At 43.2% G+C, this 71,310-nt stretch overlaps 2 protein-coding genes across 3 annotated transcripts in view; both read left to right on the top strand.

Annotated features, from left to right (window-relative positions):
* The window catches only part of PAN2 (poly(A) specific ribonuclease subunit PAN2), a 31,418-nt gene extending 8,040 nt beyond the window's left edge, over positions 1-23,378 (top strand). For both annotated transcript variants that reach the window (XM_020784996.3, XM_020784986.3), the window contains exons 3-26: positions 1-127; positions 2,098-2,218; positions 3,992-4,069; positions 5,443-5,710; positions 5,895-6,237; positions 6,622-6,718; positions 8,726-8,845; positions 10,508-10,627; positions 10,713-10,841; positions 11,814-12,013; positions 12,690-12,832; positions 13,245-13,348; positions 13,807-13,905; positions 14,409-14,485; positions 14,929-15,070; positions 15,812-15,949; positions 16,169-16,228; positions 17,557-17,647; positions 18,389-18,546; positions 18,670-18,813; positions 20,142-20,321; positions 21,601-21,694; positions 21,969-22,166; positions 22,742-23,378. The exon at positions 1-127 is cut by the window's left edge and continues 43 nt beyond it. In XM_020784996.3, the coding sequence (XP_020640655.3) occupies positions 1-127; positions 2,098-2,218; positions 3,992-4,069; positions 5,443-5,710; positions 5,895-6,237; positions 6,622-6,718; positions 8,726-8,845; positions 10,508-10,627; positions 10,713-10,841; positions 11,814-12,013; positions 12,690-12,832; positions 13,245-13,348; positions 13,807-13,905; positions 14,409-14,485; positions 14,929-15,070; positions 15,812-15,949; positions 16,169-16,228; positions 17,557-17,647; positions 18,389-18,546; positions 18,670-18,813; positions 20,142-20,321; positions 21,601-21,694; positions 21,969-22,166; positions 22,742-22,776 (3,266 nt within the window). In that variant the 3' untranslated portion in view covers positions 22,777-23,378. The remainder of the gene's footprint in view (positions 128-2,097; positions 2,219-3,991; positions 4,070-5,442; positions 5,711-5,894; positions 6,238-6,621; positions 6,719-8,725; positions 8,846-10,507; positions 10,628-10,712; positions 10,842-11,813; positions 12,014-12,689; positions 12,833-13,244; positions 13,349-13,806; positions 13,906-14,408; positions 14,486-14,928; positions 15,071-15,811; positions 15,950-16,168; positions 16,229-17,556; positions 17,648-18,388; positions 18,547-18,669; positions 18,814-20,141; positions 20,322-21,600; positions 21,695-21,968; positions 22,167-22,741) is intronic.
* Positions 23,379-32,846: 9,468 nt separating this feature from the next.
* On the top strand, positions 32,847-70,888 carry LOC110074641 (inactive dipeptidyl peptidase 10). Its single transcript, XM_020785020.3, has 25 exons — positions 32,847-33,037; positions 33,442-33,537; positions 34,577-34,671; positions 35,918-35,992; positions 37,454-37,506; positions 42,263-42,344; positions 43,314-43,434; positions 45,384-45,538; positions 46,287-46,387; positions 47,142-47,265; positions 48,223-48,261; positions 50,082-50,189; positions 51,310-51,401; positions 51,515-51,562; positions 52,974-53,092; positions 54,817-54,864; positions 56,640-56,738; positions 57,877-57,943; positions 59,064-59,258; positions 62,381-62,435; positions 64,444-64,543; positions 65,055-65,113; positions 65,839-65,911; positions 67,183-67,256; positions 70,125-70,888. The coding sequence occupies exons 1-25, from the start codon at positions 32,881-32,883 to the stop codon at positions 70,263-70,265; spliced, it is 2,376 nt and encodes a 791-aa protein (XP_020640679.3). The 5' UTR covers positions 32,847-32,880; the 3' UTR covers positions 70,266-70,888.
* Positions 70,889-71,310: the final 422 nt, after the last annotated feature.

The following is a 71,310-nucleotide window of genomic DNA, read 5'->3' as shown; positions in this document are numbered from 1 at the left end:
CCTCCTTTCAGGTGCACAGCAGTGATGACATTCGACAGATCCAGAGCCTGGAAAATGGGGTGCTTTTCCTGACCAAAAACAACCTCAAATACATGTCCAGAGGGGGGCTGATAATCTTTGATTACCTGTAAGTGCTTTCTACTAATTGATACCATGCTGGAGTGGCAGATGTCTTTGGAACTCTTTGGATTTGAACCATTTGGATTTTTAGACTCCACCTCCCAGAATTCTCAGAGAATTCCCCAGGTAGAATTCTGAAAATTCTAGCCAACAGACCCATACATGCATGCACCAACATTTTACTCCCCTGGGCCCAGGGCTTATCTCAGAAGCTGTGTGGCTGTCTTGGACTTACTTTCTGCTGTTAATGGACAGAGAAGGAAGCTGCTGAGGTGCTTCCTGGAGGTTGTATTCTCACCGTTCTTTAGCCTCTATAAAAAGACACCTCCCAAAGAATTATGATGCCCAGGAAACACTGGAGTAGCTTCCTTTTTCTGTTTTGTGTGTTAACAATAAGAAGTCAGTCTGAAATAGCCATGCAGCTTCTGAGATAAGCTCTGGGCCCGGGTGAGTGAAATGTTGGTGTGTGAGTCTGGGGGCTGGAACTCTCAGAATTCTACCTGGGGAATTCTCAGAATTCTGGGCGTTGGAGTCCAAAAATAGCATATTCCTATTAAAAACCACACTCATCCTGGCCTGTTTTTCTGCTAGCTTTATGGCTGTGTCACTGAGCTGGAGAAGAATTGAATCTGGTATAATTCATCCCACTCCTTCTCCACCCAGATTGCTCTGGTGACAGATCTTTGAGGCAGACAAAATAAGATTTTCCAACACATAGCAGCTGGCACGTCTAGGTTAGGATTGCACTGCCTGAAACATAAAGCTTTATATTTGCATTGGGATTCAGCCTGTGCAGAATGGGGTTATGCTCCCTTTGAAAACACAGGTGCCGCATATTGGGGATGCTCCTGGGTCCCTGTTTGAGTTTGAATGCTCAGGTTTTGGTGGTGACTAGGAATGCCTTTACAAGTAATGCACCAGCTGCAGCTATTTCTGGACATGTCTGATCTGTCCACAGTGACACATACCTTACATGTGTCACTGTGGCAGTGTTACATCCTGGCTGTGACACACTTTACTTGGGGCTCCCTTTGGAAAGTGTTTGGAAACTTCAGTGGGTCCAAAACACTGCAGCCAGATTGTGAACTGTAGCTGGTTACAGGAATCATGTAGCTCCCCTGTTACAGCAGTTCCATTGGCTGCTAATCTGTTGGCTTCTGATCTGTTTCCAGGCACAATTTAAAGTGCTGTTTTTAACCCATAAAGCCCTACATGGCTTGGGACCAAGCTATTTCAAAGACCACATCTCCTTTTATCAGCCTGCTTGGGGTTTATGATCATCAGAGGAAACCTTTCTCTCAGTCTCACCACTTTCACAGGTGCATTTGGGAGGGGGGGAGGGCATGGGAGATAGCCTTTTCTATTGCTGCTCCCAGCCTCTGGAACTCCCTCCCACAGCCAACCAGGCTGATCCCATCTTTACTGCCCTTCTGCAAGCAGGTGAAGACCTTCATCTTCAGGCAGGCTTTCCCTTAGTGACTGGCTAGCTAACTGAGGTTTTAAAATTGGAATGATTATTATTTTGTTGTTTTAATAATGCTTTTATTTAACATTTTTAATATCTATATTATTATTTTTTAAAGTTTGGATAAAATGTTTTTATGTTAATGATGTAAGCGGTTTTGGATCCTTTGATGGCAAAAGGCAGGGTAAAAATATTTTAAATAAATAAAATCAATTAATTAATCGTATCTCTGGTGTATTGCAAAACAGTTTTGCAACATGATCTCTGTTTGAAAGATTCTAGTGTAAGCTCAAGAAGCATAATGTAGGATCTTTCATATCCTGTCCTTCCTAAGAAAGCACATGGGCAGATTTCAACATGTAATTCAGGGGGTGTCCCCACAATTTTATGATGTAAGATTCTGACATAACATTTCTACAAAACTGTGCTTACAAAACCAGTTAAGAAAGTCATTGAGTAAGTGGAAAATACTACTTCAGAACTGATACTATGTCGTCTTTTTTTCCCCCCAGCATGGATGAGAGTGAGGACATGCACAGTCTTCTGTTAACTGATCCTAGTACCTTGCTTGTTGGAGGACTGACCAATCATGTGATCGAAATAGACCTCAACACTGTGCAAGAGACCCAGAAGGTATAATGTAATCTATTAGGTATTCAGTCCTTATTTATAGTATTGGTGGTATTTTTGAGTTACCTGGCTTCATACAGAGATGAGTAGGAATATCCAGGGAGTGCATGAATGGTGGTTAATAAAATAACTGATTTGTCTTAATGAAGCAGACTGAGAATCTGGAACAAAAATTGCAAGAAAAGATCTTCTTCTGAATATATACTGAGTTTATCCTAGCAGGAGAAAGTTAATTCAGAATTACTGTTATTGTGTTGATATATTAGGCAGGCTCACTTCCCATTACTGTATAACCAAACCAAAGCAGCAGTATTCTGCCATCCTAGACAAATACCTTGGAAGTGAAAAACAAACACCATTGTCAGGAAAATACAATGTTGGCAACATGAATGTAGAGGCACTGTATTAAAAAAGCGTCCACAAAAGTGGACTACAAACATTAAAGAATGCCACCCCAGAAGGACATCTGGATGTGAAACTCTGAAACTTTTTTCTCACTCATAACTAACATATACCTACAAATCAGTGACACAGCCATGGGCACCAGCATGACCCCCCAATATGCCAGCCTCTTCATGGCAGATATAGAACAGTGCTTTCTCAGCTCTTGTTTCCGGAAGCCTCTCCCCTATTTCAGGTTCATTGATGACATCCTCATTATTTGAACTCATGGTCAAGAGACACTAGTCAGGTTCCATCACGACTTTAGTAACTTCTACCCCAACACAAGTCTCTCAAGAGGGACCACTCTGAGGAACCAGTTAACCTCCCATTTGGCTACATAATTGATAGACGAACACCACTTTATACCAGAACCCCAGAGGCAATTAAATCTATCTGCTTCCAGCTATCACCCTGAACATATTAAAAAGCCCATCATTTACAGTCAAGCACTACAATACCAAAGCATCTGCTCAGAACTGTTTGAAGGAGACTCCCTGCTAGAAGAGCTCAGACTCAAATACCCACCTGATATAGATACACAACAGATCAACACAACCAAATGGATTCACAGAAGGGAGCTTTTCAAAGCAATCTACAGCCAGACTACAATAGGACGCCACTCGTGGTGAAATTCAGTACCCCGATGAATCCACATCCTCCCAGCCCATTTTTGATAGCGACAAGTCTCTGGTGCGCCTAGGCAGGCAATTCATGCTGGCATACACATAGCCAAACTAAATAAAATTGTAGCCAGACTGTCCCCTAGAGGCACTGATATAGGAACCAGACCTTGCAGCAAACCCAGGTGCCAGCTCTGTCCACATATTAACACAGGAAAAGCCTTCGGAGACACAAGCAACATAATGCACAATACCAGGAGTTCGTACACTTGCTTATCCTTTAATGTGATTTATGTCATCTTTTGTCAGCAGTGCCACACTGCATTTTATATTGAACAAACGGACCAAAGTCTATGTAAGAGTAAATAGGCACAAAAAATGCTATCAGGACATCAGGAATAGAAACACTCCAAAATCGCTTCACTCTTCCTGGATGGTCTTTCTCTGATCTCAGAAATGCAGTCCATTTTACCTCTTCTGCCAACAGATCAGCAGTACCGCATCTTTCTAAATCTCACCAGCATAATGATCTGTGGGGTAGAATTGCTGTGAAAATCTCTGAAACACATTACCCTCTCATTTCTTTTAATTCTTCTGGAAAAAATCAAAACATTTATAAAAGTTTCCATGGGGCTGTGCCTTACATGTTATTCAGAAGCATGTACCTTGCCTCTGTCCTGATCTTATTCCAGTTCTTTTATATTTATTTTAGTACACGGTGGAAGTGCCTGGTGTCACTATCATGAGACAATCAAATCGTTTTTTCTTTTGCGGCCACACATCAGGAAAGGTAATGCTTACCTCTTTATTTCAGCCTCTTGATGTTTGAAAACTATAGCACTCCACTGACATCTGTTTCAAAAAAACCAAATTATTGCTATCTAAAGAACAAATCAAGATAAAAATGAATAAGACTTTTGGTAGCTGAAGTACCCCATGATCTCAGAGAATTTTGGATGTGGTGGATTTGTGTGTAGAGTATTAAAACATGCCTTTTTATGGCAGGAAATTAGAGATGGGAATCTGGCTGGAGAAGCCACAGATCAAGATAGAAATGGATAAGACTTTAGATAGCTGAAGTACCTCAAGCTCTCAGATCCCACCCGCCCCCAGCCAGATCCTCCACTCACCAGCCGCCATGCGCTGCTGTTCTCTTCCTCTTCAGGTGCTCAACCAGTCCCAGCAGGAATGTATGCTTCCCTTCTCTGCCTCCTCCGGCAGCTGCCCACACAGATGAGGAGGCACGTGCTCCTGCTGGTTTGTGCCCCTCTCTATAGGAGATCTAAAGATGTTTAAGGCATGTCTATATTCTTGACTATTGTGTGTTTGAGATTCCCTTACTCTTGCTCCAGATGGCGGCTTCTGAAAATAAAGATGTAAATCAAAACCTGATAATACTGGCTAGGTGTCCCGTTCTCACTATAAGTGCTGTGTGACTTAGGTTCTTGTCTTAGCTGCAAGACTGAAGGGCAAGAAGCAGATGTGTTCCAGGTTCCTAGAACTGAAGGGGAGGGAAACGATGCAGCTGAAGATTCAGCTAGAATTAGAAGCAGAATTAGGTCTTGCATCAGCAGCAGGTAGACACCGGCTGCTTCAGTCTGACTTCAAAAGCTGACCATGCTGCCCTGAGTGTGGCCAGCTATAAAAATGGAGCATCTGAATGGGCCTGGAGACCATTCTTGATTTCTCCTCCTACATTGGGAAATAATGTTGACAGAGATGCACTACAGTATGGAGTCTGCTCTTCAGATCAGGTTCACTTTTCCTGGAGTCCCAAGGTGATCATGGAGAATTGGGGCTGGTATGTGATCTGTTGGAATATGCTTCTGTGGTCTTCTATCATGTGTGTCCTCCAAAACAGTGAACATCAGGTGATTATCAGGGTTTATTGCCTCCCTCAGTCCTCTTGTGTCCTGCAGACAGCAGTAGAAGGTAGGGTTCTCTTTTGAGATTACATTTTGTCCTATGTCAAGGAATAGTGGAACATGGTTCTTGGGTAACTTGAAGTGTTCTCATATTCAGATAGATAGAAAGTAGATAAAGGCAGACTTCTTTGTCTTCATATGAGCAGATAAAGAAAGATGCCTCCCTTATCCCTTTGATCCCATTCAGTTTTTCATGTATTTTAGAGCTCTCATGGAATATCTTCTGTTTCTTCATTAGGTGTCCTTGCGTGACCTCCGTACTTTTGCTGTGGAGCATGAATTTGATGCCTACTCAGGTAGCCTATCAGATTTTGATGTCCATGGCAACCTGCTGGTGACCTGTGGCTTCTCCAGCCGGATGAATGGCCTTGCCTGTGATCGCTTCCTCAAAGTATATGACCTGCGCATGTTGCGAGCCATCACGCCTCTGCAGGTCCACATTGACCCTCTGTTTTTGAAATTTATTCCTACCTACACATCTCGTCTAGCCATCATCTCCCAGACAGGTAAGCAGCTGTTTTTTTTTTTCTGGCCTCCAATTCTTTTGCTGAACTTGTTAGAACCTCAAAATGGTGAAATGCTCAAAATCTAACCACCTTCAATAATAAAGACACATCAAGTAGTGGGTTATATTAAAGACCTGAAGAGAAATCATGTTCTGGTTGTATTGTCATCTTTTGTCATCCCTAGGTCAGTGTCAGTTCTGTGAACCCACTGGATTGGCCAATCCTGCAGACATCTTCCATGTGAATACAGTGGGCCAGCTGATCATGAGCTTTGATGTGTCCTCCAGCAAGCAAGCCATGGTATTTGGAGACTCGGAGGGCTGCGTCCACCTGTGGGCCGATTCACCTGAGATCACCTTTAACGCCTATTCCCGGGAGACTGATTTTGCCTTGCCCTGCATTGTGGATTCCTTGCCCCACCTCGACTGGAATCAGGATCTCATGCCATTATCTCTTATACCTGTGCCATTGACCACTGACTCATTGTTGTCAGACTGGCCAGCTGCCAACTCTGCCCCTGCACCCAGGTAGTTCTTTCGGGTAGGGGAGCTTGAGAAATAATAGCCCTTTTTAGGAGGGACAAAGTGGTGAAAAGGAATCTAATTTTTTAAAATGTTTTCTCTCCTTTATTCATCCCCACCTTTTTACCATTTTTACCATTTTAAGAGTTTGATAGTGTCAATATTCAGAAATCAAAGCAGAGGATACTTAATGGTTATAGTATCTGGCATTATGTGCTACTGGAATCAGGCAGTATTGTCTCTGGAGAGATTAGAGCTGACTGTAGTGTTTTTCTAACAAATGCCCGTATCTCTCTAGCAGGCTTTGCATCTTGCTTGAGAAGCACAGTGTTGAAGAATATTGTCAGAGAAGACTTAAAAGCTGTGCCTGAATTACAGTTTGTTTTATAGGCGAGCCCCGCCTGTCGACCCGGAGATCCTCCGTGCCATGAAAAAAGTCGGCTTCATTGGATACGCTCCGAATCCTAGGACCAAACTCCGGAATCAGGTAGCTATCATGAAATATTGTGAAGCTATTGTGCTTGCTGAAGCTTTTAGAGCAGTGGTTCTTGGATGGTGGCCATGTGTATTGTTGTTTTACTTTACTGCCAAACATGGGAAATGTGGACAGGCGGGGCTTTGTTGCAGCGAGACCAGTCGGGTTTCAGGAGGGTTCCTGAAACTGACTGAGACCACTTGGTTTTGACTCCCCTAAACTTGGGCGGGGGGGGGGGAAAGGACCTTTACTAGAAGTGAACTTTTGAAGTAACAGAATCTGACTGACAAGGGAGGAGTGCCAGGGGATGCCTGGATCTTCTCTTTGAAGTCGCATCTGAATACAACAATCGAGTGGGAGCCATTGTGGCACAAAGCTGTCAATGCCCCTGGCAGAGAGTGGAAAAGTACAGAAGGATTTTGGAAAATAATCTTGACTAGAACTTGAAGTAAGTGGCTTGTTTTACATATGGAACTCTTAAGGACTTAAACAATGAAGACACTGGGTGCAATCTGTTAGAGAAAGTGACTAGATCTATATCTGGCCAGACCAACGAGCACTCCCCCCCCTCTTCATTTTGAGGCTTGACTCGGAGAAAGAGAAAGAGGGAGAGAAAATTACTTTGCTTGTGTTGTTGTAATAAGACTCGCTTTCGCAGGACAATGCAACCATAAACTACTGATGGATTTAAATCTGTGTGGCAGCCAGAAAGAATCTTGGGAAAATATTTGAAAAGGAAGAAAAGCCCTTTCCCCTGCCAACCCTTGCTAACTAGGAAGACTGGAGAGAGAGAATGAATTGTAAATGTTTTCTGCCCCAAGACACAAGCTACCATTGTGAGCATCTACTGTGTTTACCACCTGCTGGAAAGAAATCCAGATAATACTTGCAAATAGATAGTAACTGCTTGAATCGTGGAACAAGACATTCTCAAGAATATTCAAAACATATTTAATGGATTACACCAAATAAAAGGAGAGATGGATCAGCTATTTGAACAAATTAGATGTAGGGAGACAAATGGAATCTACAGTGAAGACAGAGAAAAAAACAGAACTGCAACAGGAAATCATCTTATTAAAAACACAAACAGAGGGAGACAATTTTATTCTTAGATTTCAGTGTCTTCAGAAGAAAAACGAGCAGGGGAGAGCTAATTTGTTAACCCCTCTTATGGAGATGTCAGCAGTAGAAATGCAGCAAATGGTGAACTTTACTATGGAAGGAAGGGGGAGGGGGATGATGGGACATATGCTGTGGCAGATGGGACAAAGAAGGAGAAAGTACATGTAATTGATGAAGCTCTTGGGAGTGGATTTAAGTAAATATAAATGGTCGATAAGATGGAAGATGAAGGATTGGTTAGAATATTGATGTAGAGCAGTGGATATAAATCTGGCAGAATAAGATAGATAAGGTGTTCTGTAGATGATCAAAAGATGGAAATGTTAAATTTAAGAGGGTATTTTGTGGTGAAAGAATATATGATAAAATGAACACAAACTAATGGTCATAACATTGATTTAAAGTAGTAGATATAAACTTTGCAGAATAATATAAAACCTAAACAATTAGTAAGTTTAAAGAGAAAGAGAAGGTCAAAGAAAATGGAAGATTATTAACTATAGATACCTTGGAAAATTGCCATATTGTTTTTTCTTCTTTGTCTCTTTTTAATATAATTGTATAGCTGGATGTAAGAATACTTTTCACTCTCTGGAATTTTACCCTTCCACCCCTCTTTCTACCTGGTCCTCCTAGTTGTACTTTAACCCCTATCTAACTAATAAATAATAATAATAATAAAAAGGAAATGTGGACCTCCAGATGTTGTTGGCTGTGCAGGGTATTGCTGTTGGCAGTTGCAGCTAAGCAGCATCCAGAAGGAGAGCCTTTCCCCACTGTTCATGTAGAACATGACAAGAACCAGTTTTACCCTGGCCTTGGGAAATCATAAAATAAACAAGGGTATGATATCCAGATTCTTCATGGAGATTAGCATGCTCTTGCCTTTTTCAGATTCCGTATCGCCTGAAGGAGCTCGACAGTGAGTTTGACAATTTCAGCCAGGTTCCTGAATCACCCATTGGACGAGAGGAGGAGCCACATATCTACATGGTGCCAAAGAAGTACAGGAAGGTCTGTTTTTAAGCTCTTTTTTAAGAGTGTGAAAAATATTACTGAACAGAGAAAAATAAAAATATGGTATCTGAGGGGAAGATGGCACAGGTGTGTTTTGGAAAGCAGACACAGGGCACAAAAGCATGTTTCATGGAAGGCTGTGTTATTCGCACATGCACACGCAACTTTACAGATTTCGCACCTCATCTGCACACAAACCTGATCTGTGTTCTTGGATTTGATTGAATACTCTTCTCTTTGCTGTAACAAAGCTTGTTAGACCAGCTGGCTAGAAAATATGATGCGGGGAGTCTGCCACAAAGTACAGTCCAAGCAGGAAATATTACTTTTTTGCAAGCAGTGGAGAAATATAAGTGATTTGAATTAATAAATAAATAAAAATTCAAATGAGATTTCAAAAAATGTCAATAGGCTTTTTCATTTTTATTAAAGGCTTTCTGTGTGAAAAGAGCCCTGTTTGATGATAGTTGTAATGCAAAATGTTATATAGCTCAGAGTTTACATGATAAAATTTCAGATCTATATTATGAAATTCTGGTAAGTGAAGAAATCTCCATGGCCATTATCTGTTGCACACCAAGTCACATGACTCTGGAAGCAATAGGTAATGCCTGTGGGGGATTTCTTCACTTGCAATAATTTGCCACAGAACATTAAGCCTTTTGCACAACTGCCTGAAAGAATTCCAGCCAACATGTTCATGTAATCTTTTTAACAACTTATGTGAGACTGGGGCCTTCGGTTTATGGGGTTCCTTAGACTTCTATTTATACCATTCAGGCTAATATTTTTTGAACCCCTCATACTCAGCCTGATCAGTAACCATAAGAAAAATTTGCAGTTCTCAAACTGGATTTGTGTCTCTGAAGATATATACTAGTTAATAGCAATATATGGAGATGTTAAATAGCACACCTGATCAGTTCTGTTTTCTAATTCTGACTGAAGGTATTTTCTTTTGTCAGCCTGATGGAATGTTGGAAATTCCTGAAAGATCTATTAAAATCTCCAGGATTGCTTCCAGTAGTTTCACTGAGTAATGCTCATTTCTTTAGAGTGGCAAACCTAGCTATTGTCCCTCTGCAACTCTGCGTAGACAAAGTTAAGCCCTTACCCTTCTCTATCTCTCTGTTTCTCTGAAAGTGCACCCTTCCAGACACTAGAAACCTCAATAGAGGATTACTGGAGATGCAGTTGAGATGGTCAAGGAGATCATGAAAAATATGTACCATGAACAACATGAGTTAACATTATAAAAAGCAAGAGTCTGCTTTTGGGGTGGGGTGGGGAATCACATGGCTAAATTGATTATTTCTGAATAGCCATTCAAATAATAATTTAAATAAAGAGTTAAAATAATAATACAGTGGAGCAAAGGAAGCCAATACATTTGGCATTTCTTACACTGGTTCAGGGCGAAGGGTCAGAAGAACATTACTGAAATATGGATTGTGGCCTTAGAATTTTTTCAGATCAGAATCTGAATCAAGTGTATTGAGGAATTCCTTCTGTGGAAGAGCAAAGCACCTTTGAATTGCTTCACTGCCACTGCCACTCACTTAATTCATGCTGATTTGCTAAAGGAAGACATATCCAAGTGTGTTTATTGCAGATATAGCATTGCCACTCACTTAACATTTTCTGGCTTGACTCACTTAGGTCACCATTAAATATTCCAAGCTGGGTCTGGAAGACTTTGACTTCAAACATTACAACAAGACTCTTTTTGCTGGCCTAGAGCCCCATATTCCAAATGCGTACTGCAACTGCATGATCCAGGTAAGCACTGTGTTGCTTTCTCTTTCTGATGCGTTTTAAGGTCTCCTTGTTCTTCTGCTAACCTTTGTGTTGTCTCCTTTTTCAGGTCCTTTACTTCTTAGAGCCAGTGCGCTGTTTGGTCCAGAACCATTTGTGCCAGAAGGAGTTCTGCCTGAGCTGCGAGCTGGGCTTCTTGTTCCATATGCTGGACTTGTCCAGAGGGGACCCTTGTCAGGTGAAGAGGAGCAGATGGGGTGTACTGTACAGAAGTTCCTATATCTCTGATAGGAAATTGCTTAGTGCAGAAAGGAGAACATAGGAAAAGCCTGTTGGGTTGAAACAGACCTCTCGAATTGCAAAAATCGTTCTTGCCAGTGATGTGGTGACAAGAGGGCAGCAGGCTAGGCCATTGACTAGTCAGGTCTGTACATAGGCATAAATCAGTCTTGAGGGAGAGTTATGGGAAAGTGAAATATGCCTGTTCATCATACACTTCCGTACTCTCCTATGGTATAGCACAATTATATGTGATAAAAGGACAGTGTAGTATAATCAAAGATGGAATTTCCTGTCTAGTAGGCAATTTCTTATTGTGCTTCTGACAGGCATCAGAATCATAGGGCAGAACCTGTGATCGCCGCAATAAAAAGGGTGCTAACGTGGTCCTCTCCCATCCCAATTCAACTGTCTATCAACATAGCATCTTATAAAGAGGGATGAGTGGCAATGGTACAGTATGTAGGCTGGGCTGAGGTGGTTTTCTGCTTGGCTACTTCAGCTGGTTGCCCCAGACTTTAGAACAGGGTGCAATCTGTGGTCCCCAAGAGGCCACCCCCCAGTAAAACTTCCCAATTTTTAAATCCAGAACCAGTGATTTTTCTGCTGCCAGAGCACATATTTTGGGCCATTGAACCTTATGGTCTCATGTTGCTTTCCAGTCCACTGTCAGAAGTACATGGCTGGCTGCCATTCCCATAGGCACCATGTTATTCTTGCTGCAGTTTATCTGAATCAGTCCCTGCCTTCTTTGTGGGCCTCATTTCTATATTCATGACAGTGCTACTTGGGGGAAGGAGCTGCTACAGTCTTATATGTAAGAGGCCCACAGAGCAGCCTTGATTTCAGTATATCATGGTCTGGGTTGAGTTTGAGCCTCACTAGTATTTTTAACATGGCGCAATTGTGTATTCATTTTTTCCTATCTTAGGGCAGTAACTTCCTGCGTGCCTTCCGCACCATTCCAGAGGCAGCTGCCTTGGGGCTGATTTTGGCCGATTCAGATGAAGCTACAGGGAAGGTGAATTTAGGCCGGTTGATTCAGAGCTGGAACCGGTTCATTTTGACCCAGCTTCATCAGGAAACTCAAGAACAGGAAGGCCCTCAGGCTTACCGGGGCATTGGCATCAGGTATCATTAAGACACCTCCATCCTTTCCTCCCTCTTCCAGATTGAGATTGGGATGGTACACCCCAGGAGGATGAGACTGCAGAGTTAATGGTGGCTGCTGCCTCCTGGAACTTTGAGGAATCTGCCTGCCTGTTCTGCTGGTTGCCTTTGGTCTAAATTACCATTAAAGTTTAGGTTCCAGAACACTAATTCCTGAACTGTACCAGTTTGTTCTGGTTTGATCTCAGCAACAAACCTCTTTTTCCCCCCTGATGTCACCATTGTACTGTTTCCCACTTGAGAATAGAAGTAGTTGTTCTCCTTTTTTCCTCACTTTTTCCTCCCAGATCAGCATCCTTCTGAGCTATGGTAGAGCATGCTGTGACCACCAATTGCAGAAAGAGGACACTCTGTCCCCATGCAGAGAACATATCTGCTGAATATTCAGAAAAAAATGAGTAGTGTCAGCTTGCTGAAATTCTGAATTTGAACTACAGGCAGACAGGAAACTTGAATCAGACAGGTCCTACAAAGAAGCACAGTCATCTTCCCTTTTAAACTGTGTTTTCTGCTTGAAAAACAACTTCAGGCTGATTACATTTAATAGCTGTTTTCTGTAGCGCAAGGGCACTTCAGCGTTGTCTTCCTGAATGTCAGATCAGTGACTCTGCTGATCTAGTTCTTCTTTTCTTTCTAGTAACTTTGGCTCTTCTGGGGACTCGGTCATCGGGCAGCTTTTCAGCTGCGAAGTGGAAAACTGCAGCATGTGTCGCTGTGGCAAAGAGACTGTCCGAGTGTCTTCTACACTTCTCTTTACTCTCTCCTACCCGGAGAGTAATGGTATGAAGTTCAGCTATCAAAATCAGGATCAAAGGAAATGTAGAGAAAAGTTTGCCTTAGTGGAACTAATAAGATCACTCCTTGAATACCTTGCGTACCTCGGAAACCCTACTAGGGTTTACAATCAATCAGAATCAACTTGCCAGGGCATCGTGCAGCACGCAGAATTCAAAAACTAACTATAGGATGACTGAAGAAATCTTGGGCCTTCAGCCTGGTGCCTTCTCTTGGGGATCTTAAAGCCTTCCTGGCTCTTGCTGGAGATTAGGGCAAGTTCTCTGCTGAATGGCGTGTTTTGCCACAGCAAATTATCTCTAATTACTGAGAAATTTCTTCCCTCTCCTCTGGTTGATTAGGTTTGACTATCTGGTTTGATCTTCAGAGCTGCTCAGGGTTTCTTCCCTTTTTCTAGATAAAATCAAGGACTATGAATTTGCTCAGATCTTAAAAAGAAGCATCTGTCTGGAACAGAACACCCAGGCCTGGTGTGAGAACTGTGAGAAATACCAGCCCACGGTAAGCAGGAAGTACCTCAGGCTGTGTTGTGGATAGAGAGGAAATCCCTGTGCATGGCTCAAAGATTTAAAAAATAGTCAGGACTGGCCTGAGAAAGCCAGGTAGCCAGCCCGAGATCTGGCACCAACACCTAGCTTTTCTGCTGGTGAAGTTTGTAAGGAGTTAATCTCATCCTTAGAAGGCTTCTTTCCTTTTAATGTTATGGATGGGACCAGGCAATGTAAGTATGAAATGCTCATCTTTTTTCCCCACTCATTCTAGCCTCTGGTATCAATTTCTCTGAAACATTTGGTGCTGATACCTGCCAGAAAAAAAAAGAGATGAGTAGAATGGCCACTTATCTGACTGGCCAGTATAAATTTCTAGGGGACAGCCAATCAGGGGCTAGAGTAGTATCCATTATACTATCTTTGCCCCTTGGCCCTCTGTCACATATTTTTCTCTTTTTGCGGTTTAAGGTCCAGACTCGCAATATCCGCTGCCTGCCTGATGTTTTGGTCATTAACTGTGAAGTGAACAGCTGTAAGGAGGCAGAATTCTGGAAGATGCAAGCAGAGGTATTGGAGAATATACCTTTCCCCGCTCAGTTTGCAGTTTAGATCTTTCGAGGCACCCTTGGGCTGGGTCATAAAGTGCTTCTCCTGAATAGTCACCTGTGCCCTCTGTGCGTGCTTGCCCACTCAGGATGCCTGTTTCATCTCTGATGGCATTGGCCCTGGTTGTGACCTACATGCAGACTACCCAACAAATGTTAGCTAGTTTCTAGGATAAAACATGGAGCACTGACTATATCAGCTCAGCCTGTGTGTCTTTCTGTATTATCTTCGTAAGCCCCATTCAGTATATCTGCGTAGATCAAAGGATGGGTGGATGTGGAAGGTGGAGGGAGAGAGAAAGTGCGCTCCTACGGAGCGTTATGCAGGCAATTGGAAAAAAAGTAACATCCTGCCTGCCCCCTTTTTGATGAGCAAGAGGAAACAATCAGGATTTGGTGCTAAATGAAGTCACTAAATATGTAAATATTTAGAGCTTTTATTTTTGGCTTATCCTTTATTAACAGTATGCCTTTAAGAAGCTGATGATGAAGAAAGGATGTCTGGAACTGCCTAAGAGTAGAGAAATATCTCTTGGGGAATGGTAAGCATATACACCCAGGAGTGGTTTCTATAGCTGCCTAACGGTTTGTTCTTCTAAGCCAGGGGAGGCTCTGTGATTTACAGGCAGCATCCTGGGACATTTTTTTGCTGTCCCCAAAGCCACCCTAAAACTTTGCATGAAAAAAGAAACAAAGTGATTAAAAAAAATCCCTGTGTCTGCTCCTGGATGTGGTTTTTTTCATAGGGACTGAAGAAGAGGAGCCCCCCTCTCTTAAAAAAAAAAAAAACAACAATCTGGAAAAGTACTACTTTTGTACATTTTTAAAAAATGGTCCAACTTGGCCATTTCCGGGCTCAGGTTGGAAACTAGGAAGTTGCTGAAAAGATTTGAACTGCTTTGTGGCTGGGAATTTTTGGAGCTATGGTTAAAAAAAATCAACTCTTCACTTGCAGTGCAATTGATTGTTTTCACTTTGCTTTCAGGAATGAATTAGGAGTGGCAGAGGGGGGACACAATTATACCTCAATTGAAGAACTGAAGAACGTCTGGATTCCTTATTCCATCAAGATGAAGCTCTCCAAAAACAAATTGCTGGAGGTTTACAACTGGGATGAAAATGCTGAAGTAAAGCATCCTTTGGTCACAATAAACTGAAGTCAGAGTGCTTCACTTGAAAATACTTTTGTATTATTGTAGACTGGGGGCATTTAACCCAGTTCTACTCACTTTCAGGAACCAATCAGCTATGACTGAATAATTTCTGAAATAAGTTCAGTATCCGAACAACTGATATATTTTCAGTGGCCATGACAGCGATAATAAATTATTATATGAAATAAATGCATGTCTAGGAATCACAGTTGGGCTGAAACTCTTATGGGGGCATATTTAGACTGTGTTCTTGTAACACAAGAGTAGCTTTTGCAGTGCAGAGGTTATGTTTCACCTGATTTTAAATAAAAGGATAAATCTATTGGATGATCTGGGCTTGGTAACAGCAGACAAATAGGTTGTGGCCTTTCCTGATGTTGAGAGTTCTGTTGCAAAGGGATTGGAATTATTGTTGTGGATATGATAAGAGGAAAGGGGGGCCAACTTGTGGTAGCAAAATGGAACAGTGACACATACAGTATCCATAGAGTCATAAAGAGCTAAAACATTTTTCCTTTGTCTCACCTGGATGACAACTAGCAGACTAGAAGCAGACTCAGCCAGGCTGGTCTATATTCCAGGAATTCTCAGAATAATAGCCAACAATATTTAACTGCCCTGCCTTTCTGTCTGTGCCTTGCATATACATTTGCACAGTGCTAGAGCTGCTCAGAAACTGAGCCCCTTGATAGAATTGATCTTCTTTGTTTGCAGCTGAGTGTGTTGGATGATCAGGAGTCAACATATGTTTATGACCTCATGGCAACTGTTGTGCACATTTTGGACTCTCGGACTGGGGGCAGCCTTGTGGGGCACATCAAAGTAGGGGAGACCTACCACCAAAGGAAAGAGGTGAGCCTTTTGAAAGAGAATACATCTTTACAAACTTTTCATCTGTTGGCCTGTGGTGTATAAGCCTTAGGCGAATGCTGTTCTGCCAAGGTGTTCTGTTGCCATTTGCACTGGGACTGTTGTGGCTGGAAATAATCTTAACTGTCTGACTTATTGTCTATAAGTAAAAACTGACTCTGTTAACACACACACACATCTCTTTTTGTTCCATTTATCCAGGGTGTCACGCACCAGCAGTGGTACCTTTTCAATGACTTTCTCATTGAGCCTGTGGATAAGGTAAGGAGACCTGAGTAATTCATATTCTACATTCTTGACCTTCTATATATAAGAAGTATCTATCAGAGATCAAGTCCTGTACTAGATTGCACATTAGAAAAAAACATTGATACAGTAGGACCCCCATACCTGCAGGATCAGTATCCACTGTTTCACTTATCAGTTGCATGAAATTATTAAATAAAAAATCCCAGGAATACATATTTTCAAGTTGTATTACAAGAACTGCCCACTATAGGGAACCAGAGACTATGTGATACATACAGTGCTGCCTTGCTTAACAACGATAATCCGTTCCAGGAAAATCGCCGTTAAGTGAAAACATCGTAAAGCGAAAATAAAAACCCCATTGAAACGCATTGAAACCCATTCAGTGCATTCCAATGGGGTAAAAACTCACAGTCCAGCAAAGATCTTCCATACGGCGGCCACTTTCACTGCCTGTATAGCGAGGAATCTGTCCCTAAACACAACGGGGAGCCATTTTAATCACCTGGTGGCCATTTTGAAACCGCCAATCAGCTCTTCACAAAACGTTGTTTTGCGAAGAATCGGTTCCCGAAGCAGGGAACCGATCATTGCAAAGTGAAATTCCCCCATTCAGACCATCATTTTTGCGATCACAATTGCGATCGCAAAAAGATCGTCGTTAAGTGGATTCGTCGTAATGCGGGGCAATCAAGCGAGGCACCACTGTATAAGGTTTCCAGCATCTGTGGTAGGTCTTGGAATATATCCACTGTGGATATGGTGGCCCTCCTATGTATAGTAGGGTAACATCAGCAAATTAAGCATTTCTTTTTCATCCTGTGTAGGGGAATAAAAACTGCATGCCCTTGGAATCAGCGTTCAATCAGAAAGGGGAAGAAGCAGGTATCGATATCAGTCTTGTTAGAGAGACATGTAAAACAAAAGTGAGACAAGGAAACTAGATGTCAAGAAGTGTCATCAGGCTGGCAAGGGCTGAGTGCCAAGCTGTTACTCAGGCCCTGATTTACTAGCCATGAGGCTCTTGCACAGGAGTATTTGGGAATCAGTAGTCTGGCCTAGTTAGTGGCTCCCCTTCTAGCTAACCTAAGCACTATCTCTTAAGTACCGGTTGGCTGCCATCTGCACTAAGACAGCATTGCCCAGACTCTAATAGAACTCCATGCTTTACCATCCTGGTTGCCTGCACTCATGTTGAGGAACATCTGGGGGAACAGAGAATGGCACCATTATGGTTCTGGCTTCTCTGCTTCTGCTGAGGAAAGATCCCTGCAGAAGCACGCACAGCTGAAATACTTGTTGCGCTCCCATTTTCACGTTTCTTCCTTCTGGATCTACAGTGTGAGGCTGTCCAATTTGACATGAGCTGGAAGGTGCCTGCGATCCTTTATTATGTGCGAAGGAACCTCCATTCTAAATACAATTTAACCAGTGAGTAATACATGTGTGCATTTGATTATCTGGATGGGGCTCAAGCAGTTATTTGGCTCTCAAGGATCAGTTTCAGCCATGCTGTGCCATGGGTTTAGCCTTCTGTCCTTAAAGCTAAGGAATCCATCGATGATAGGTTTAGAAATCATCGGGTAGAATTGCTTAGTTTTCTCATGCATATTCTTTGTGTGCTGCTTTGCTCCTGCTACTTGGCTTTTTCCATTGTTTCTGATCTGAAACCTCCTTTATTTGCCAAGTCTTGATAGCTGACAAGTGATAGCCAGTAAAGAAATTACAGTAAGGCATCCCTCAGAAGAGTGTATCCTTACCAGGAGTTGCCCCACCCTACTTCACAAAAGAGGTGTGAGGATAAACAGTTGTTGGGCAGTGGTTATATGCTACAAAAACTAAAAGGACAAAATGAGTGAGTGCATTTTGTGAAGAGGTATGCTACAGTCAAGGGGAAGTGAAACATCATTGTGGTACAAGGAGAAGGACCTATAGGGCAGCATTGATGCAGGGGGAGGGGGGTGGCAGAAACCGTGGCTTTCAGGTGAAACTCTTTGCCAGTACCAGGCAAGATGAGTTTGCACTTTGGAGCTGGAAATCTTTCCTCTGAGGTCTTCTCCTTGAGGAGTATTCCCAGTCAATGTTGGGTCTGCCTGTTTTCTTTAGACTATCAAATTAAAGGTGTCTTTGAACTAAGAGAATCTGCTGATCAAAACCTTGTTCTCCCTTAAGTCAAGAACCCGATTGAAGCCAGCGTGCTGCTTGCAGAGGCCTCCTTGGCCCGGAAACAACGCAAATGTCATGCCACTTTCATCCCGCTCATGCTGAATGAGATGCCACAGGCCGGAGACCTGGTGGGACTGGATGCTGAGTTTGTCACTCTCAATGAGGTGGGCGTTGTGCTGAATGAGAGGACAGAAGGGAGGGTGGGAAGGCTTCTAACCTGGACTGTCTTGCATAAGGCCTGTGTGATCATAGAAAACATCTCTTCCCCCTTTAAAAACCTGCAACAGGAGGAGGCTGAGCTTCGCAGTGATGGGACCAAGTCTACCATCAAGCCCAGCCAGATGTCAGTGGCCAGGATCACATGTGTAAGAGGGCAAGGTCCGAACGAGGGTGTTCCTTTCATCGATGATTACATTTCTACACAAGAACAGGTATGCAGCTATTTCAGGAGATATGTGTTGGAAGTTATGTTGCACCCCCACCCCGAAAGCTTTATACAGTTGGTCTGCAGTTGTTTGCATGAACTGTTTGGAAGTGTTTTTCCTTTCACCTGAAGGCAGCTTTGCTGTGAAATCCTTTGTCCCTTTCAAGAGTGAGGAACCTGTGGCACGTTGGATATTGTAAAACCCCAGCCCTTGTCAACCCCTGCTGGCATGACTAGTAGTCAGAGATGATGGCAGCTGTAGTCCAAGAACCCCTGAAGAGCCACAGGTTCCCTACCTCCCCCCCCGCCTTGGCTGGCTAAGGATGGCTAACAGAAGGACCCATTCTCTTCATTCTGTCGACCTCTCATTGACTGGAAATAGTGGAGTGTGGGGGATGCTCGCTGGAGAGCAAAAAGATTCAAGAAGGAAGTACAATTCAGAGAACCAGTAGTAACTGGTAGCTCATGTAAATGTCTTCTTCCAGTTCCAAAAGGCTCAGAATGACTTGCCATATATGCTTGCTCCATAAAAATCATTGTCAAGGAGTGTTAAGTTAGTTATTTATATATAAGGCATGTTTAGCCTTGAGAAAAGAAGATTGAGGGGTGATATGATAGCACTTTTCAAATATTTGAAAGGCTGTTGTACAGAGGAGGGGCAAGATCTGCTCTCGATCATCCCAGAGTGCAAGACATGCAACAATGAGCTCAAGTTAAAGGAAGCCAGATTTCGGTTGAATATCAGAAAAAACTTCCCAACTGTTAGAGCAGTACGACAGTGGAACCAGTTACCTTGGGAGTTGGTGCGTGCTCCAACACTGGTGGCATTCAAGAAAAACTTAGATAATCACCTGGAAGATATGCTTTGATTGCATTCCTGCATTGAGCAAGGGATTGGACATGATGGCTTTGTAGGCCCCTTCCAGCTTCACACTTCTATGATTCTATGATTTAAGGTGACAAAGTGATCTCTTTGGTTGAGCAAGAACCTAAATCTGCAGGAACTCTGTTTAGTGAAAAGGGGCTATCCCAAGACAAATCCCTCCTTCTACACTCTTGTGCAAGCAGGACATCCAGAGGCATTCTCCTCCCTCCGTCCTTCCCTGGGAGGCCTCCCCTTCAGTTTATGGCCTTCTTCCACTGACTGAGCAGGCTGCCTCATGCCCACCCACCTTCACAAAATTCTCCCCATCTTCCCGGGTTGTCCTCATTGCTTTTCCCCCACCTTTCCTTTCAAGGGTGCCTTCCTTACTGTGAGAAGAAAGAACCTTCACCTAAAATTTGGTGTTGTTTTCCTCCACTGTTCAGTGACCCTAACTTTCCTTGCTCCTGTAGGTGGTGGATTATCTCACACAGTACTCAGGAATAAAGCCAGGGGATCTTGATGCCAAAATTTCTTCCAAACACCTCACCACTCTCAAATCCACCTACCTGAAGCTACGTTTCCTCATCGATGTCGGGGTCAGGTTTGTGGGCCATGGACTGCAAAAAGACTTCCGGGTCATCAATATCATGGTGACTGCCACTTTTTTAAAAGTTCTGATGTGGATCTTTCCCACAGGTGGCTTGTTTGTGTGGAAGGTAGAAATGAGCCTGCGCACATGTGCTCTTCTTCCTGCCAGTGCAGAACTTGGGAAAATAATGATGGGGGCTGTGAATGAGAATTCAGTACACATGGGAAGCAAAAGACTCTTAAGACAGGACAGCTTATCATCCTCTGGATAATGTTAAACTTCAGTCTTCATTATCCTTTGCCATTGGGTTTGGTAGTTAAGCTAGATGAGAGTGATAATCCAGTAGTACCAACCAGTATTCCAGGATATTGCGGTTAGATTTGCAAAAGTTTATATTCTTGGACATGAAGAGCCAGAACAGTCTGTATGAACAGTAAGATTGTGTTGTAGGGTGTAGAGAAAATTATTCATAAACAGTATGATTTGTTCTGGTACTAAAGCTGTCTTTTGCATTCACATTATATTTTTATTTTATTTCCATGATCTTTCCAGCTTGTTGGCATGATTAATTCTCCTGGCCTTGCCTCAAAATAAGTGTGCTTTTTACAACATGTATGCTACCTGTTTACTAATTTATTTATTTCATGTATTTATATCCTCCTGTTTAAAGATAGCCCCTTACATGGTGATTTACTAATTCCTTTTTATGTTTATTTGGTGTTTGAAATGTATGGGTTCCTGCTTCAAAAGCAGCAGTGAGGCATCTGTATTGTCCCTGCAGGCTGGATTGCCAGATCCCATTGGTCCCAGCCAGTGGTGAGGAATAATAGTAGTTGTACTCTACAATATCTGGTGGAGGACCACATGTTCCCCCATCCTTGCTCCAAGGGCTTAGAATGCAAAGGAATGAAGGTAGGAATGGAATAGGAATAGGAATGAAATGAAGGCACAAGCTGGGCATGTGTTTCTAACTTTATCAGCTGTTCATGCAGCAAAAAAAGCTAGGCCTATGGTTTTCAAATTATGGTAGCTTGTTAGGGTCTTCTCAGTGGAAAGGCCAGTGGTGGTGGTGGACAAGCTTTCTGAACAAGTCAGCTTTACCCAGCACCACATCTGTGCTTTCTCTGCAGCCACATGGGAGCACTAAGCTTGCACCTTCGGTTCACATCAGCCCATGGGTGAAGGCCAATCTCTTTGGCCAGTGCCCTTTGTGAACTGGTTACATGTCCTAGATAGAATGTGCCACAGTTCCTTCTAATCCAAACTGATTAGTTAAGGACCTGTAGAGTCCTCAGGACCACGTGCCACACCTCATTGTTGATCCATGTCTTTCTCCACAGGTTCCCAGGGACCAAGTAACTGACACTGTGTACCTGTTCCACATGCCCAGGAAGAGGATGATCTCACTGCGCTTCCTTGCCTGGTATTTTTTGGGTCAGTAAAAGACATTCTGAGGTTAAAGCTGAGCAGAATTTGTCTCTTAGTCAGTCTTACTTCCCCTTATAAAGGGAATGAAACATTAACTGGAGAGCATCAGCAGAGCTGCAAAGAGGGAGGATCCCAGGACTAGATGGATTTGTCTTGAGTGGGCTGAGAGAGTGAAGAGGGGAAATTCTGTGCCCCAAACAGTAGTCATTTGCATCAGGGCAGAGGACTTTAGCCAAGGGCATTGTTTACCATGTGCCACATCTCTTTCGGTTTCTCAAAGATCTGAAGATCCAAGGGGAGACTCATGACAGCATTGAGGATGCACGCACGGCTCTCCAGCTGTACCGGAAGTACATGGAGCTGAGTAGTGGCGGGTTGGAGCCCGACGAATTCCGCAAGGTGCTGAAGGGTCTGTACGAGAAGGGGAGGAAGATGGACTGGAAGGTGCCTGAGCCTGATGGCCAGAGCAGCCCCAAGAGTAAGCCAACGCCCCCTCCCATTTTTCCGTCTGTGCAGGCTTTCCCTTATGGGTCTATGTTCATAGCCCTCTGTCCTCATGCTCACTCTTGTGTGTGTGCAGTTTTGGCTGTCTGTGGTGAAATCGGTCTTTGCATTTCTAAGCTGGTGGTATACGTTCACAGAGTGGATGAGCTGGTATGTTTGTATGTCCCACAGGTCTGTATGCGCAGTTCCTTGTCCTTTCATATTCTGGAACAACCAATAAGCTGAATTTGGTTAAAATTTTGATTCCAAACATCTCCTATGGGGACTGATTTCACTACTGCAAGGATGCTGAACATAGTAGCATCTCTAAAAAATTTGCCAGTCTAAGTCATACAGGATGTGGATATGGAGCCCTCGAGCATCTGGCCTTTCTTTCATTAAACCCAACTGGCTTTGGTGGTATGATCTGTCCAGATTCTGTTGTATTGTTCCATTGTATGAGGCTGAAACGGGAGTTATTTCTGCCAGTAACTGGCCTCCTATCTTGAATGGGGCTTGCTGGAGTTGGTCTTCCCATGGTTCACGGTACTGTTTTCACTTCTCTGACAGGTGCTGCCGTGTTCTCAAATGTGTTGTCTCTCTAACCTGAGACTGCTTCACCTCAATGTCTCTTCAACAGAGGAATATGAAAAAAATTACTTCCCTGAGTTCTGGGTATCATGGAACATGGATTATTCACGCATATATTTCATAGGCCAAGAGACTTCTGGGCTGCTTCTGTGCCCCGTTTCTGGAGAAACTTCAGGGATCCAAAACCAAATCCTAAGAAATGACTCACTAGGGATGGAGGCTATGAAGCAGTGTGTATTGTGAACCACATGGGGGTGCAACAGCTCTCTGAATTTTGGATGCTGAACATGTATGCTGCACAGAAGAAAGATTTACGCATCGCATCCTGCCGTGGACGCTCAGTGGCCAGCTGTTTTGGCCTGTATTTTATACAAAGGGGGTGTTTGTGTGAAGTAGATCTGTGTGTGGTCCAGGAATCCTCTCTTTCTGTCAGTCTGTGTCGTACGAGCCTGAGGAAGGTTACCTGTTTTATTTTGCGACTGGGAGTTTCTCCTGAAAAAAAAATAGAGCTGGACTCTACTGCCATGGAAGCTTCATGGCTTTTAACTCTTCTGTTTTCTGTGTATGAGTTGTGGTTAAGGAATCTCTGAAATGCAATCAATCTGTGCAAACATAATCTTTTCCAGTCTTCTCTCTTCTTCTCTTGGTGTCCTATGTTACTGTTTTTTCCCTTCCTTGAAAAATCATCATTGGTCCCCTCTAAATGTAAGCAGCATGTTTATATTCTGTTCATTCCTACATAGACTGAGGCTTTAGCTTATCTCCATTTCTTACCTCATCTGGCTGGCTGGCTGGCTGGCAGGTTGTGACGCCAGAACTTGCAAGACTTCCAGGTCTGGAGAATTAGGCAGTCCATGTTTCTGTGTGTGGAATATTTAGATGTTGCAGCAGAAATGAGGAGACTGAGAACTGTTTTTAGGCCTGCTGTAGGATAGGGAAAAGGTGTTAAGACAGTAATATGGAGAGGAATTTAGTGGTCAAACAGTAGAAGGCAACTAAAGCTACTAAAGCTGGATACAGCATTATATCACCTAAATCTTGCTTTTCTGTATGGACTGCTCTGGAGCCAGCCACCATTTGAGATGCAAGGCTGGTACAGAGGGTAGGGGTCATAAGCAATTACATGGTAAAAACAGATGCTAGTAGCCTGTTCAGCAGAAAATCCTGCTAAGTGGGGTCGTGCTGCTTATGCAACTTTTTTTTTCCATGAGCAGAGGCAGGTTTTCTTTACGGTGATCACCATTTGGGCAAGCTGTGTGACCCCTCATGACTACACCTACTTGATTCTCCACTAAGTGGAGGCTCAGTAAAATATTGGGCAAAGATGTAGAACCATTGCGTTAAATTGGGGGTCTCCTAGTTTCAAAACCCCACCTAGCCATAATGTTCACTGGGTAATCCTTGGCCACCTGTATTCTCCCATTGTGATCAACTGCATTGTTGCAAATATTCTTATAGCGAGGCTGGTATAAATCTCTAATATGTAAATGCTGGATTCCAAAAGATCTCCTGTATGGAGAATTAGTGCAGGGAAATTGCCCCAGAGGGAGACCACAGCTGCGATACAAGGAGATCTGCAAGCGGGATCTGACAGCCTTAGGAATGGACCTCAACAGATGGGAAAACTTGACGTCTGAGCGTTCAGCCTGGAGGCAGGCGGTGCAGCATGGCCTCTCCTAATTTGAAGAGACCCTTGTCCAGCAGGCCGAGGCCAAGAGGCAGTCACGAAAGGAGCAAAATCGGGGAGCAGGACAGGGGACAGATTAGATTTGTCTTCAGTGTGGAAGGAACTGTCACTCTCGAATTGGCCTCAGCCACACTAGACGCTGTTCCAAGTCCTCCATATAGGTCATGTTACCATAGTCTCTTGAGACTGAAGGATGCCTAATCAATCAAATGCTGGAGAAGTGATGGATTAATTACTGGAGGATTCAGCCTATATCCATACATTCTAAATATATATCTTGGTATACTTATATTCTAACACATAGTAAGCAGACATGTTAGACACATAAAGCAAAGTGGACTGAGCTGCTTAAGGCGGTAGTTGAAGATGCAAGACTTAGACTGTTTTAGGAGGAGATCAGCTACCATCCTGAATGTGTCTTCTGTGTCATCCTGGGAGCTACAGCCTCAAGAAGCAACTTTCTCAGACTCTGCACCAAACTTTGGGTTTCTGTATGACAGTTAAATTCACTCCAGCATTGTATCATCCTAAACTGTGAACGTACCTTCTGGGTTCCTGCCTGGATTTCCCCCCCTCCCGTTCTTCCTTCCATCCACTTTAATTGGCAGTGCTCCCTGCCAAGCCATTGGGAGGATTTGAATTTTTAAAGTTTTTTTTTTTTTTTTGCCCCTGCTGTGGGAGCCCAGATTGCGCCTGTCATCTTGATTGATCCCCTCCTTCCTTAGCTTTGGTCAGTATCCCAATGGCTGGCAGGCAGGTGGTGGTGGGAGGGAGAGCAGAGGCACGTCGACAAGAAGCTTTTATTGCTCCAGGGAGGCTGGAGGATCACTTCTTGGATCAGAAGGACCTGAGGAGTCCTCAGGGAATGAAGGTAGAGACTCTTCTGCATAACCTGCCTCCAGGAAACCCTCAGCATGATCGCTGCCCATCAGAACATGAGCACTGGTCTGGTGAGTCTTTCATCCACAGCCTCAATTACTACTGCTGCTTTTCCAAAATGGGAAGGCAGTTTGGAGGGAGAAATGGGAGCCCAAGTTAATTTGGTCAGACTGGATCTTGAGTGAAACTTCACGGAGGCAGTTTATGCCAGTTTACCTCCTACAGAATGTTTTTGCTTTTGTTCATAAGCTAGATCTAACATAAACATATAGTACAGTACAGACAGTACAGAAACCTTTATTGGCATGCTGCATAAATAAAACGATAAAACAATAAAATACCGGGGAAAGATTCATTACTGGGGGGAGGAGGAACCAGAACATCTGGTTCAGTATATGATTCTGGAAGGCATAGGCTAGTATAGCAGAGTGTAGCAAGCATAACCAAGCACTGGCTATGTATGGATTCTTGTGCTTCTGTTTTTTCTGAGGATGAAGCTTGAAATTGTGTGTCGGGTACAGTAGAATTTTTATTTCATGATATTTTGTTTGGGCCAAGACTCTTTCAGGTGAAATCCCCATTCATGCAATCACTTTTAAAATTAATCTTACTTCTGAACTAGGCATCTTTTGCTTAGAAATAGGTTGCTATCCATTATTGTGTGTTTGTGTTGGAGAAAAAGGAATATCAGATAAAAAGAAAAAAATAGTGTTTTCAAACATACATTTCTTTATTCTGTAAAAAAGTCCTTTGAACATTTGTCCCAACTATGTCTGCATGATTTAATCTTTTGATTCAAAGTGTTCAAAACTGAGGGGAGGATAGGAAGCTGCATTGCTAAAGCTGGGTGAGATGTCCCCTGCAAAATTGTTAGTATTTTCTTTTGCTTATGAATCCAGATGTTCCATTTATGATGAGATATTTGGGACATCAACAAAACAGACACGTTTAATACTAGAAGGTCTGAATTATTGAGTGGGAATTATTTTATCTATTAGTTTCTGCTGAATGAAGTTTGGGATGTCCTAGCTAAATATTTTTAGCACTTCCAGAGTAGTTCAGAGCTAATTTATCCATTATATGGACAAAACTAACATGGTAAAATTTTAGACTGTACCAATTCGAAACTACAGAGTCTATATGTATGTGATATTCATCATTGCCCAGGGGTTTCAGTATCTGGCTGCAAAGCCAAAGGTTGGGAGTTCAGTTCCCCACTGTGCCTTTTTAATAGGGGCTGTACTCCGTGATCAATAGGGTCCCTTTCAGCTCTGCAGTTCTAAGATTATTATTATCTGTCCTCGTATTAAAACAAACAAAAGTTCTCTTGAGGTATCAGACCAGAGTATCAGAGAGATGCTTGTGTATTGATTTTCTATTATAATGGGATTAGTGTTAAAATAAGTGTTGCATTCAGGGCTCCAGACAACCATAGTTTCTTCCATTATACCTGCATTCTTCAACAGCTTCCTCATGATGAATGGGAAAGGCTTGGGGTGGGTGGGGATCGTAGGCTGATGCTGAGGCCGCTTCTTCAGCAGGATTGGGAAGTGTTTTCTGTGTGGTTGCTTTTTCAACAATTCTGTCAGCAAATAGCAATCTTTCATCACTTCTTTCTGGTCTCTGCAATGAGTCTGGATAGGGAAAAATATCATCACTGAATCCCTTTCCTTCACATTTTCTCCCACAAGTGATCTTACTTTTGTTGATTTCTGAAAAAGAGGCAAAGAAAGAAGGCATTACCTCTTTTCCACCCATTCCCTTCATCATCTTTACAGTATTTTATTTTATTTTTCAGAAGTGACATGCTACATATCTAATACAGTGGATAAACTTAACAGGAATCCAAAAAATATACAGTCAGCCAGAGACACCCCGGCTATTTCCCCTTTGCATTAGAATAGATGACCACTCACACACAAGAAAATGGAGAAAAGTGATTCCATTACAATAATAAAATACCCTCTGCTGGCTGAACAAAAATATATGATTCCCCATGGAAAAAGACTAGGTTTCCTGTACTTAGCTTTACATCCTCCAGTTGCTGGTAAAAACTTCAAATTTAACTGTGGCAACTCCCAGAGATAAGTCTTGTTAAATTCATTTGGGCGTACATCTAAGTAGACATGATTGTCCTGTTCACTCTGAGAATGCAGTGATATCTGGGGTGGTCATGACAAAGGTGAATTTTAGCAGTCAAAAATGTGTTCTCTTTTCAGGGTCATGGCTGATCCTATTGACACCTATATTCCATCTGTGCACACATGCTCTCTTTTTAAAGGAACCACTTATGTTGCTCATCAGTTTGAGACACTTATATTATCCTTAGTGTTCCATTTATAAAAGTAGTTTTTTGCATTGTCCCACAGAGAAATACATGAATATATTCTCTACTTCCCCCTTCTGCATCTTGAAGATACAAAAGACTAACCAGTATTTTCCCCACTTAGGACTGAAAAGAGAATGGCATAAAAATTGAAAAAGTCCTATCAAATACCTCTAAATAACCTTTTAAAGCAGTGTTCCCCAACCTTGGGCCTCCAGATGTTCTTGGACTTCAACTCCCAGAAATCCTGGCCAGCAGAGGTGGTGGTGAAAGCTTCTGGGCGTTGTAGTCCAAGAACATCTGGAGGCCCAAGGTTGGGGAACACTGCTTTAAAGTAACTACATGTTACTCATTACAAAAAAAATAAACATTTAACTACTTTATATTACTTCTGCAATGTAGCTTAGTTACACTCCATATCTAGTTAGATGTAATTGCTAGTTACAACTAGTTATTTCTACACTATGCAGCCCACTTGTATACGTTTCAATGAGCTTGGATGCACTTTTTGAATCTCTTGTAATCTCTTTGATTATAAGATCAAAAAGATTGTTTATCATAACTTAATGTTGTCTTACATGTTAACATTATTTTCCAAATTATTTATTTTAAAAAGTGACTGCCCAGCTTGAATCTTTAAGCAGGAAAAGCCATATAGAGCTAATCTGATGTGCTATCTTTCAAAGTGTTAATCTTGCAGGTGACCTGTAGCATACTGTGCTATATACCGTATATACTCTAGTATAAGCCGACCCGAATATAAGCCGAGGCACCCAATTTTACCACAAAAAAACTGGGGGAAAAACTGGGAAAACTTATTGACTCAAGTATAAGTTGAGGGTGGAAAATGCAGCAGCTACTGGTAAATTTCAAAAATAAAAATAGATACCAATAAAATTACATTAATTGAGGCATCAGTAGGTTAAATGTTTTTGAAGATACTGCCCTTCTGAACTGCGAGACACACTTCACTGCCTGCAGAGGGAGAACTCATACCGGATGCTGCGCTTATCGACTGCTCTACTGCTGCGTAACAAGATGGAGGGAGACGGAGGATGGAGGAGGAAGGTGGGAGGAGGAAGGTAGGTATATAGAATATGCAGGAGGAGGAGGATGGGAGTGTTCTGGAAGCGGAAATGCAGTGTACATAACCCGGGTCATCGGACCACGCACAGAGGCTGCAGGCACCCGTAGATGAGCGGGGGAGTCCAGAGAACACCTGCACTGCAGAGGAGAAAATGTAATTTTGACATTGACTCGAGTATAAGCTGAGGGGGTGCTTTTTCAGCAAAAAAAATGTGCTGAAATACTAGGCTTATACTTGAGTATATACAGTAATCAGAATTTGTAGTGAAACATTCATGAACATAAAGATGTCTTTATCTTTTCATTAGTAACCATATATAAAACTAAAGGGGGAAAATGTAGAATAAAATATGTGCTCTAGTTAAAGAATAAAAAAGTTGTTCCGGTGTGAGCTTTTGTGGATCAAAACCCACTTCTTCAGCTGCTTCTTGTATTTTTAAAGTGTCCCAGTATTTTTGTGTATTGTTTTCTTCTTTTTTCTTTTTTTCACTTTAATTTTGCCAACATGCCAAGATAGACTAGTATAGCTGCCTTTTTGAGAATAATTTGCTATGAAAGCTTCTCGGGAACTCAGGTGGTCACAACAAATTTGTGATATCTGAAAGTTGGGAAGCCAGATGTACTTTATAATTATTGTGCAGGAAATTGGTCTTTGAATGGTTGTGCTTCAAAATAGGACACCACAGAGGACTCAGCAGCCTCTATGTCATAATTTAAACTTTTCTTCCTTGTTTGACCATAAACCATTCAGACCCAAAAGATTTTGCTGCATGAGGCGGAGTAGCAAAAGTTTCCACTCATTCAATAAAATACACATTATCAAAAGCCAATCAAATTATTTTCATGCACAAAGCAGAATCCCTGGCAGTATAAATGCAGTAATTAAATAAGTTGCAGACCTTTCGTGATACCCAAAATTTACTCACTGCCTCACTGACCAGCAAGTTCTAGCCAGAGCTACACTTTGAGTTCTCCTGATGGATTAAAAGGGAAGATGTGACATTATATGCCTATAAATTTATGGAAATGCTTTGTTATGTGGATGCTTAGTGTTTTTTCTTCTTTAAATCATTGCCTTGATACCGTATTTTTTTCTGAGAGGACATAAAAATTTCTTCCCTCCAGCTGAGACACCAGTTGCTATTAGCTTGGGATCTGCCTTGTTACCTTAGAGAAGGAACACCTTTTCAAAGCCCGTTAGGCTTAATTATTAACTCTTCCTGGGCACCTGGTAGCATCATCTTTTCCCCCATGATTGGTGTGTTTCCATTTCCCCTCTTTCTCCACTGCCCTATTTACACCCAGCTTGTGATCCAAAAATGCTCCTAAAATGGCCTACAATATATTTATTTTGTCAGCTGTTATCATATGTTTACCTGAAGATAATTATTGGCACAAGTTTATCATTGTGGCCACTTTATGACTGAGTAGGCCCACAGAATTGGCTTAAAATATTTTGCCACCTGAGGTGAAGCAACAAAGCTTTCCCCTCTTCTACCTGCCATCATCGGTTCCTTAGTTTGGCCCCCTAAAGCCAAAATTCTGCAGAATGGATTAGCTGTGGAACTCAAAACACCAGCAAGTTGCTGCTTCTCATGATGGCCAGAATCAGCTGCCTGAGGTGACTCCCTCAGTTGGGCTAATGACAAGTCTGCCCCATATCTACTCACAAATAATTCTGAAGCTGTCCTTCAACTCTTTGCTTCTAACCTCACTGTTCTTATGTAAAAAAAAATTATGGTACAATGGATGGACCATCAAATATGCAAACAATCTCATTCCTTGGCCTTCTATCTGAGAAGCCTATCCTTTTCTGTCAAAGACAGAAGGTCAAATTCTGTCTCAGGCTGAATGTACAGTTTCAAATATGACAGCTACCACAGAGTTTTTGAGATGGTACTAATCACAGTGCAAACCCGGCAAACTCACAGGGTGGCTGCTGTAGTGTCAAACTGTGGATTCCACATGCAAAGTGTTCAAAGACCCAATGTGTGTGTCTCAGAGTGGACAACGAGCCTGCCTCACTGGGCTCTCATCCAAGATGCTTTGGCAGATCTCTGAAGTGATCTCTTCATTAGGACTGAAAATACCAGCAAGGGAGAAGAACAGAAATGCTGCAAAGCAATTAGTTTAAAAGCTTTGTGGACTGATCAATACAAGAGCTAGTCTCCATCATCTTTTTAATTTTTAATATTAGCACTTCTTGGCTTCTAAAGAAGGAAAAATTAGCATTAGAGAATCCTGCCACAGGCTGACGCACATACTGGCTTTTCTGAAACTCACATGGTCATGGGCTGCCAACGTCAATGGGATTTACATCTGAGTAGGTATGTCTAGGGCTGGGCTCTTAATCAGATAGAATGTTTAATTTGCCAGCACTGGATTAAAGTAGTGTGATAACAGATCACATATTTTGTATGCTAGGTTTACTATCTATCACCTTCAGGAAAGGCTGGAAAAAACTCTTGTCTGAAATCCTGGACAGACAATGGATACAAAAATAAATAGCCATATCCACTACAAGTGTCCCATTGCAAGGTAGACGATACTGACTAGACTGACCGTGGTCTGACTCAGTTCAGAGCTTCTAAATGGTTCATTTTGGTCTACAACTCCCACAATTCCAGAGGGCAGGATCCTGGAACTGTGAGGCACATGTTCACTTCCAATTTCTACTCAGTATTAGGCACATCCTCTGTATCTGTGTATTGCCACCAAGAGGTGCCAGAAGTACAACACACTGAACCAGATGAAAGAGTCAGGCTAAAGAGGGGTTGAAAACTGAAGTATGTGTGCATACTTGTATCCATATTTACATGCCCTATTTGAGGGAGAATTAGGTGTACATTTTTTATATTTTAAGGGATTTAGTAGTAAAGAGAGGAACAAAATGCCATATTGTTGTAACACTGGAATGTTACAGGAATCTTGGTGGTTAAGGAAAGGGCATGTCTGGATGGTGCAATGCTTTTCCCTAAGTGCCCGTGTGTATTATTTCTTGGCTGAGTCTCTCTTTTTAATGCTTAATCCTTCTAGCAAAGGTAGTAGGAGCTTCTGACCCTCTGAAATAATCTGAAGAAAGCTAAGGCGAGGGAGAGACCATGATAGTGGAGAGAAAGTGAGAGGAGTTTGAAAGAGGAGCAGTAAACGAAAAACACTTCTGTGAGGTTTCAGATCTCACAGTCTTTTCATCAACCTCTGGAAGGTCCACAGGTTCTTCATCAAAACTTTATGGCCTATGTGCTCATTTTGTCTTCATGGCAGAGCTCTGCTTTCTGAACTGGCATTGCGCTAAGCAACACTCAGCTTCAGAAGTGGAGGGAAGTGCGGGTGCTTAACCATATTTTTTTTTCCTGTGGAAAAAAGGAAATCATATCACAAACATTTTGCAGAGGAGGAATGTGCCCTACACTATCTGGGCATCCATTCTCTGTTTGTAGCACTATTTGGTATCTACTGGCATAGTGCAGTAGCCAAGTGTTCTACTTGTCACCACTGAATCAAAGTGGACTAGTAATAAGGCCAAAAAGATGAAGAAGGAGGAAATCTTCCATCTTATAGTGGTGGACAGAAAACAAACTTGAATAGGGAATGAGCAGCCCCCTGTGACAGCTCCTAAGCATGTAGATCTGGTGGCACTCCTTTTCCTAAGGAAACTAAAAGTAGAAAGAGGAAAAGGGGCTATACATGTGCTAATCTAGTACATGTATATCGAGATTCCCAGAGTAGTGGGGGATAGAGTGACCAGGACTCTGAATGTCAGGGTTTGAATCCCTGCTCAGCCATGGAAACTCAACAGGGCTGTGGAACTGGTAAAACCACTCCTTAAATATCTCACTTACCTTGAAAGCCCTTTTAGGGTTAATATAAGTCAGTTCCAACATGACTGCACAAATCATACATGTATCTAGAAAAAAAGAAGTATTAAAAACACACTACAATTATCCATTTGCCTACTATTCCTTCTACTGCTTCTGCTTACTTGCTGTCTTACATTTTTGACTGGTGTTTTGATTAAGGCTTGTAATTTGTTACAGTCTTATAATTTACAGAAGAAAGGAACTCTTCTCTGTTCTCTCAGCTAGTATTAGATACACTCACAGACGCGGCTCATGTCCTGCTTGTTCTGCTCAGAGCTAAATGCATGCTGACCAAAGCTGTTCTCCTTCCCTCCTTGCTCAGCATATGGGAATCACCCGCTCTCCACCTCGCAACTGGAAGGGAATTGGGATCTCCCTGTTGGTGGTGGCCATGCTGGCCTCGGTGCTCATTGTGGCTATTCTGATGCTAACTCCAGGTGAGAAGGTGAGGTCAGCAGGAGGAATATTCCCACAGGTGGCAGTGCACTGGAAATTCCACATGCAGTTCTTGCTATCTGATGGTTAACAAAAATTTTAATTATGGTCCTTGAGTGGGTGGATACATAGCTTTGTGTAACCAGAACAATCTGTGTTATGCATGCAAAATGATAGTGGTGGTAGTGATGGTGATGGATGTAATGTTCTTTCTGCAAGAATGGGATGTTTGGGCAAAAATCCCAAAATTCCTTTCAAATACCCTGGCACATAATAATGAAAGAGCATCAGGGTGTGCCACACAGATGGCACATAAAGATGGGGGATAGGCATATAGCCATGCTATCAATCACACAAAGTACACCAGCCAGCGAGGGAGTAACTCTTTATGTTCTTCTGTGTCTAGAAGACCCCCCCTTGGGCTTCCGCATCCCGCTGACTCTTGCTGACCTGGAGAGTGATGAATTGCATGCCCACCACCCCCAAGTACACTGGGTGACAGGTGAGTTGGCAACTGCAGATGTTTGGGTCCCTTAGTGAACTTCTCATTCGAACCCCTTTACCATTTTATCAGAGAACCTAGACTCTTCTATTGCATACTTTTAAAATAGAACCTTTTGCAGAAAATATTTATTTATATTTATTTATTTATTTATTGAGTTCCCCTCCCTCCAGATTTTCAAAATCTTTCTTTAGCATTTTTCTACAGTTCAGTACATAGCATAATCCTGGTTCTCTAGTTGAAGCAAGGTTCTGGAGGCCATGGAATGGGGCACCACAAAGAATGAGGATTCCCTGAATCAGTTGTTCTCAACTTTGAGTAGCCCATATGTTCCTGGACTGCAACTCCCAGAAGCCTTTACCACTAACTGTGTTTGTAGGGGTTTCTGGGAGTTGCAGTCCAAGAATACCTGGGTTACCCAAGCTTGTGAACCACTGCCTTGAATGATTATCTGAACACACATTGAACCATTTTGCAAGACAATTTGATGCACATAAATCCAATGGAAAAAACTTTCCTGCGGGAATGTTAATATATTTAAAATGAGTACAGGTCAATCCAATCCCTCTTCTAAATATATCAGGTCAGGTCCTTCTAGTCCCATATTCTACAGTTCACTGAAGGAAAGGATAGAAATCTGTTAGGTAAACCAAAGATGAACAATACTTTTATCACTCCTAGAAAAGTTGAAAGGTGAGGTTTGCAGAACTATAGCTCATCTGGAAAACAAATCCTTGAATCGCTTTTCCTTGGTGATGACCACAGGCTGTGTCCTTCCCTTTTCTGCAGTTCTGTTCCCAGATATGCACTGGCAAAAGGCAGCTTCTTGGTAAAATGAGTACGCACAAATGATGGGTGTCAGAAATCACCACTGGTCAAGAAGTGGTGGTATACTCTTGGTATAGGACAACAGAGTTGTAATTTCCTGAACAGGCGCAATTAGCAACCGGATCTGTCTCCATGATCTCCAGAGCCAAGGAAGGCTTACAGCTCTGTTGGGAGGGCCTACAGATATATTGCCTTTCCTTTTTCTGCACAGATGATGAGCTAGTCGTCTTGAGTGACACGGGGACAGTGATGAAGTGGGACATGCGCCAAAAGAACAGCACCCTGTTGGTGGAAGACAGAGATCTGGTAGGAGCAGTTGCCTTATGATCTATTGTAAAATATAGAAGTTATGGGGGGAAGAGAAGAAGTTCTTTTTGGAGCCAAACATTAGGGGTATTCATTCCTCCACAGTTAAAAGGCAGAGCACTTAGATTTCCATCCGTCTCTCTCCTGGAGCACACAAGTACCTGTATTCAATAGAGCAGCACTTGCTTCCATGCCTGTTCTGTGATTACAAGGAGGGAAGGAAGAGTTTGCAGTGCTGATACAGTTGAGTGGAGCAAGCAAGGAACAAGGCTGGCTTCAGACACAGCACGTTCCAGTCATCGTCCCAGCGGGTGTGGCCTTCTCTCTCTGTGGGCTTATCCCCACTGCCACCTGCAGAAGGAACCACTATTTTGACATTCCCACAAGGCTCCACTGTGGTGTTGCTCTTGAGCCTGGTGGGAAATTTGAGAGGGCAGCTTCCAAACTGCCTCCTGCTGTTCCTCTGTGAAATTAGAGCAAAGAATGTGGGAGAGGGGTGTCAAGTAAAAGGGGGTCAAGTAAAGCAACCGTCTGCTCCCTGTCATGGTGGCGTTACAGCAGGGAGAGCCCACAATATAGTGCTGACGGGAAAGGCCACGCCTTCCTCTGTCAGCACAATTCCTGTGAGGATGACAGGTAAACTCAGAGAAACATGGAAGCCAAAAGGAGGATGAGAGATAGTGTCATTGTCCCTATTCACCTCCCCCAAAATCCATTGTTTCCTGTCTACGAGTCTGTTTATACCCTTATGGAAGAACTTAAGAAAGCTACCCTGTTAGCTTTAAAGTTGCTGTTTCTTTACTGTAAAAAGCATCATGTTATGTCCCTCATTAGTAAAATATCACAAGTACACTCCTTTCTATTATTCATTTTTTAAAAGGTTTATTTAAAAATAGGGGGGGAGGTCATAAAAGGTCCCCAGATCTTACTGACCCTCCCTCCCCTTGAGAAATGTGCTGAAGTATCAAGCAAATGTTGCCTGGTACCTGCAAAAATATGATGTGAATGTAATGGGCACTAGAATAGCCAGAATCATGACCTTGGACATCATCACAACAACAGCAAATGTAACAAATAATGGCATGACTTTTACCATATTGCTTCCAAACTCTGCTCTGTACTATCAGACAGCTGCTCTTCACTGATCTACTTACTCCTGTCCTGTCCTTAAACGTGAGCACCTGAAGGCCTGGATTATCAAAATATTTAATCTTTGTCTTATAAAAATATCCTTGTTTTTCTGTAGCATTTCTTGAAGGCATCCTGGTTTCAAGTGTCTCCAGATCTGCAGTTCCTGCTTTTGGCTTATGATATCCAACAGGTATGTGGCAAAAGACTCCATTCAGATTGGTTTCACATCTGACTGGTAAAACAAGAGCATTGGAATTAAACCACCGAGGTCCAGTGAGTTCTCCCCACCCCACTCACAACACCAAGAAATGATTGAGATTTATATCACTCATAAAAACCTTGAAGTGGCTTGTTAGGGCTATAATTGGCTGCCTTTCCCTGTTCTTGTCTTGGAGAATGATAAAATGGACAAAAGTGCTGATGCACCAGGATGGAATTCCCCCCCCCCCCACATGTCAGCTATAGGGAATTAATTTTGCTTCACTAGCGGTTCCTGGTAGTATAATTTTGGACAAGACCTCACCTTTTATATTTTCTTGATCTAATATCATTCTGCAGAATGAGATCTGAATGCTTTTCAAACTGCACACGAGAGCCTCACTGAATTCAACCAAAGGCTATCGAACTCAACATCCCGTTTTCCACAGTGCCCACCCAGGTGCCACTCCAAGGCCTACCAGCACAGGGCGAGCGTGAGGCCACCCACCCCAACTTCTCTTACCCAGCAACTGGCATTCAGAGGCATGCCATCTTTAAACTTGAAGGCTGTTTATAAAGCCATGTGACTAAGAGACATGAATAAGTCTATCAGTTCCTCTCATCCTCCTTTGAAGCCAACAAAATCTTTATTTTGTTGTTGGTGTATGTGATTATGTTTGATGTGGTTTAATGTCCTTATGTTCACTGCCCAGAGTAGTGGCCTTTTACTAACTCAAGTGGTATATAAATCAAATCAAATAAATAAAAATGGGGGCCATCACCACATTCTGTGGAAGGAAAATTAATAATTTCACTAGGTGCTGGCTGAAAATGTTATTTCTCTCAACCTTAAATCTCCATGTTGTGGTGCTTCATTAGAAGAGCTGGTTTGGGAAAGATTGAGGCAGGAGTGAGGAAGTTGTGGCCTTCCAAGCTGTGGTTGAAGTCCAGCTCTCATCAGCCCTAGGCAGAATAACCAATAGTGAGGGAAGACTAGAATTATAGACCATCCACACCTGAAGAATGATAAATTGGAAAGGAGGGACTAAATATATAAGCCTAACCCACTTGGCTCAATGCAAAGAAATCAGCCCATCAGATTAAGTTGGAAGAATCCATTGAGAGCCAGCATGTATTTAGTTAGAGCAGAGTGCAAAGATAGTTAGAGTCAGCTAGTTCAGCCTAACTACAAAAGTAGTTAAAGCCAAGCTACCTTTGGATGCCCAGATCATTAGTCAGCAATGCAGGTGTTGGAAAGGGGGCTTCCCAACTCCTAATCAGTCAACTCTTGTATAAACCCTTCTACCAGGGAATCTGACTCAATCACAAGTCTGTGCCACCCACACAGTTGCATTGTCAAGACTAATGGCAGCCCTGGAAAAGGGAGAGGGACATTTACACCCCAGTCCCCATTATGCACGAACATAACTTTCTCTTCCCTGTTGGTCTGTAGGTCTTCCGCTACTCTTTCACAGCTCATTATTTGATCTATAACATGGACACCAGGTAAGAAATACACAGCTGGAATCACATTATGATTACAGATATCTTATTCAAAATGTATTACTTGGTTTGTTCTTTTCTTTTTTAAAAAAGAAAAATCTCAACATATCTTGTAGCATGTAAAGGCTGAAAACAAAACAACAAGGGCAGTATATCAATAATACATTAACAATAAACCTCTTTCCTACTGGAGGTTTGACAGGTATTCTGAGTTTAGATTTGGCAAGTCTCCAAACCGTTCTCTTAAGGCTTTTCAACCAATGATATTTTTTTCTTCCAACACCTCTTTTTCCAAGTATTTTACCTTGAATAATTGGCTGTGACGGTCTGTGCTGTTCACTTCTCATTACATGGCCAGTGTTATTCTTGCTTTCTGCATTTTTTGTAATTTAAAATGTTGTTGTCTTGTGTTTACCTTAAGGAGCAACTGGATGAGTGTTTGTTCCATTTATTGTGTTGCATTTCTCACTATTCCTTTCTACATTTATTCCATCAACTACATTATGGTCGCGCTAATTTGGTTGCATGAGTTAGTCATGTATTATTTTCAGCCAGCTGGGCTTGCATTTTTTGGTAGCATTTCCCCTCACATTTTTTGTCTTGCTTTTGTCTTGTGTGGTCACCTATATTGGTCCTCTAAGACTACTGATGGGCATGTCCAGATGACATCACCAATGGCGCACAGAGTGTTGTGTTTTTTTAATTTTTTTACCACAATAGGTACTACTTTCTTTTTTAAAAAATATTTTTATTTTCTATAACTATAACATAAACAAAAACATATACATATAACATATAAACTCAAATACAATAACTGTGTTGAGTGGGATGTGTTGTGGGAGTGAACCCTACTCCTTTTGCCTGCCTTCGGCTGGCACAGTTCAGGATTACAAAAATGTAATTTGTAGATACAGTAGTGCTAAACTGACACTGCATTAATTCAAATGCCAACCATGTCTTGTTAGTTTGGCACTACAGTATTTAATTTACTAAACATTTTTGAAAAATGATTTGAATGCCAGCAAAAGAGATTGATACAAGAGTGGTGAATGATAATGGCAGAGAAGAGTGATGGAGAAGGGGGCGCTGTGTGATGTACACCTTTCTAAGATAATTAAACGTTTCAGTGTAAATGGCAACAGCAATTTTAAATACTGTACTAGGATATAGAAGAGGGAAGTTCTTATCAACCTGAGACAAATTTCTGTGTGGTCACTCCCTTAATTTTTCTTCATGGCCCACCTTTAAATAAAATATTCATTCAGAAACTGATTCAATTAGTCTGCAAGTTGGAACTGGTAATAGAATATTGGCCGTTACTCTTTGAGTTATTTTAAAGTAGTTGTGGTGGGGGGTGGGCATTTTTTTTCCTTTTAAAAGAAATAATTAAAAATAAATGTTACTGATGAGCAAAGCAATGAGTTACTTGTATGTAATACACAGGTAGTAACATCCACTAGTTACTTTCAAAAATTAACAAGCAAAAAGTAGCAAATTTATTTATACCCACACACACCAAAATGTGTTCTAAAACAACTGCACCAAAAACCCTGATGATGAAACCCCAGGATTATTATTATCATACTTCTGTGGCATGGCCGGCCCTGCCGTTAGGTAGAATGAGGAAACCCCTCAGCCATTCTCCTCTACAACTTGTTCTGCATTTCCTAAACTAACCTACTACCTTCAGGTGGAGGCGAGGATGCTGTCCCAACTGTCACCAAAGTTAAAGTTCTTCTTTAGCCGGGGGTGCGCTGGTTGTAAAGGCTGGAAAAAGAGGAGGAGGCTCTTCAGAAACTCTAACATTAACATTTTTATTAGTAACAGAACTCAACTCCACAGAATCAAACGGATCTTGTAAACACGCGTCGGCCAACAATTTGTACTTCTTAGGTTTTACAACCGGAGGATTATCTATGCCCCCTAAAAGGGTGCCGGTCCAAAACGTTCCCAATCTGTCAAGGGTCTGAGGGGGGCCCTCCGTACTGCGCACACCATCCCACAGTACGGATGCCTGGCCCAATCTCCCTCTGGGGGTTTCTCCTGGAAGGAAGGTCCAGGCCGGATCACCCTCCTCCCTCCAGGGTGATTCCTGGGGTAAACCACTACTGTCCATTCTAGAGGATCGTATCCCCTTCCTTTACCTTCAGGTAGAATCGGATCTGGGAGTAAACCACCTCCCAAAAATAGATTAGGAAACTCTGCAGTAATACCGGTAGCTCCTCCCATTCCGAGCATGGGCTCTGTCTGAACCCCTCGATTCACTTTCCGTTCCGTGTTGGTATCAGTCCAAAGTCTGAAAACGCGTGCACTTTTGTCCTCATTTATATCTTCCCATACGATGAGGTCTAGCTCCTCCCCTCCCTCATCTGCCAGACAAACCTCCACCGGTTTTCTCTCAAATCCCTCCGCTTGTTCTATCTCAATCAAGACCCCCCTCTACACACCCACTCTCCTCTATGGTCTCTTTCTTGTCTGAGGACGGCTCACTCCTCTTCTCGCCTTCACACATGGCCAGCCCTGACGTTAGGTAGAATGATGAAACTCCTCAGCCATTCTCCTCTACAACTTCTTCTGCATTTCCTAAACTAACCTACTACCTTCAGGTGGAGGCGAGGACGCTGTCCCAACTGTCACCAAAGTTAACTGCCGATCCAGTTCAGTTCTGTATGTGGAACATCATCTTGTTTTTGATCCCTGGCAAGAAAGCATCGTGAGGTTGCCCTCAGCTCTAGATGGGCTGAATAATTTCCTATCTATGCCCACACACTTCTTTATGACAGCTTTTATATCTTCTATAACATTCACTTATAACTTACCATTTTATGTTGGTTATGCCTGTAGAAGAACTTGAAATTAAGAGATCTTCTTGAAAAAAAATTACATCTGTCAATACTTCCTTCCGACTTCCCTCCAGGCCAACAGCCAATTTGCCCATTATAAAAATTTTTGGTGGACGTTGCTGTCTGTCATTACAGTCTATCCAAAAGAATTAATTTGAAATCCATTAGCAGATTACAGTGTCACACTCCACATTTTTAATATAATGAGCACATAGATGAGTTCCCAGCATATAGACATTCGGCATATGCAGAGAATTAACCCCTCCTGGGGGTTTACACTCAGATTTCTCCTCAGTTCATCTTTACAGTAAAGAGATGCTGATTTGTAAAATAGTTATACAGAGCTGCACAGGCTTAAAAAACCTTTCCTCATAAAGAAATGTAAAGAAATCTTTGTTCTTCAGATTTTTGGTTAATAACATAAGAGGAGCCCTCTTGAATCTAGTCCAGTACAGTATTCTCATCCCAGAAAAGCATACAGAGCTCACCCAAGAGGCATTTGGCTGCCTGAGGGGAAGGACAGGATGGCTGGTTCCCATTATTCCACAGACTAGAGTGCCAATGAAGTGAGATTGGGTCTTCCAGAACACCTCAGGGCTGGCCTCACAGCTCACAGACCTTTGTTCTCCAACAAGGAACAGCCAGGAAACTGCCAGCCCTGTTCCCCAGCTTCTGCTGCTTCAGGGGGATTGCCTCACTCTGCCTCATGACAGGGCTGGCTCCTCTGGCCAACTATTGACCAACAAAAAGCCCACAAGCAGGGTATTGGGGGGGGCAACATATCCCCTTTCCTCCCAGCATACTGCCTCTGACAGTGGAGAAAGTAGACAGCGGTCATGAGTGGTTGTCACTGTGAGTTGTCATATTGATAATCCAGTGCCAAAATTCTGCTTTGATCCATAGTCCCCCACTTGGTTCCACCATACTTTGCTCACTCACCATGAAGTAGTGCTGTTACAGTAATACAGATACATGACCTCTCAAAGAAGGAAGCTCTTACTCTTCTTGTAACTGATAACGTGGCCTTTTCTCTCTCTTCTCTTTCCAGTGTTTTAATTTAAAATCCTACTAAACATTTAGTATTCAAAAATCATTATGCAAAATGGTGAGGAGAGAGAGCATGCTCTACATTTGTGGTCTGTTTTGTTATGCCTAATTAAGATTTTGTGTATATGTGTATACAATCTTAATTGCTTTAGATATATAACTGTACACGCATACACAGACACACACACACACAATGTATGTCTATTTGCTGTCTTTCTCCTGAAGGATCTAAGGCAGCTTGTAATTTTTTAAAATTACACATTTAAATGCATTAACAAATGATAAATTAAAATGACATATGACTTCTCAGCTTTTACTTTATTTTTTATTTGTTAAATCTGAATTTTGAATAAAGGCAAGTTGGTTGTTGCAGTCAGCAGTAAAACAAATTACCATATTTTCCATGTATAAGACTATACTTTTGTCTAAAATCTTTAGACTAAAAATTGAGGGTCGTCTTATACCCGGAGGTAAGCTGAGAAAAGAACAAAAACAAGTGGAGGGGAAAGCAGGGATCAAAGCAATTCTGCAGCACTTTTATCCCTTTCCCCCTACACTTGCTAAACCCCACTTAGATTTCTTAATTTTGGATTAGAAAAGTGGGGGGCGTCTTATCTATGGGGGGTCTTATACACGGAAAAATATGGTATGTATATGTGCACATTTCTGACCACTTTGCAGAACTATCTTCCTTATAGAAAGATGACATTCCATGTTTAATTCATAAAAATATCTGGTTCACCTACGGTACCTTAATGGTAGGTGGTGGTGATGGAGCAAACCTGACATAAAGGGCCAATTCCACTGGCTTTGCTTGCAATGTTTCTCATGTAATTCTTCTGCAATGTTTGTTTGTTTCCCCCTTTTAGAGAAACCAGCAACCTAGATGTCCCTGAGGCTGAGGCTGTGCGCCTGCAGCATGCAACATGGGGAGCTCAAAATAACCAACTGGTATATGAGTCTATTCAATTTATTTTCATTTGAATTATTAGAGCTTGTCTTACTACTAGGAAATAACCCTCCCACTGGGAGGCAGATATTGCAGTGAACAGATGGTAGAGCTGTGTAGCAAACCACCCTGGTTGGAAAAGTAATTTTGGGCTATGGTGTGCTAGGAATTGTAACCTAAAAAAGTAATTTTTCCAAGCTCTGTATAGCCACTTCCCTGACACCAGTGTTGAAGTGATTAACCTTCAGTTCAGTCAGCTTCTTCATGTGGAATCTGAGGTGGGTGCAGGTGCCATTCTTCACCTCAATGGCTAAAAGGCAAATTAATCGATTGACAATTTGTTTCAATTGACCGGCAACTGTAGTTTAGACTAATGAATTGCAGATCCAACTTTAACAGAACACCTTTTGGCACGTCTGTCTACACTAGCCATGTCCACTTTGATCTCAGATCCTGTTGGGGTCTTTTCCTTCAGACTCCGAACTTCTACAGGCCGTGAAGCATCTAGACCAGGGATGGGGAACAGGTGTCCTTTCCAGATGTTGCTGGACTACATCTCTCCCCTTATCTCTCAGTATATGTGACACAGTCTAAGGATGACAGGAGTCAGTGTCCTACAATAACAGGCCTGAGAAGTTTATTGGCTGACAAAATTACAAAACGTTGCCACAGAAAGTCATGGCCTGGATTAACTGGCCTAGCAGATGAATTTGACCTGTGATTCTGTTTCCATATTTACCTAGAAACGTAATGAGAACTTGTCCTGTCAGTGTGCTGGTGAGAGCCAGCCTCTGTGCTGATGTCCCTAAAACAGAACTTTGAACAGTTGTTTATCCAGGCTCTGCCCTAAAGTGGTAAAAAGCCCCATTTTGCCTGCCAAAGCGCTGCTCCCGGCTAAATTCTGGTTGTGGAAGAATGAAAAGCTCCAGATGAGCTGATCTGCTCATCTTACCGACTCCTCCTGTTCCCAGGTCTTTGTGCTGGATAATGATCTCTACTATCAGCCTGGTGTCTCCAGCAGGGCCAAGCCCATCACCTCATCTGGACGCCAAGGCATTCTCTACAATGGGATTCCGGACTGGCTGTATGAAGGTAAAGGAGACATTGCCAGGAGCCCTCAGTCTGGAGTAACTGCTGTGATTTTTCTACGTAGCCTTTCCTAACTGGGTGTCCTCCAGAGATTCATGTTGGCCGGGGGGGGGCTGATGGGAACAGTAGTCAAACACATCTTGAGACACTGGCTTGGGAATGGCTATTCCGGGTTTAACATCACCCCTCTTCCTCTCTGGAAACAGAATATACACTGCAGAGTGCTTTCAGACCTATAACAAAAGAAGTGTTCGCTCAATTTGAGAGTAATTGCCACGTTTGTTGTTGTTCTATATTATCAAGTTGCATCTGACGTATGGTAACCCTAGTAGGAAACGGGGATGAGCACCGCGCCCTAGAGTCAGACATGACTGGACTAAATGTCAAGGGAAACCTTTACCTTAACCCTAGTAGGGGTTTCAAGGTATGTAAGATGTTTAAGGAGCATTTTAACCAATATTACTTCTCCCTCAGTGAGTTTCTAGGGCTGAGCAAGGGTTTGAACCTATGGCCTCTGAACCCCCCTCGTCCCTTCCCTCTGTCCACATTCCATGAGACCCCTGGCTTCTCTCAGTGGGTTCTCAGCGGAACAACTGTTTAACATCATTAAAAGGAAATATTAAAGAACAATAAGTATACATTTAAAAAAATGCCACTCTGAGAAATGGAAAACCCAAGTAGTACTAAAATTCAGTCAAAGCATTAATCATAACAAACAATCCATCTACACAATCACACACAGGTAGCTGGTTACTGAGGGAAGACTTGCCTGAAGAGAAAGGTCTTTGGCTGCTTATGGAAGGACAGCAAAGAGGGGGCCAGCCTGGCCTCTTGTGGGAGGAAGTTCCAAAGTCTGGGAGCAGCAACAGAGAAGCCCCTCTCCTGAGTCCCCCATTAGACACACCTGTGAAGGTGACGGGATCGAGAGAAAGGCCTCTGCTGATGATCTTAACACCCGGATAGGCTTATAATGGAAGATACAGTCTTTGAGATGGCTTGGACCCAGGCCATTGAGGGCTTTATAGGTTAAAATCAGCATTTTGTGTTGTGCCCAAAAGCTGATTGGCAACCAGTGGAGCTACTGTAATAGAGGGGGTATGTGATCCCTGTAACCAGCCCCAGTCAGCAATCTAGCTGCTGCATTTTGGACCCGCTGAAGTTTCCTGACACATTCCATTGGCAGCCCCACATAGAGTGTACTACAGTAATCCAGCCAGGAAGTAACTAGGGCATGTATCACAGTGTCCAGATCAGATCTCTCAAGAAATGGATGTAGCCAGCACACTAGTTTTAATTGTGCAAATGCACTCCTGACTACCGCCAAGATCTGGGTATCCAGGCTCAGAGATGAATCCAGGAGCACCCGCAAGCTGCACCCGTTTTTTCAGTGGGAGTGTAATCCATCCAGTACCAGCTGCATCCCTATTCTGCCTTTCGACTGACCAGAAACACCACTGTCTTGTCAGGATTAAGTTTCAGTTGATTCACCCTCATCTGGTCCATTATGGATACCAAACACTGATCTAGAGCCAACACACCTTCCTCAGATTTAGGTGACAAGGAGAGGTAGAGTTGAGTGTCTTCCACATACTGGGGACAATGAACCCCAAAATTCCAGATAATCTCTCCCAGCAGTTTGTATTTAGACATTAAATAGGAGGCAAAACCTTGGGTAACCCGGGTGTAGTCCCCAGAAAGCTTCCTTACTAGCTGTGTTGGCCAAGGTTTCTGGGAGTTGCAGTCCAAGAACCCCTGGGTTACCCAAGCATGGGGAACCCCTGATCAAGGTGAAAATCCCCAAGAGGTGTGAGTTGTTCTAAATTATTCTCTAGTGAGTTCCAATCTATGGGTATTCTGTGTATTTAACAGGGATGAGAAGAGTTGGGGGATGAGCTTAAGCAGATAATCTTCTCCTTGCTATGTCTCATGCCTGCTTGTCCTCTGCTCCCAAGAGGAGATCCTGCAAGCAGCTGGTGCACACTGGTGTTCACCTGATGGCATATGGTTAGCCTATCTCACCATCAACAATTCCCTGGTGCCCAAGATGGAGCTGCCCCAGTTCCTGGGAGGAAACTACCCAGCTAGCCAGCATTATCCTTACCCCAAGGTGAGCCATGCCTCTGTTTTCCTACATGAGGGGAGAGTTAACAGCAGACATGATGTTTCTCAGTTTAAAACACACACAAAAAATGATATAATCTTTTCTATTCCTGCCTCACAGTTTACTTCCCTTGAACACTACTCTTGGCAGTTTTGAGAAATTCTTCTATGAAGTTTTGATCTCCTTGTGTCTGATCCCGAGCGTCAGCATTTGCCAGTCTAAAGGCATAACTGATGCAGGCCTCAGAGTCCAACAGATCTCTGGGTCCTCTGCACCACTGCCCCAACCATTTCTTTCCAGAATCTCGTACAGCAATATACAAAAATTGCCTTCCCCTGGCCTTGCCTATACAGTAGATTGGAAAAAGCAAATATGGCAGCTTTCGGCTGTTAGCTTCCAAAGCAAGTGACCTCCAGATCTGCTTGACTGCAAAACCCAACTCCTCTGGCTGGTGAGGATGGAAGCTGTAGTCCTACAATCTGGAGGACACGAGCTTAGAGAAAGTAGGTTCCTTCCTTTTTATGAATTGCCGTTTTTAATCCACTCAAATATCTTCTATTAAGCAAGGCATTCTTCCTTCATGCCATACCATGTTTGGAGTACATTCCTGCATGTTTTGATGGAACCACTGTTGGTCTTCACCATACATTATTGGTTTTACCATCTCTTTACAATACATGCTTGTACTGAACTCAGGCTTACTTCCTCCTGTTCTTGATTTCCTCCTTTCCCTCCTTTCTCTTTTCCCACTCAGGCTGGCCAGCCCATTCCCTCCGTTCAGCTGTTTGTGGTTAACCTGTCTGGGGCACGGCTTCGCCCACTGGAGCTCCTTCCTCCCGAATCCTTCCAGAGCAGGTGAAGTGGGAGGAGAAGAACAGGGGGGCTGTTGTGCTGCTGCTCTTAATAAAGTGGAGGTCGTGCTAAAGCAGGTGCAAATTCAGGAGTAGTTTCCCTTGAGCAAAAAAGATTGAAACTGGGAAGGGAACCTCAATCCTCAAGGGGGATGAATCAAACCTTCCTGGGCTCCCATTGTGGCCCTCTGGGTCTCCTCAGAAAGTCATGCCCCTTCTCCATGACACCCATGTTTGATGGTTTCCCAGTTTTTGTACAACCATCTGGGGGGGGGGGCTTTGTTTGTTTGTTTGTTTTTAGCATTCTAAAAGGTTAACAAAAGCTTGTTGTTGTTTTTTTGTTTTTTTTAGAATCCTACACGTACAGGCCATGAGGCCTGTAAGCTATAAAAAGCTGAGTTTTGTTCTCTTCTGTTCTGGCTCCTTCCTGCCTTTTTGCCTTTGGCCTCTTAGGCTACTGGAATACCTGAGCGGTTCTGTGAATTGAGCCCTTGGGCTGAAAGTTCAGTTCGAATGTGTGTATGTTTAATAACGTCCCCATTAAGAAGGAATAGCCAGGAATAGCAGTGAAGAGAGCGGATGCTGACTCTGAGACTGCCTCAGCTGGCTGTGCTGCCAGACCCTGAGAAGATCAGTGGATTCTTTCTGCTCCCCCCCCCCGAAACGATGTTTTCGGGGAGCAGATGGGTTTGTTTCCTGCTACTCCTCCCCCCACGCTCTTATTTGGGACTGCTCGCTCACTGCGGTTTTCTCCACAGGGAGTACTACATCACCATGGTCAAATGGGTGGCCTTCTCCCGGCTAGCTGTGAGGTGGCTAAACAGGCCACAGAACATATCCGTGTGGAGCCTCTGTGAGGTGGTCGCAGGAACCTGTGCTGAGGTGAGTTCAGCAATGTGTAAATTAAATGTGTACTTATAAGACAGAGATGTAGAGGGCTTTGTGCTGCGCCTAGGACAGGCACGCCCAAGCACATGGGTCATGCTGATGATTGCATAGCCCAGTGTTACAGCATCTGCTTTCCATGTAGAAAAAGGTCCCCAGTTCATTCCCTCACATCTCCAGGTCAGGCCTTCTCTGAACACCTTGAAAGGCCACTACAAGTCATTGTCAACAACAGTGGTCTAGAGTGACTAGAGGGAGCGGTGATCTGGTTTAAGGCAACTTATAGAGGATGCAGTGAAACAATATAGGCAGCAGGAAACATAGGTTAAACTTGGTACAGTAATACCATTAGCACATTGTTAGAAGCAGAGCTTCCATAAGTGGTAAAATACATTCATTTATCCCAGCATTAGCTCACCTTGCCATCATATCTTGCATATTAGCTTGCTTTCATGTTGTAATTGGTCATCACGAGGTGGACACAGGTTTCATTTGTAGTCTGATTATTAAAGTATATGAATTTGAAAGAATTGTGTTGCTGGAGGGGATTTTTTTTATCATTTCCTAATTACAAAGTTGCTATCTTGTCTAGCTTGATAGCAATGCAAGATACTGTATGTGCTCAGCACAATGAACCCAGTCCTGACCTCCTGAGGGCCAATCAGAAAACAAATGAGTTCATTTGCAAGCTATGGGTGACGGGAAAAACTCTTGCTCCACTTCAGAAGCTGTCTGTCTTGTCTAGCAGTTTGACCCTGAGCCCCTATGTTTTCAGTGATGCCAGGATGGGCTTTCTTGCTCACTGTAGTGGGTCTTAAATGAGATTCTCAAGAGGTAACTGGGAACAGATGTATCTGTGCTTTTTGTTTTGTTTCTGCATATAGTTTCATTGGGAGCTTGTCATGATTTCTCCCTCCCAAAGGCTTTGTTTAACAAGCTGCTCTCTCCCCCTAGAAATACAAGGTGACATCAGATGCCTGGGTGAACATGCAGGTAATAAACTGACCATCTCACTCCTTTATCACCCCCAGTCTAAGTCTACTACCAGGAAGCTGCTGTTTCCCTACCAAGCAGATAATCAATGGGAGTTATGTTTTTTTCATTTACTTCACCCTCCCCGTGCAAAGGAAACAAACAATTTTGAACGTGTTATGAAAACAAATTATAACGTACCAGCCGTTCACTCAATAAATAATATTTGTTGGCAATACCCTAAATAGTCTAGCTCTAAGAGCAGCCCTTTTGTTTCGGGTCCATGGAGTTTTCTTGGCAAAGATACTGAAGTGGCTTGCCAATTCCTACTCCAGGTGGATTGCGTTTAGTCGGAACTCTCCACTATGACCTGTCTGTCTTGGGTGCCCCTGCACGGCATAGCCCACAGCTTCTCTGAGTTACTCAAGCACCTTTGCCACGACAAGGCAGCAATCCATGCAGATGATACCACTCTGATGGCAGAAAGTGAGGAGGAATTAAAGAACCTCATAATGAGGGTGAAAGAGTAGAGTGCAAAAAACAGTCTGAAGCTCAACATCAAAAAAACTAAGATCACGGCCACTGGTCCCATCACCTCCTGGCAAATAGAAGGGGAAGATATGGAGCCAGTGACAGATTTTACTTTCCTGGGCTCCATGATCACTGCAGATGGTGACAACAGCCACAAAATTAAAAGATGCCTGCTTCTTGGGAGGCAAGCGATGACAAACCTAGACAGTATCTTAAAAAGCAGAGACATCGCCTTGCCTGCAAAGGTCCGCATAGTCAAAGCTATGGTTTTTCCAATAGCGAGGTATGGAAGTCAGAGCTGGACCATAAAGAAGGCTGACCACCGAAGAACTGATGCTTTTGAATTGTGCTGCTGGAGGAGACTCTTGAGAGTCCCCTGGACGGCAAGGAGAGCAAACCTATCAATTCTGAAGGAAATCAACCCTGAGTGCTCACTGGAAGGAGAAATCCTGAATACTTCGGCCATCTCATGAGAAGAGAAGACTCCCTGGAAAAGACCCTGATGTTGGGAAAGTGTGAAGGCAAGAGGAGAAGGGGATGACAGAGGACGAGATGGATGGACAGTGTCATTGAAACTACCAACATGAATTTGACCCTACTCCGGGAGGCAGTAGAAGACAGGAGGGCCTGGCGTGCTCTGGTCCATGGGGTCATGAAAAGTCAGACACGACTAAATGACTAAAGAACAACATAATACCACCAGTGTGCCACTTTAAGGCAATGCTCTCTTACTATAGTTGAGATTGAGTTAAAGGTTTCTCTTATCTTTCTGACCTTCAGTTGGGAAATCCAGGACATGTTGAATATTAAAACAGCTCTGTCAGAGCTGGGGAATTTTCCTGCCCACCCCACCCCAAAGACATCTCCCAGAATCCCACCAGCCACTGTCTCTGCCAAGAAAGTCTGGGAGTCATCGTTCAGAAAAGTAACTTTTCTAAGTTGTAAAGCTTAGACTTCTTGGACTGAGAAACTGGTAGACTGAGACAAAGCAAGTGACATACAAATATCCATCTCAAGATGTGCCTATGGGTGGATGTGATGAAACCTGCCAAGGTCCAAGTAAAGTAAACAAATTGACCCCAAATCTAGTCTGCCCTTGTTTTTAGGGAACATAATACCATGACATACTGAAGCTATCCATAACTGATCAATGGTGTGCAATAAGTTGATGGGACCTCGAGCATCACCCAACCACTCATTGTTTATAGAGGGCTTTGGCGTGTCCATTCTTCTTAAAAGTCACTTTGAAGGCTTTGGGGCTTGGATACTCCCTCAAAGCACCCCTCTCCCTCTCCCTGTGTCTTTCTCAGCAGGGAGTGCCTATCTTTTCTGAAGATGGGGAGACCCTGTTTCTTCCTGTGCCAGTGAAGCAGGGCCCACGAGGGGAATTCCACCATGTCACCATGCTTTCCACACAGGTGAGTCTAGCCATGGAATGCATTCAGCCAGCAACTTCAAATTCCACCCTGGGTTCAGCCACAAAACAGCTTCCTCCAGACAATGGAGAGGTGTTTCCCATTTAGCCCAGCTACCTTTCAGGCCTTCTACCTCATGATGTCGGCCAATGAGACATTTCACAGGTTTTTTCCACTCTATGGAACATTCAGAAATTCTCTTTCAGTTCTAGGGTTGATTGTTCTTTTCTAGCAGACTTTGGAAAGGTTACTTTTTTGGACTATCATGGCGTCAAACTAGACCAGAATTTCACCACCACAGTCAGCACCTATGTATTATAGAAGGGCTCCTGTGTCTTTAAAGTCTACATGCCAGACAGAAATTTAACAGGCAAAGCTTTTGGTGGCAGAGATGTGGAGTGGGAAAAGTTTCTCCTTTTTCAGAATCGCTGTATATTTTGCACAGAATGTGTTAAGGCACAGAAGTCTTGCTAGGAGAGAAAACAAAAAACAGCAAAAGATCAGAGTTTGTTTTGTGACAGATGATTAAACGAAGCCATTTACAAGTAAATAAGAATAATGGGTTCAGCAGAATGCTGAAGAAGAATGTGACAGGGTTTCTCTCCATGTTTTGAAAAGAATCACATCCACATTAGGTTGTTGTTACAGGGTACAAGAGCAGAACAGGCTAGTGTCTGTCTGGTCATCTTGGCAGCCTTCCCTTGCAAGCAGCCAGAACAGAGTTGTGAGGAAAGGTTGCCTGTGTGGCCACATATGGGCATAACGTACAATTTGCATTAGGAAAGGGGGGCTCAGTCTTTGCCTAAACAAAATGTTGAATAGACCATGAAACTCCATCTTCATCAAACAACAGCATTTCCCATCTAGGAGTCCTACCTTCCTCTCTCCTCCAAATTCAGCATTGATCAGCAATCTGACACACAAAAATTAAAGCATGTAGACCTTTCTTCCAAGCATAGATATGAACATGATGAAATTCATATAGGTTCTACTGCTGAAGACATAAAAGGAGAATCAGCTAAAAAGGGGGTGGGAGAGCATGACAACACTCAGCCTCTTCTAGCAATATTTCTGGGAATAAACTGCAAATATCACCACCTTCCTTTTTTATCTCCCCTCCCAGATGAGCCGCAAGGAGAGCAGTGTGCGCCTCCTTACTTCTGGGAACTGGGACGTCACCAGGATCTTAGCCTATGATGAGAACATCAAACGGCTGTGAGTACCTACTTGGACTCCATGAACCTTCCTTGGTCTGCAGCAGCTCCTCCAGACCATGGTATACGGAAGGAAGAGTGCCTAGCTGTGGCTAATCACTTCCTTGTTCCTAGATACTTCCTGAGTTCAGAAGACAGGCCAAGCGCTAGACACTTGTACAGGTGAGTTATCTGGCCCACACCATACTATCAGTGCTTAGCATTTAATTATGACGTCCAACTTAATTTTGCCGCTTGGAATTGTCCAAACTGCACATTCTCTAAACACTATTGGAAGGAAAGACTGATTTACCAGTCCTGAATATTTTGTACTAGAAAATCTTGCTGCAAGTCAGAATCAAGTTGACAGCTCGTAATTATTGTCATTATAGTATGCATGTAAGATCAAGTGAATAATAGGATCCTGCCACCTGGTGGCATGAGGATAAAATTGGATCTAACTACTCTTGAGCAAATGAATTTTATGATTCAGTCAGAAATCATTATGTGCTGTGTTGGGTTGCTTTTAGCTTATGAGGACTCTATGAATTAATGAGTTCCAAAAGACTCTAGTGTTAAAAGCCCTGCTCAGGTCTTTCAGTCTCGAAGCTGTGGTTCTATGGAATCACTCCATCTCATATTCAGTTTTCCTCTTTTCCTGCTGCCTTCAGCTTTTCCCACATGCCAGTGAGGCTTGTCTTCTCATGATGTGCCCAAAGTACAATAGCCTCAGTTTAGCCATTTTTGTTTCCAGAATGAATTCCAGTTTACATTGACTGAAATATAATATAAAAATTGGAATATAATCTGCAAAATGAACATGGGAAGAGGACTGTGTGGTGGCGCATACAAATCTCCCCCCCCCCCAATTTTCCCTATGAGTCAACCCCTTTTCTTGTATTCTTGGTTGTTCCTCAGTCTGATCAATTAATGTGCATAGCATGGAAGTAGCTGCTGGCCGTCCCCAGCGTATCTGTGGCATGGGGCAGGAAGGTGCCTGTGGGTAGAGCAAAGTACAGTACACTACTTGCATGGAGGCAGGCACCTCCTCATCAGGCAGAGTGGGCCTTTATTTGTTTATTATTTATCAGCAGGCACAGCCTCTTGCTTGATTTGCACAACAAAGGACTGGCGTGCCCAGCCCCCACCCCACCCACCCCCGCCCGCACCTACAGTCTAAACCTCAACACAACAGAAACAGAGGAAGGGAGGCAAGCATAAACTGGGAAAGATTACACCCTTGCTTTGGTTTCACACCAATAGGTTGAGTTGCAAACAACTGAGAGTAGACCGCATAGCAATTATAAAGATTGAACCCGAGGTCTCTGTAGAAAAAGTAGGATGGGGGCGGGGAAGATTTCAAGGAGAAGGGCTGGGCAGTGTAAGTGTGTTCCATTCAGCTTCATTTGCATGTGAGCTCTCTGCCTCCCACCACAACTCTTTTGCATGACATCCTTTTGACTAATGTACCAGTTCCTCCCAATGAGGAGATGGGGATGGAAGGGGCCGCCACAGCCTCCCTCCTCCATCTTCGGGTCTCTGTGCACGAGAAAGGCTTCTTGATATGGTGTCTCCTCCTCTTCTTCCTGGGCAGCGTGGACCTCAGCGGCTCCTTCAACCGCACCTGTGTGACCTGCAGTCTGCTCCCCGGCTGCTCCTTTGTTGATGTCAAGTTCAGCCCTAAGAAAGGGCATTTTATACTGTTCTGCAAAGGTAGGTTTCTGCAGGGCAAGGCAGTCGTATTTCACAGGCACATCAGAACATGGACCTGCGCTCGAACTCAGATCTAGCTTTGCCATTGTACCTAGACCTCATTGAGAGTAGCAACAAAATGGCTGAAGGGATGGAAAGCTGACACGTGATACTTGGTACCTCTTCACCACTAGTCAAGTCTAAAGTGGGACAGCACATACGTGCATGGAACCTCCTTTTTAAATTGCTTCCATTTTCAGATGGGCCAGTTATTTAAGGGGTGCATTCTCGTAAGAGACTGGCCAAAGTGGACTCGCCCGTAGCCAAGTGAATTAGTGAATTTGGTTTTTAAATGTTTCATTTTAATCCACCTATTTCCACCTGAGGCAGATTGCCCAGCTGTGTCCCTACCTTGACACCCGGTCCCTCACCATGCCGGTCCATGCATTGGTAGTCTTGAGTAGAGATGGGGGTACTCGTATACGACTACCCCTGCACAGGTGGACCTAACGAGGGTCCAGCCCCCTGGGACCAGACTGTCCACTCACCTTCCGCTGTTGCCACGGGCTCTGCGCTCCCTTCCTGTCACTCCGGAGCTCGCAGTCTGCAAGCCACTCTTCAACCTTGCAATGAGGCTCGCCCTTCCGCCTCCTGTCAGGACAATTGGATAAGTGGCAGTGACAAATTACCATTAATTAATAGGGTGCTGATTGTGTTCTTGGTCACCTGACCAGGAACACGAACAGCACTTTATTAATTAGCAGCAATCAGTGCCACAATTTTGGCAATCTCACTTAACACATGTGTAAATTACTAACAGGATTTTGGCCGTAGTCTTTAAAATACCACAACTGTTTTAGTTTTAGTGCAGAAACGAGCCTTGCATGGCGGCCTTACTGAAAACTTCAGTAAGCTCTAAATGAAAAAATTGAGCTTTGGGAAAGATAAGTATTGGACAAGCATCTAGAAAAAATGCTAGGTCCCCAGTACTCTAGAAAGAGCATGATAATGGAAGCTTTCATACTTAAATTAGTACTGAGAAACAAGTTTTTGAAGTTTAGATTTATTAGTCAGTTATTAGGTTTTTTTATATAATTAAAAACAGCAACAACACCGGGGGCACACTGGGTGGCACAGGCCTGCATTTTGCCTAGTCCTGCTTTACAAACAGCTCATACTTAGGAAAGCTAGAATATTTGGTGTTGCTGGGGGAGGGGTCAGGATGGACAATTGCAAGGGACATGTTTCAGATTTGCCAGCACAATCCCAAGGGAGCAAAGCTAAAGGAAAATTAATGAACAGAATTAACTTTTTAAATTGCAATGGTTATCTACACTAAACATTGCTGTCATGAGCTTTTGTTAACTGAAATATGGTTTAATTTTTTTAAAAAAATTAATCGGAAAAACACCCTAGTATCCTGTAGTCATCAAAAACTGGGTTTAAATAAGTAAATACATTTGCAGAGGTGAGGGTAGGGTAGAGAAACTGGGAAGACTCAAAACATGGTCAAATGGTCACTCATGTTGCCTAGACAGCACACAGAAACACTTGAGACAGAGAGGCAAAGTTTTGCCATTCTAAACAGAATGGCAAAACCTGGCCCTCCCAGGGTTCCTATTTATGAACCTTGCCAGGCTGATACCTATATGTATATATACTCCAGGAGCACAAACGGACCTTTTGATGGGTAAGATACCTGGCCTAGAGGTTATATGCTAACCTGAATTTGCTTCACCCCACAGGGCCTGGAATCCCGCAAGTCTCTGTTCATTTCACCAATAACCCTCATGGTGAGTATAAGAGCTTGGGGGACCTTGACAGTTTATTTCTTTCTTTCTAATTAGAAAACTCTCCACCAGATGGCTTTCAGTGTAATCTGAAACGTTTGGTGGTAAAATGAAATTGTGATGCCTTTAAGCTTCATGCACATCCACATAGTCCTGGACTGTGAACTGGTGTGGCATATCTCTCTCACACACGCACACCCGTGATCATCCTCCATTTCTTTGAACTCTGCTACTTTTTTTTCTTTCTTTTTTTTTACAAGAGTGTGCTCAAGAGCTGGTCACAATGTTCAGTTGGTCCCATATTTTAAGAATGTCTGGAGAACTGTTACTACTCACGGTTGTTTTAATAATTAAAGGTGTGATAAAAGTATTAATTGATGCTCACAGTTTTGTGTAAATGGATACCTCTTTCCTGAAAAATCTGACAATCCAACATTTGAAAATAAAACAAGTGAGAGAATCCAACTTAACATGTAAATAAAAATATATAATCTTCCCCAGTTTATAGCACTCTCCACATTTAAAATGTTTCTTTTTACGCCTCCCATTCCTGACATTCCCGAAACCGTATATCCCATGACAGATGACTTAGCCACTGAATCCGATCTTATCACTGGCAGTGAAGCAGCTTCATTTTTCCCTGTCTTGGAGACCACAGAGGACATGGAATCCCGTCTGAAAACATCTCACCCATTCTCCCCAGCCACTGTCCTGCTCTGGCTGATGGCAGGGCCACTGAACCCCACTGTTTTTTTCCCCTGATCATCGTAACAGCACAAGCATTTACATGTTCACTCAGAAGTAAAGTCCACTATGTCCCATGAGGTGGGCTGGGTAAGTCAGTCAGTGTGCAGCTGAAGACTGTGGAACGAGCTCTGTTTACAACCAAGGATGAGGAGTTTCAGGCCCCTGGATGTTGTTGGACAGCAATGCCTATCATCTCTCACCACTGGCTAGGCTGGCTACAACTTGTGGGAGTTGCAGTCCAAGGTTATCTGGAGTGCCACACTTGTTCCTCACATCTTATTTTAATTCTGTTCATTAAATAGCATCAAAATGTCATCATCTTTACCACCAAGTGTTTCAGATTGCACTGAAAGCCATCTGGTGGAGAGTTTCTAATTAGAAAGAAACTCAATAGAGTTGATTATTGCTGTTTACTCAGTTATGCCAAGATAGTTGTGTTATCATACAAATGCTGTCTCTGAGAAGAGTCATATTACATATGTTGACTGTACCTTTTTACATTCTGTCACCATTTAAATCCAGTTTTTGTACAGTATCCCATCACCCCCTTCCTTTCTTTATAACCCATGAATTTAGAGAGAAGCAGGACTCTGCCTGAAGAATTCTGTGTGACTTGAAGACACTTGCAGTATATTTTTATCTCAATAAAGTTATTGTTCAGATATACAAGCTCAATGGGTTTGGAGCAAGAGGTTGGGAGTTCAGTTCCCCACGGTGCCTCCTTGACAAGGGCTGGGCTTGATGATGATGATGATGATGATGATGATGATGATGATGATGATGATGTTGATGATGATGATGATGATGATGATGATGATGATGATGATACAAGTTTGTACAGTACTTTGGCTTTGTATAAGTACTGTATCAGCTATGAAGCAAGGGATTGGCTCATTATATATCTTATGGAGAAGTGTTGTTTTTAAAAATTGTTATTCACAAGTGAATTGTGAGGAGAGGGTTCCCCAGTTGCCACTAATCCATTTGGTACTCTCTCTCTCTCTCTCTCTCTCTCTCTCATCCCAACACAGACTTTCTCCTTCTGGAAGACAACCATCTCTTGAAAGATGGCCTTCTTCATAAAGAAATGCCACTGGTAGAATTTCGCTCTTTCCGGCTAGCTGGCTATGGTGAGAATATGAAGCTGATCACCCCAAGCCTCTCAATTTAGTGTGACTTCATGTTTTGTAGACTACCCAAGGATACTATGGACCACCAGAAACAAAGATCTGGGTACTAGATCACTGGAACTTGCAGTGGAAACAAAAACTATTAAATATAAGCTGTCATAATTGGGGCACATCAAGAGAAGACAAAGACTTGCTGGAAAATACAGGACTGCTAGGAAAAATAATACTGAACATCAGTAAAGAAAGCCATGGCCTTGAGTTTGTATAAGCTGACCAAACCCGAGCATGACAGGATCTTTGGGAGGTCATTAATTCAGTAGTTTGTCATAAGTGACTTGATGGTATATAACAGCAGCAACAACCACCACAACAAACTACAACAATCACCCTCTCAGAGAATGGTTGTTTTCAGGAGGTTTGTGTTGTCAGGCACCTATAAATTGGAGACTCTATGAATTAATGACCTCCAAAAGGTTCTGTTTTTAAGAGCTATGCTCAAGTCTGGCGAACTAAAGGCCCTGGGTTTCCCTAACCAAGAGATTTGCAAGCATGATAAATAGATAAATGATTAAAATCATCCTCATGGAGATAAGACAGTGTGAAAGAAGCAAGACCAACAGTATTTAGGTTTGTTACATGTGAACATCTCCGCAGCCTCTTGTCGCTTGCGGATCAATGCCCTTTGTTTTGTGACTGGTCTTCAGACATTTTGTGACATGTCTATCATGTTCTTCTTTTTAAAAAACGATTTCTTAGTCCCAGAAGACCGTTGCAGTCACATATCTGCAAACTAGCTTGATTTCATCTGTAATTATAAGTTACCTGTAATAAAGAAATTGGCCTTGAGGTTAGGAGCCACACATTAGGGGAACGCCTAGCAATGTCCTCTGGAATAGTACTTACAAAAAGGTACAGCTGGGGCTTACAAAAATTAATTGACCTAGAAGTGTTGAAGTAAGACTGAAATGGCTGATCTAGTTGGCTTTTGTACAAACGAGAGTGGGCACCATTTTGATCTCCATCTCAGACAGCAAAACGGCTTGGGACTGTACTGGACTGACAGCTCTGTGAACAAGAACGAGGGATTACCATCCTGTACTCACAATCACCTTCCTTTCCTCTTATTGCTATGACTCAGACCTCTCTGTGCGCATGATCTTGCCGCCGCCACACCAGTGCACCTCCTGTCCCCTGCTGCTGATGCTGTGAGTGACCCCTTCACCCTTGCCTTGCCTCCTTGTTCCACTTCTGCAGGATCTGTGCATTGATTCACCTAGCAGTGGGGAGGGGGCAGTTTGAGGAGGGCAAGGCTGACATCTGGGTGCTTGCATCAGATAATGGAGGGAAGGAGGGAAGGGTGCCAGATAGAAAGGCCTGTCAGGGCAGGGTACTGAACAGGGCGGGGTACTGGCATCTCCTCAAAATCTTCTACACACTCCAGATAGAAGCATTTGATCTTGCATCAATCCAGAGGTGACATTTTTTCTTCCCCAGTCTTGTGAGGAAAGCTTAAGTAATTCCAGGTGATCAACTTGAGCCAGGAAATATTTGACTCTCTAGTTCTTTTGGACTTCCATGAGCTCTGCTCAACATGGCCATTGGTAATAGGCTGACAAAGGTTCCACTAAAAACAAACAAACACAGGAAACATAGTTTAGATTTGCACTCTTTTGTGGCTGTGTGTGGCAGGAGTCTGTTTTTAGATTTGGCCACTATCACCTCTGCCAGGGTACGGTCTAGAAAGCTTCCAACTCTGATAGCATTTACTTTGGGTTGATGATTTTGGGCTAGGATTTAATTGGTACCTCCAGTGAATACAGAGTTGGAGAATCTGTGTCCCTCCAGAAGCTTCTGGACTCCAGTTCCCCTCATTCTCAGCCAGTCTGGCCAATGGTGAAGCATGGTGGTACTGGTAGTTTCTCAATATATGGAGGGCCATTGGTCCCCTACCCTTGAGTTATTGGAATTTAGATAACAAGAGAGCTGGAATAGAGTTTCTGTGCCAGTCCAAGTAGATGACAAGCCCCAAACTCAAGTGGGTTGGAGGAACAACACAACAGGTGTCTAAAACACCAAAACTATCCCACCACTACCACCACCACCATCTTATTGTACTGAAGAAAAGAACAGAACAGAACACCATGTCTCCTGGAATCTATATAAAGTTCCAGAAGGGAGGTGTTTTCCCTGGCATTTAGCTTCTAAACAGTCATAGACAAGGGTCAAAGGTATTGTTTTGATTGTTTCTTGAGATACAAATGCACCAAAGGCCAGCAATGTGAATTTAGTTACTGTTCCAGCCTCTGATGGCTCTTTTTTTCCCAGCCCTGAAGTCCCAGGAAGTCAGATGGCCACTGAGAAATTCCAGCTCAACTGGGATACCGTCCTCTCCAGCTCTTTGGGTGTGGTGCTTGTTCGATTTGATGGTCGGGGCTCTGGAAACCAAGGGCTCAAGCTGTTGTATGAGGTCAGCCGCCAGCTGGGCTCCATGGATCTCAAGGATCACATCGCTTTGATGCAGTGAGTCCACTTGAGCCTTTTCAGATGCTGTTCTATATATCATCTGTCTTTCGGTCAGAACCACTCTTTTAGTATCTCCTGTACCTTGAAATTGGGTGCAACTTGACAGCACAATACTTAAGTCAGGCACAGGGTGGCGATAGTGCTCCAAGAAATCAGGTTGCATCCATGGGGGGGGTGTTTTTGCCTTTGTTAGACTTTGTCATTAATTAGTCGATAGGCAATTCACATAATCACTTCCCAGTACCTTCCTTTTCTTAAATCCAGTCTGTGGGATAATTTTCTTTTTTTGGTGAATGTAGTTACAATGGGATAAAGACAACAGGATGAAAGATGCCATGCTTAGCTACCGCTTTGGCTAACCAAAGAGTTCCTGTAGTCTAGAGGGCAAACTTGCCAAGCTCAGTTCTTAGCCAAGGTGGGAGGGACAGCTTTCTTATCCACCAAAAGTCCAATTCAAAGGCTCAGATGTTCATTCCAGTCCCAGGTTTTGGGATGTTTCTTTTTAAGGCTCTTGAGAAATCTTGTGGCCTGCTTCCTCCTCTACGGTCCCCACCCTCCAACCCTGTCAAATAATACAGTATTTCTCTCAGATGAGAGAGTGCTTGTGAGCTGTTTTTATGTGGTGGCTCCAGGCAAGTGCAACAACCTGGAGGAGAGAAGGTTAAGTGGAGAGAGGAACAGTTTTACTCTTTAATTGGAGGTTCACACAGAAGAGGTTCACACAGAAGGTGGAGGATATTTTTCTGTGTTGCTCCAGAGAACACAACTGGAACCAATTGGTGGAAATGGCAGGGAACCCAATTTTAGTTAGGAAAAATCAATTTTAGGAAATGCACTAACAGCAAGAGCAGATGGCCGTGGCACAAAATACCTTGGGAAGTGGTGGGTTCTACTTCTTCGAGAGGTATTTAAAAAGATACTCGAAGGCCAGCTGTCAAGGATGTTGTATTTGGGCACACAATTTGCAGACTGCTGCTTGAGTAACCCCTATTCATAATAATGAAATCCTTGGCCTGTCATACATTGGCCCAAATCCAATTGCTGAGCACAGTAAACTGCGGTAGAGTAGGTCCACTGAATCAACTGGGAACTGATGAATCCACTCAAGAGATGGGCATGAACCACCAGCTTGGCAGTTTGTGCCCATTTGTTCAGGGGCCAAACAGATGTTTGGTGCTTTAAAGCCCCACGTCCTCTGGCAGGCGCCCACTCAGATGCAGCAGCCTGGCGGGTCTTTACTGGTGGTTGGTGCCCATCTCTAGTCATTTCCTCCATAAATTCCATTGATTCAAATGGGGCTATTCTAATTGTGACTTCCTATGATAAAGTTGCAAATCCTCATTGATTCAATGGCCCAACTCTAGTGTGATTTACTGTGCAATGGGCTTTTGGCCATTGTATATGCTGAAGCATCTTGTTACATTTACTGTAACTGTTCATTTTTAAAATAAAAGAAGAAACATGTATAATAGAGTGAGTAATCTCACAGTGCATCCCATTGCACTAGAAAAGCTGCAACCAACACACACACACACACACACACACACACACACACACACACACACAATCATCAAAATCTTACTGCCAGTTTGCACTTGCTTAAGAGAGCTGTATCAGCTTTGGGGTAAAATGGCCACTCATTAAAGATGTGCTGGTTACATTCCTGGACATGTGATTGTAGTGAGCGTGCTGGAGCCTCTATTGTCTCAGGCCTCCAGGAGTGCTCACTCTTCCTACTCAGTTGCTGCCACCAATAGTATCAAATATTTAAAAAGACAAAGTGTTGTTTTAAAACTAAAACGTGTTTATTTGAATAACAAAATAAAATGGGTAAATCACAGGTTGTTAATGAAGGTCTCTCACTCACTGACTCACACAGACTCTCCTCTCACTGACTTTTTGGCTCACAGGCCCACAGACACACTAATCTCTCTCTCAAAATTCCTCCCAAATCCCCCTCAAACACCATACACACCCCTTTATATCCCAGCTCCTCCCCCTTTTTGCCCCACCTTCCGTCCCCTCATTGGCTGCTGTTCCACTGCCCAGCTGTGACGGACAGGTGAGGGCAGGGCTGAACGCTACAGTGATCAGACGCATGCCCAGGAACACAAGGAGCCTCTCATTAATAGACAGCAATTGCCACCAAGACTTGCATGATTTTCCTTACACAAGCATGAGTTGAATGAGGCTTAACTTTCAGGTCAGTGGGCATAGTGTGGCAACCTTAGGAAGATTTACTGTTGTACTCTGGGTCAGCCTTGCCATTAGACAGAATAAGGCAGTCACCTCAGTCAAATTGTTTTGGATGTCCTGAGCAGAGCATTGATTTATATATATATCCAGATAGAGATTGTATATGAATACAAATACCCACATCTCTATCTGAAAATACAAATACCCCCGCACAGGTGGACATAACGATATAATGATGAAGTTATGGGAACAAGCTACTAGAGGGAGCCAGAGACCATGTTATATATATCAAGCTGCTGCCTCTTCTCTTCAACCTCCACAACTCGTTTGTGTATAACAGCCAGCCTGGTGAAGAGTTTCAAAAGAAGTGCTAGCTTCTTCTGATTTTAATAAGTATTGCTTCCCATTGTTCCTTCATTTAGAGTTTAGAATTAATGAACAGGTAAATAAGCTGCCCCTTACTGAGAGGCAGTGGTGGTTGAAGTCCCTGAGCTTCCTTGCTTTTCTGATCATGGATGGGGCGAAAAACAAAGACTAGATAAGATAGGGAGGTGTGTGCACACATACCTGTGCATTAATTTGCAGCTGTTTGGAAGCAAGAAATTAGAACCTCAACTTAACTCAGATAATAGGAAATCAAATCAAAAGAAATACAGAAGAGTTAAAGCCAAAGGCTGGGGAAGAGGCATCCTCAAGATGTGATTGGACTGCAGGGGCACATGAGCTCTAGGAAGTAACCTCAATGTAGACAGAACAGCAGTCCAACAACCGCTAAGGGTGTCACACGTTTCCCAGTTCTGTATGGACCGAATGGGAGAAAATAACTCTTGGGTGGGGCATGGAAAATGCAGGCCTGAGGAGGGATGGGTGGGAGGCAATGTCAAAGTGTTGGACTAAAGAGAGTCTTCCCCCTTGTGCCACAGGTGGCTGTTGCAGCTTCCCTACATAGATCGCAAGCGCATGGCGGTCTACGGAAAGGTAACTCATATTGGCTGAAGAAACACAAGGTTGCTTTCTGCTCACCCGCCCGTCTTGAAACTGAAGTAAAATAGTTCAGCCAGTGTTTAAGCTACTGCCTCCCCTATATTACATATTGACTCCCATGAGACTTTTGAACTAGTCAAAGCCATCGTCTTTGCACAATGCACCTCTGTTTTATGGCAATGAAGGAACTTGAAAAAGCAATGGCTGGTGAAGCAGGAAGTCTCTTCAAGGAGAAGACTCCCCTCCCTCCCTCCCCCCGCAAAAAAGACATAGGCAGAGCTGACCACCTCAGCGGGGCTGAAGCACCCAAGCTTTGACCTTGGATTGTTTATTGTTGAAACAATATAGGAGCTTGCTCATCGCACGAGTCCCTAAAGGTGTGCAGATTTCTGATTTTGGACTACAACCCCCAGAATTCTATGCTGCTTGGAGAATACTGGGAGTTATAGTCCAGAAACACAACTCTCCATGCCTCTAGGGATCCCCAGCCTAAACCCTACGTAGAGCTGTCCATGGTACTAACTGGAACTCTTAAGCTTTGCCTTGCCTTGTCAGTATTCAAATCTCCTTCTTCACCTGGAACCTCATCTAGCTAAGTCTGCCCCCTTTGACAGAACCAGCTACACTAAAGCAGAAAGTCCTTGGTCTGAAAGAAGAAGAAAAATTCACTGCATAGGCATTTTATTCTTCCTACCAGCGTTTCTACCCATGCTGATTCTTACCCAACATTTAACCTATGGGTGGCTATCACTATGATAAAGCTTTTATACAAGCAACTAGTAGGAAGCTGATCCCACATCAGAACAAGACATGCTTATAAACATAGGTAATTGGAATGCAAAAGTATTTATTTATTTATTTATTTATTTATTTATTGGATTTATATACCGCCCCATAGCGCTACAAGCACTCTCCGGGTGGTTTACAATTTTAATTATAAAGGCTACACATAAAGTAGAAAACACAGCAGAACCAAATGTTGGAAAATTTGGTCTGGGAATCAGAAGTGAAGCAGGGAAATTACTCCTAGAGTTATTATGCAAAGCCAAAAACCAGTTTATCGCAAATGCATGTTTCAAGCAACCAAACAGATGGCTGGATATCACTGGATGGCCAATATAGAAATGTAATTCGAAGCAGGAGATGTTCTGCCAAAACAAGACCAATTATGCCATATTGTGGTATTGAACTGTTAATATCCGACATCGGAGTAAAGCTGAAAAAGAACACTAAAAGAATCCTAATGCCAAAATATAATTTAAACATCATTCCTGATTAATTTAAAGTCCACATAAGGAATAGATCTGCATTACTAAACTCATTTCACCGTGAACCAGAAGAACGGTAGATTGAAACCAGATATATTATTAAGGAAAATTGCAAAAAGACAAGTCATGTAGTAAAAAGAAAAGAAAAACCTAGATGCTTGATAGAGGAAATACTTGAAAGTATAAAGGACAGACAATCTGGATCACAGCCAACTCTGGAACTTCCTTTCTCTCTCCCTCTCCATGGTGTCCAATTTTTCAGTCTTCACTTGGCACTTAAAGTTTATTTTAATCAAGGTCCAATTGTATACGTTCATATCCCATGTCAGAGGAACTAAGGCTGTCTTCCCTTCCCTTTCCTGCTGCAGGCCATTGTAACACTACAAATCTGTTCCAGAGGGTTTTCTGTTCCTCCTGAGCATGTTTTTGGAGTGTAAGAGGCTAAGCTGAAGAAAAGAAGTGGGCTTGATGGGACTGGAAGAACTAGCAGAAGTTGGCTGTAGCATCCTGACCATTGTTTCTTTAGGCATTTCATAGTTTTACAGTATGCTTTTTTGGGGGGGGGGGGGTGATCTGATGGTTCAGTGAATCTGCTGCTGCTTGACTTTTCATAGGGCCACATGTGGTTGTGTGCTAGAAAAGGCAAATTTTATTTTAAAGTTTCCTATTCCACTTTGGAACTGTTTTGTTACAACATGGCATGTGTGTTTAGTTTTTGGTCTCTCTCCCTCTAGGCCTATGGGGGCTTTTTAGCACTAAAGCTCATGGCAGCAGTGGAAGACCTCTTCAAATGTGGTGCCGCAGTGGCACCCATCACCAGCTTTCGTTTCCATGGTGAGTAGCAAGCAAGGAGGTTCACATACCTATTTTGTTTGGATTTTGAAAGGCATTTGAATTCTGCATGATTCTGCAAAGGAGTGGAATTGTGCTCATTGTATAAGTCCTACAACGTTATGACTATGTTTAGAACCTTCCTAAGGAGTACAGAAACATGAAGCAGCGAAACCTTTCATTAGCTGACTGGGACCCAGGGACAAGGGCTGGGAGGGCCAAATCTTCAAGGTCTGTATCTTCCGTGGGCACCTTATGGTAGGACTTTGGGGGACACCACCAGGGCCCTTTTGAGCAGAATAAGGGGAATCCTGAAACTGAGCAGGGGTGAGCGTTCCTATCCAAAAGCAGGAATGGGAGGTTTCTCTTGTTAAGCCATTGTTTTAAGTTCAGAGTCTAGAGTTCTGTAATGGCATTCCTGTTCCTGCTGTGGGACTTTGCAGCTGTGGCTTCAGAGGGGAGGCAGTGAAGGGGAAAGGCAACCCTAAATATCCCTTTTTGTCTCATGCCATAGCTGCCACCTTCTCTGAACGGTACCTAGGAATGCCAGCTCGTGAAGATGCTGCTTACACGGTAAAGAAACAAGGATACCAAAGATGATTTCCCTCATTTTTGCACTGTCTTCTCCTTTTCTCCTCTCCCTGCCACCACCGTTGCCGGCTGAATGAGGTAGGGACTGGTAGGCCTGTCCGCCAATCCTGTCTTGAGGGCTACTCATGCAGAGAGGCCTCCCAAAGTCCACAAACAACACTATACTGCAGAGGAGAATATTGGTGGCAACAGATACAAGACACTTTGGGTTTAAAACAAGGCACAGGGGAATCACACACCTTACGGTGAGATGCAAATTGCACAGCCAGAAGGACAATTAAGCTTCAAAGCAAAGTGCATGCTCCCCATGCACCTTGTCTTTAAGCAGAAGTGTCTCAGTCTTTGCCATGTCATTGGTGGGGAATTGGCCTCTGGTAGTTGGGAGGGGATCCTAAAAGGACCAACGCCCGTTTCCTAGATGTTTCCTCCGTGCCTCCTTCTTGCATACTTTGCGCCACACTGGGAGTTCAGAAGACGCCGTTTGAAACAGGGAAGAAACAATCACGATTCAAACACCATAGTCAGATTGCTCCCTCTTTAAAGCTCCTCTCTGCTTTGTTCCATCCTTTTACTTTACAGCTGCTTGACAGGAAGCAACAAAGCAAAAGAACCATAAAGTGAGGAGGAAAGCTTGGCCTATGGCTTATCATGCACTTTTCTACCTTTTCCTGTATGTTCATTTTCACCTTTTCCACTTCCTCCCCCAGGTGGCCTCTGTGTTGGAAGAAGCTCCCCGCCTCAAGGATAAAAATATCCTGCTTGTGCATGGAACCGGAGATGGTAAGATGGTAGCGGAGGGTTGGGCCTCTCCTGGTTGACTCCCCTCCCTGCAAACCAAAAGCAATGCTTCCCTAGATGATGGAGTCATGGCAATGTTAGCTGCTCCAGGATTTGACTGTTGTCAGCCTAGGATAATACTGGGTTATATGAATGATGTAAACATGCTAGTTAACTGGTTTTCTTTCAGAGGAGATAGAACGAGTTAATTTGAACACCAGACCTGTCCTTTCTTAACAGAAGTTTATATATATAACCCAGGTTGAGTCTTTGTGCAACACTCTTAACCAGTACAACAAACAATTTATTCTTACCCTTGTCAAATGGAGTGAGAAGAGGCAACAGACCTTTTACTTAACTTGTCGTTAGAACAGGTTATTCCTTAACTGCCGAAATCACTGAATGTCCAGCAGAAGCTTCTCTCCTGCAATTTGCAGACTAGTTTGTTTTGTGATTGATCTTTAGGACTTAGGCACTCCACGCATCTCTCTATGACTAATATGCTTTCAACTCTAACTTGTTGAAAAACAGCCCTGACAATTGATTTGTGTTTGGATGAAGAGTGGTTAACTGGTGATGAAAAAAGGAATCACCTTCTGGGATTTTCCCTTGTGTGGTGTCACTTTGTGAATAGTAGTGAGCACAAGAGGGTATCCTATATACCAGTGGTCCTCAACCTTTTTGATACTGTGGACCGGTTGGCTGGATGGGGTCCATGTGCGGGGGTTTGGGGCACCCCCTGCGCTCATGCACATTCGCGAAGGGGCTGTATTCACTCACGTGGGCACTTGTACACATGCATGAAGTGGCAGGGGTGCTCGTGCATCACGCGCACACACTTGTACTCGTGTGCGAAGGGGCGTGTGTGAATGCAGGGCACATGTGCACTCACACGCATGTGCAAAGGGGCTGCACTGGTGGGGCAGAAAATCTGTCTCCGCCACCCAGTCTGGCCAAGACCAAGGCCTGGCACAGGGCCGTGGACCGGGGGTTAGGGACCCCTGCTATAGACCATCTTGACTGCTGCCATTGGTGTTATCAACATTCAGGCTGCCTTTTGCTATGTAAAACTTGCCATTCTTTTTCCTGCTGGCAACGCAGGCACAATATTGCGTAGCAATATCAGGCCATTTCCTAGCTTTTAAAATCATGGATGAAGAACCACAATATCACACAACCGGAGGTAGATGAACCAAATCTACTTCTAGCAAGAAGCTCTTCTTCAGCCCTCCAATGTGCCACATAGTTCATATTCTCCCTCTTTCCTCCCACAGCCACAGTTCATTTCCAGCACATGGCTGAACTTCTCATCCAGCTGCTAGCAGCAGAATCCAACTACACCACCCAGGTAGGATGTATTGGGAAGCAAGGATCAAATTTCTCACAGTAGGAAGCGCCCATTACTCTATACCATTGCAACACTCACTCCACTTGTATGTGCCGTGGGAAGGTCCATGGATTTAGTCTGTTTGCCCAGGCTTTGTCCTTTTGGAAGGAGGTCACATGGAAGCTTCAAGTCATAGTGTAATATCTATGCTTGTTTACAAGTATACGGGATGGGATTAGTTTAAACACCCCAACGGTGTTTAAACTATTCTCATCCTGAGTGATAGGTTATCTAGACCAATGATCTGCTGATACATGGAGTCTACAATATCTCTAATAGAAGGTCATCCAGCCTCTGCTTAAAAGCCTTAGCAAATCGGTCTCTAACATTTTCTGGAGAACTCAGGATCACTCTCAAGCAGCTCGTTCTCTTGTAGGTTTTTTACAAATTGTTACTTGAAGTTCTTCTTCTAGTAACCCAAACTCTGTGGTATATGTGCAGGTCGTGCCTAGTGCAGCCCTCTTAAGGGCACTGGCCTCAATCCCATCCATGTCGTGATCAGAGCCAGCGGGACACCAGTGGCCACGACACATCTCCTGAGCAATGCCTGTCCCCTATTATTCAGCATGTCTGTATCTAGTTCATATCCTGCCTGCCTTTCCACTGACCTGAATTCCTGGCCAGATGTCCAGCTCCACAGAGTAGAGTTCTTTATTGGAATGGATCAATTAAAAATCAATTAAAAACACTGATGTTTCAGCAGGCCTTCCCCTCAGCCAATTCCTGATCTTCCCTCTTTTTTCCTCTCTCCTAGTGTTTGTCCCATCTTGTCCAAAGTTTCTCCCCTTATTTAAAATTGTTTTAATTATATTGTATTACGCTTGTTGTAAGCCGCCTAGAGTGGTCTTAAGTGACTAGATAGGCGGGATATAAATAAAATAATTAAATAAATCCTCTTTCCTTTTCCTTTTCCTTTTTTTTAAAAGACTGCCCATTCTAAGCTCTGACGATTGATAAAGAGCCACAGGAAAGAGGGAAAGCAAGGAGAGTATATGCACATGTTGTGTGAACTATATGTGAATCCATGTCCTCTTTGCCCCACCCTCTTCTTTTTTTTGGAGGGGGGGAAGGTGCTGGAGCCCACCTGCCATGGGCAGCAGTGGTAGCCCTGGGGCCTCTGAGGCCTTTGGGTCCGCTTCTACTGACCTTAACCTGGAAAGACAAGTTTTCCTACACAGGTTCCCTGGGGTCTTGCCATTGGCTGGCTTCTATAAATGGTTGCCACCATGAAAGAAAACAAGGATCTCTTAGCTGGTACTCTGCAAAGCACTTCTGTAAAGCAGAGGAGGGGGGGGAGAGGCAAGAGACTCCCATAGTCTTTCACATATTAGTGTCAAAGGTGAGGAGATGTTTCCTTAAATCACCAGGTGCATAAAGGAAGGGCCAGGTGAAGTGTTTCCAGAACCTGGAACTTTTAGAAAGGATGTCATTGAATCATCTTCCTTATTTTGAGCCATTCAGATTAACAGTATGGCTGCTGCTGCTACAACTATGAAAGGAATGATTTGCATGATGCGTTAGCTGGCACCTTACTGGTGTACAGCATGACGGAAAATTACAGGCAGCTGCCCTCTTGTTCCTTCTGGTTGCCATTTCTAATATTGCACCGGGAAAATGTTGTTCTGTAAACTTATTGACATCCTAATAGGGGTTTCACGTTATGTGAGATATTTAAAGAATGGTGAGTTTGACTCCCCACTGAGCATCCCAAAAGAACCAGCCTGTGTATCCTTGAGCAAACTGCATAGCCCCAGGGTGCTCCCAGAAGAAGGGAGTGGGAAACCACTTCTGAGTACACTCTCTGTCTAGGAAACTGTAGAGAGGGTCACTATTTCAGATAATAATAATTATTATTGACTATTGCCACCAACTGCAAGTGAGTCTCCATGGCCAAGTAGGAATTTAAACCCAGGTCTTCTAAATCCTAATCCATCACTCTATCCACTACAAAGACTCAATAAAAATGCAAAAGACAGGGTCACTACAGATAACTAACTTGGAAAAAACTTTATTCCACATAACAACAAAAACAATCCCTGCATAGGACTGAAAGCAGAATGACAGATTCTCTAAAAAGGCCTCTGAACATAATAACATTTCCAAATAGCTAGAAAATGTTTCCCATCGCATCAATAAAGCAACTTTGTCCCATATACTTTTTGAATTTAACTTAATTAATCTGTGCCATCAAGTCAATTCTGACCTATGACAACCCTTTGTTGAGTTTTCTAGGTACAGACTGCCTATAGTTTGCCATTTCCTTCTTCTGGGGGCACCCTGGGACTGTGCAGCTTGCCCAAGGATGCACAGGCTGGATTTTCTCCTGGGAGGTACGATGGGGAATCGAACTCCCAACCTCTAGCTAGCTCTACAGCCAGATGCCTAACACACTGTGCGAACTAGCCATGTTTGTAACTTAACTGCACTCTTTTAACTCAAAATGTGATCAGTTAGAAGTACATTACTTTTATCTAGTTATTTCTAAGCTTGACATTTTCCACCCAATACTTTGAAAGGTTACTGAGCTGTGACCCCCCCATTCCCCTTCCCCTATGCTTGGAGGTGGGAGGGCAAGGGACGCTCTTCCTCTTTCCCTGCCTGAGAAAGGACAGTCAGCCAGTGCTTCTGGGTGAGAGTTTGGACCTGGGAAGAGAAGGAAGAGGGAACACTTACAATTGCTGATCAATGATGAGAGACAGAGGAAAATCCAGAGGCAGGCCTTGGAGGAGGGGGCTGGAGAGCGAAGGTAGGACTGGCTGAGATACTTCCCGGGGCAGGATGGGGAACACGGGATTAACCCTCCTGGCCAACCATGCATCTTTTCCCCAGATCTACCCAGATGAAGGCCACACATTCTCTTCGGACAGCAACCGACGGCACCTCCGCCAGACCCTCGCTTCCTTCTTCCAGGCCTGCTTTAAAGATTCAAGACACAGCCATCTATTAGCTGAGGACGATGAGGATTCCTAGCGCTCTTCCAGCGGGATACCTGCCATTTGCCAGGCGCCACACTCCCTTGGCCTTTTCTTTGCTAGGCTGACGACCATGCATGGTAGTACTCTGCACGTCCTCAGTGCCACCGCTGTACATGTACTGCATTAAGCACACAATCTGGCTTTGGTGACCAAACTGGGCCTTGTGGAGATCTCCACTTCCAGATTCATTTTTTTTTAAAGTGTATAGATCATATCTTTTGTGCACACATAATGCCCGTGGGACACTCTAGAGCCAGAGGAATGACTGAGCAGGATTTCCAATGGTCAAAGGATGGTTTGTTCCCCATCACCGCCCATCTCCCTTGCACATTCCTTTTCCCGCCCTGATGAATTGTAACAACACAAGGAATTATACATAAGGGCTGGTCCTGACAAGATGAAAAGAAGCATGCTGTTTCACTCCCCTCTCTACATGCTGTTAAGGGTCATCTGCTGAATCTTCCATTTCCAAATCCAACCTCAAGATGGTTTTTGTTGTTCTAAATAAAAACAAACAGAGAGAGAGCTATGTGGTCCACTAAACAATACAGTACAGGAGAGGTGATACCTTTATTAGACCATCCAAATCATAACATTCAGCATGAGCTTTCATGATTTTTTAAAAAATCACTTCTTCAGGCTTGCATCCAAATCTTGCGGAGAGCGCAGAAAAATTATAAATGATTTGTTTCAACATTTCATGGCAGAAAAGTCTGTCAGGTATATATCCCTGAAAGAGTCGATTCCAGCAAGAAACCAGATTACCATTTCCAATCATATCAAGATTCAGCTATCAAGATAAAAGTTGTTTTGCTGTTGTAATGATTCCATTGTTGCAATAATTCTACAAGCTTTATCTACATTGGTTTTATACATCAAAATACCAGAATTAACACAATGTACGTTTTTTGGGGATGAATTTTTTCCACTCCCCTTAATTATTTTAGCACTCGACCACAGCCAACATTTGAAAGGTTGACACTTTGCCTGCTCGGGTCTCTAGCACCTCATTCTGTTCCGTAACTGTAGGCTAGGCAAAT

Source organism: Pogona vitticeps, chromosome 2, assembly GCF_051106095.1.
Source record: "Pogona vitticeps strain Pit_001003342236 chromosome 2, PviZW2.1, whole genome shotgun sequence".
Classification (NCBI taxonomy): Eukaryota; Metazoa; Chordata; class Lepidosauria; order Squamata; family Agamidae; genus Pogona; species Pogona vitticeps.
Note: the sequence above shows the minus strand (reverse complement) of the source record. Positions and strands in the feature narration are given on the sequence as shown.

Excerpts from the sequence above, each read along its gene's own strand:
- LOC110074641 (XM_020785020.3), top strand. The coding sequence starts at position 32,881 with ATGCATGCTGACCAAAGCTGTTCTCCTTCCCTCCTTGCTCAGCATATG. Across the intron at positions 54,865-56,639 it reads TTTCACCAATAACCCTCATG|ACTTTCTCCTTCTGGAAGAC; the intron begins GTGAGTATAAGA and ends ATCCCAACACAG. Across the intron at positions 65,114-65,838 it reads GTGAAGATGCTGCTTACACG|GTGGCCTCTGTGTTGGAAGA; the intron begins GTAAAGAAACAA and ends TTCCTCCCCCAG.